Below are 72,089 nucleotides of genomic sequence, written 5' to 3'. Positions count from 1 at the left end.
CATGGTGTCAGGAGAGAGGACTCAGGTGAGGTGAGGAGACAGGACTCGGGAGTGAAGGGGAGGTCTGATGCTCCCGCTCTGTTGGGGAGCCCTTAAGTACCCAAACTGGAAACTAGAAGTGGGGGCCACATGACCACTTCCTTGTTGCCGTTCTCTGGGAAAAGCTTTGCTCTTCCTGTGTTGTTGTTTAACTCTTATTATGTTCTTTCTTCTCCGTTGAGCATAGCTGACCTCTGTCCCACCTCTTGGGGCTGTGTCACCAAGGCCCGCACTATTTTCACACATAGCCAGTTATGGGATAGATGAGCCAGATGGAGATCTCTGCTCTTTGGCATTGTCCACATTCACCAACACTTTCCCGGGACAGCCAGACAATTCCCCTCTCCAGGGAAAGGCCGAGGCTCCTGTCAGAGGAGAAGGACAACACAGGATGTAACCCACAGCGGGTCGACGTCAACACCCGAGATCTCCATCATTACTGTGGATGTCACTGTTCAAAGAGGCCCAGGCAAGTCGACTAGCAGCCAGGGCTGTTTCTTCTACCTGGGAGATGGATCCTGTCCTGAACACAGACACTGAGCTTGTTCAGGACGTATCCGATCACCCACATTCATGAAGCCTGCACTGTTCAGATCCATCTTCTTCTCACATGCCATACATTTGCTTGCCTAAGTAATATTTCTCCTGCGAGTTATGTTTGTAAGTCCAGTGTTAAAGACACGGGCGGCAAAGTGAGGTTTCAGAGACCCCTGAACCTCCACTGTTCCCAGAGGACTTTGTTGTCTGATTTCTGGTTGTACAGAGTTATCTCGGACCTCATAGACAGTGCCCTGTTCGGGGGTGGAGGTAATAGTGTTTAAGGCATTTGAATGAGGAATCATTCAAATAAAGTCCAACAGGCTCTTTGACCCTGGCCTTCTCAGCGATTTTCCTTTTTCCCATTCCCTGTGACACTACAAGGAGAAGGAGGAGGATGCGATACAGTCTGCCTTTGAACTTATATTCAGTCTAGAAAGCACTGCTTTTCTCTGTCTTTTCCTTGCAGGTGTGAAGCCCTGACTTCAAACACCACACACACATACTCCCTGGTTGCTTGTGCAGCATTTCCCCCTACATTTTCTTCCGGTGGTTTCCTAGCTGCAGGTCTTTGCACTTACATCTTTGAGTCAACACTTCTAACAGCTGAGGCGACAAGGTTTGACTTCCATTTCTTCTGCCTATGGAGGGTTCCATCATCGTCGATAAAAGATGGACGCCCACATTTTATATTACCTTAGTGCTTCGCCAGTCACCTTTCCCCACATTCATGCTTCCCTGGGCAACTTCTACTTTGTGATTTACTATTTCTATCAGGGAACTTTTGGCTTGCCTTTTGGACAAGGCTTCTACAATGTTGCTGATAAGAGGAGGAGGGACAGAAAGCAGTCACTGAGCTCTTCCACGGAGGTTTCTCTGTGTAAAGGTGGGAGAAATGCCATCTGTAGGGTTTCTGTGCTGTCAGGAGTGTCTGGAAAGCTGGTGGATCTCGTTGCTCTTTAGGAAGTATCCTGGAGGGGCGGGGGGCAGCCAATCACTGGAGCTCAGTGGGTAGAGGGGGAGTGTGGGGAGACACAAAGAGATTTGTTGGCCCAGAAATGAGGCTTGGAGAGGGCCATGCTGTGACACATGGAAGGAGAGGACTGGACCCATCCCGCCAGCACCAGGGACGCCGCGGTGGAGAGTCCAGTATCTTGTTGTACGGAGGGAGGAGGCAGCTATCTGAAGTCAAGGCAGCAACCTGGATGCATTCCTTCTGGGAAGAGGAAATCCAGCTGTGAGTGCGCCTGGACGAGGCAGGGCGGTGGCCCAGCTGCACGTGTGGAAGTCATTTCTTTGGCCTGGAGGGGCCTGAGCTTCCTCCAATCTGCCTTCTACACACCCAGCCCAGCTCTTTCTTTCTCATTTCCTATTGAAATTCCAAGGGGCCTGTCCTGGGAAAGCCTTGGTGAGTGTGGATAATGCCAAAGAGCAGAAATCTCCACCTGGCTCACCTATTCCATAAATGGCTATGTGTGAAAATAGTGCGGGCCTTGGTGACACAGCCCCAAGAGGTGGGACCGAGGTCAGCTATGCGCAACTGAGGAGAGAGAACATAGGAGACAGACAGAGAGACAGACAGACAGAGACAGAGAGAGAGAAAGGGAGAGAGAGAACAAACAGGAAGTGCAAAGGTTTTCCCAGAGAAATGGAAACAAACAGAAACAAATGGCAACAAGGAAGTGGTCATGTGGCCCCCACTTCCAGTCTCCAGTTTGGGTACTTAAGGGCTCCCCAACAGAGCGGGAGCATCAGATCTCCCCTTCACTCCTGAGTCCTGTCTCCTCACCTCACCTGAGTCCTCTCTCCTGACACCATGGGTTGTGGCTGTGGCTGCGGTGGCTGTGGCTGTGGTTGCGGTGGCTGTGGCTGCGGTGGCTGTGGCTGTGGTGGCTGCTGTGGCGGCTGCTGTGGCTGCTGCCGTGAATGCTGTGCCTGCTGCTCCCCCAGATACTGCTGCTGCCGCCGCTGCTGCTGCAACTCCTGTGGCTGTGGCTGTGGTGGCTGTGGCTGTGGCTGTGGCTCCTGTGGCTGTGGCTGCTGTGGCTGCGGCTGTGGGAAGTGCTGCTGTTGCCAGAAGAAGTGCTGCTGCCAACAGAAGTGTTGCTGCAAGAAGTGCTGCTGCTAGGTGCCAGTCCAGCCCCCGGCAGCATCCTCTGAGACGTTGCTGGCTGTGGGTGAGTCTCTACCCCTCTCCATGTCTGTGTCCGTGACCTAGCAGTGGCCCCCTGGGCGCTTAGGGCTGTGGGGTGATTTCACCCTCTTTGTAAGATCACAATGAATATTTTCAAAATGTTAATACTGCCACGAGCAAGACCTGTGAAACCCAGAGATGACTAAGCTGCTGGCAATAATCAGTATGTTTAGCGACTGGGAGATGGGGTCATAGTTGTGAACTCATATGTTCCAGAAATTCAATCCCATGACTTCTTCCATTTCTTTTCACTGGGCTGTATATTGTCTGCTATTCCTCCTATGTTTTCTATCTGTACTCCTTTAATACTGAAACTTAACTGAACAGAATACATCATATATTAATGGCCAAAGATCCCATGTGTATCTTTTAATTACCTTGTGATGACATAACCGTCTGTGTGCTGAAATTCATTGCAGTTCAATAAAGATACCCTTGTTGGGAAGAATTCACTGTACTGTCAGACTCATTTTTTTCAACGATCAACCTCATGCCAAGACATCTGACTCTGCAAAGAAACGCTATGCATGTCCCCTCGTTTACCCGAATACAATATCACTGTGACACTTTTGTTTGTTGGTTTTTGTGCCAGTCCTGGGGCTTGAACTCAGGTCTGGGCACTGTCCTCGAGTTGTTTTCACTCAAAGCTAGTGCTCAACCACTTACTTGAGCCACAGCTCTACTTCCAGCTTGTTTGGGTAGTTAATTGAAGAGAAGAATCTTATAGAACTTTTCTACTTGGGCTGGCTTCAAACCACCATCCAGAGATCTCAGCCTCCTGAGTAGCTAGGATTACAGGCCGGGAACACCAGCGCCTGGCTGTGACACACAGAAGTCAACAGAAATGTTCACTCCCCAAATGCCTAAAACTTACTTCCATACATCATCTAGGATAGGAACTCAGGAGCTTGTTTGGGTTGCTGCTCTTTCAGAAAAACAGGAAGTATTCTTACCCAAATTAGCGTAATCTCCTCCTTAAAAGGACTATGTTCAAACAAATTGATTTTTGCTTTTCAATTTTCCCTGTCTTTGTTTTTCTAATCCTACTTGGAAGTACTTAGGCCTTGGACACAGAATATATACTAGAGAGACAGATTCTTGAAAGGAACTGTCACCAGAGGAGCTAAGCAGGAACTTGGCTTCTTGATGTCTCCCTGCTGTGGTAGTCAAAACATATTGGGAGAAGTGCCAGCAAATTCACTGACCTCAGTTTAGGCTGATTCCTAAAACTCCAGGTCCTAGTCTCTTTGTTTTACTCTAGTATCAATCTTAGAGATGCTGATAATGGCTTCAGTTTATATTTTCCAGCGTCTAAGTGTACTCTCCATCTCTTCTCCATGGAGAAGGAGAAGCAAAACCGAAGTACAATATGGTACTATCATACTAATACACATTCTTATGCAAGAGGACGACAGTTTTAAGCCTGTGGATGTGCAACTGTGCATACCAGGAACCAGGGCATTGTGCTTTTCCCATTGTTGGAAAACAGATGTGACACACATTGACTATTGAGACAGAGTCTCACCAGGCTGGCCTTGGACTGAGCTCCTCTGATCTCTGCCTCCTAAGTAGCTAGAATTGCAGGCTTGATCCAGCCAGCATGTCTGACTCACCATGGAGTTTTAGAATACAGTAAAATAAAATTATGTCATTTGCAGGAAAATGAATGTAATAAGAGATGATACTAAACAAGCTAGATACAGGACAAATATCACAATTTTTCTCATCTTCAAAATGTAGATTTTGTTTTGTAAAGGACAGGAAAGTAAAAGGGGGTCTATTTTGAGAAGAGGAAGGGAATCAGTAGAGGAGAGAGAAGTGGAAGAAAGAGAAAGTAATGAAGGGGTGAATATCATCAAAATAAAATACATAAATGTATAAAAATGTCATTCTGAAGCACATTAAAAAAGGATAAAAATGACTAAGAACCATGCTCTTAATCGTGCAAGCAGAGCTGTGCCTCAAATGGCAGCAGATCAGCTTTGAGAGAAAAAGCTCAGAGATAATGCCCGGACTCTACCCAGACCCTAATTTCAAGCCCAAGTACCAACACACACACACACACTCACACACCAGAGAAAACTCAAGCAAATATTGAGACCAGATATTGTGCTGAAAACCCTGTTTAAATGTACCTGCCCTTGCCTTCCACAATAATCAGATAAAGTCGATTTTCTCTCATAACGTGAGTGTAGTGATCAGCAAAAGGACCTCAGGACAGCTTCTCTTGCTAGCCTGTCCACTGTATAAATAGATCAGGAATTATATGGGAACAAACGATGTAGTGAAAACAATCATTCAAGGAGATAACATTTTGGGGATTTGCAGACTTGAGAAACATCTCGTGACTAGGTGATTAGAGTCAACAGGTAACATGTGGCCCCACAGTCTACCTGAGCAGTGCCCACCAGTGTATGATCTCCCTTCCCCTACATAAACCAGTCCTACCTAAATAAGCGCTTCAGGAAGATGGCTCTTGAGGACAAGAATCCCTCCCAAACGGTAGGCTAGCTTGTCATGATAAAGCTCTATACCACTACCATGTCTCTTAACCAACTGGACTGACTGGCTTCTGGTATACAGAAACTACCTCCTCCCTGAAGACTTCAGCAACTACTTGAGAAGGTTTAGAAAATAGGAAGAATTAATCATACTGGTCTGTGGCATATGCTCTATTTTTAGAAATTTGGCCATTTGCCATTAGGAAGGAGAACTTGTAAATAGATCAGGAAAGTGTCATGAGCAAGGGAGTCACACAATCTTATCATGGTGTCAGAATTTGTTGAATAATAATAAATTCATGAGTTCTGCAAATTCTTTTGGCTTTAGTGGCCAGGTACTATTGACTCCACTTGATATTCATGGTGCTGGCAATCACAGGCTCTCTTACAATCTTAATTACTACCATGAAGTCTCAGCTTGCATTTACACTTCACACAATTGTGTGTGTGTATGTGTGTGTGTGTTAGAGAATGGCTAAGGGTTAAAGTGGTTGTAGGGCTCAAAGGGGACCATGGAAGGCAAAAGTATTTCTCTATTATAAAACTACAGGTGGTTAGACATTAACCTAAGCAACCCAGCCACTAAGCTATTCAGTAGCCAGGCAGTCAAAGCACTCATCCATTTCAGGGCACCTGGCTTCTTCCAGGCTCAGAGTCCAGATGAAGAAAGACAAGAAATGAATGGTGACTGGAGCCTGGTACCAGTTCACATCTGTAATCCTAACTTCTCTGAAGGCTAATGTCTGAGGATTGTGGTTTCAAAACCAGCCCAGAGAAGAAAAATCCTGTGACAGTCTTATCTCCAATTAACCACCAGAAAATCAGAAGTGGCACTGTGGTTCAAAGTGGTGGAGTGCTAGCCTTGAGTGAAAAAGCTCAGGGACAGCGCCCGAGCCCTGAGTTCAAGCCCCACAACCATCACCACCAACACCAACAAAAAAGAAATGAATGGCAATTGGAATGGACCTCAGCAAGCAGGAGGATCATGCTGAACTGAAGCCAAGGGACGGAATCTGCAGTTCACTGGCCAAGCATCTGGTGATGAATGCAATAGCTGGTCCTACTCACTCAGAGCCAGTCCCTGGACAATGCGTGAGCTTCGTCTCATCCCTGTTCACAAGAACTGAATGTTTTTGAGGGCAAGAATCCTGCACTTTGGGTCTTAACTTGCCAGCTCTTTTCAAAGCAGACAGCAAAATGAACCCCATAGGTGCTCATGTCACCAAGAATCCACTGAAAGACTCCACTTACAAGGCCAGCAAAGATGGGTATTGAACAATTCCTGATAAAAGGCCAGGAGTGAAACTGAGGAGCTGTCATTAAGCACCTAGTTTAGTCGTGAACTTCTCCTTCCACTTGAAGAAGGCATTTTGCAAAGAAAAGTTACAAACTAGCAAGCTACACACCAAATTGCACCTGTACCTTCCAGAAATAGTTTGGATTAAACTTGAAAAAAACATTATCCAGACAATGAAGAAAGTCTCACAAGACATCCATTGAAGCCTATTTGTTATTTAAACAATAAAAGTGGTTTCCAAAGGGAAAGAAAGGCCAAGTGACTGTGGAGATCAGGTGAATGGAAATTCAAAGAACATTATCCTGAAAGTAGACATCCCTTTTAAAATGTCACACCAGTGCTCTAGAAAAAGATGCTAAGGTGACCTCCCAATTCAACTAAGAGTTATGGGTGTTATTGAATTTCTATTATTTGTTGCCCCTAATCTGGAAAGCATAATCTCTACAAACAAGAGTTACAAACAACAATAGGAACCAACAGACAAGAAATCAGCCCCACTAGTTGGGCAATAGAAAGAAAACGTTTGCAATGAGGTATGTAAAGCAATAAATCAGTGCAGATGCTTTCTATCGCTTGCCAGCTAACTGTTTCAACAGGTTTTCAATAAGCTTGAAACTTAGCCTCCAGCGAGTCTGGCCTGCCTGCTTCTTCCCATGAGCCCAGCTTGCACCCGCAGACAGTGGCTGTGCGTTGCCCAGGCTGGAGTCGCTGCATAGGAACACTAACCCCAAGAGACAGCTCCTTTATTCTGTTCAACCACCAGCCTCTTGATCCTGGGATTACAAAGTTTTCCAGCAGGACCAAAGCAAGAACAAAGAGATTCACCTGTTACCTGGCACCTTGGGTCTTCAAAATGGCTTTTGTCTATTTTTCAAGGAAGGTGTTAATGGGCTTTTTTTTTTTTGTCTTTGAGTTATTCGGAGACAGAACAGAATAAAGACTTAGAAACTAAGAGCCACGAAAGGGAACATAAAACAGGTATCTGAGCAATACTGCGGACCCAGCAGGCAGAACCAAAATCTTCATCAAACACCTCTCCATGAGAGCCAGGGGAGATGGAGATGAATGTATTTACCCAGAAATAACTAGTTTGTAACGTGTTCATAAGCCTGTGGGAATACTGTGTGGGAGACTTTAATTACTACTGTCAGCTCTGAGAAGTCTCCTGAACTTGAGGTCACAGAAGAGGCTGAGTGATGTAAGGTGGATGGATAGGCTGGGTGCGAGGGACAAGTGAGAGAAGTAATAGATATTAGATGACACACATAGGCCACTGAGGAAAAGCATGAAGCATTCAAGACAAATGACCCATTTCGGTATTTGTCTCATCTTAACCCAGGGATTGGCTGGTGCCTAGGAACCAGCATCACCTAGGGTCAGGGGAGGATACGATCTACTTTTTTCTGTGACACTGTACAGCAAATGCTGCAGGTCCAGTTCTCCCATGGGTCCCTTCTAGCTCTTAAACCTGAACTGAGTTCAGTGATCATAAAGAATGGATGGTCCAAGCAGTTATTTTTACTTGGTTTAGATTATTAAAGAGTTCATTTGCAATAACTTGATACACACAACTCATTTGTAGAATGATTTCAGAAAACGCTTTCTTTCATGATGAAAAGTCAAGCAGATAATGGGAGAATTGCAAATTTTTAATCAATATAAACATGTAGGCCCAAATCTTACCCCCACAAATGTAGTCCAAACCTGGAAGCAATTTAGACTGCTCCAGGAAAACTTCAAAACTCGTGTTCATAATAAAACTTCAGAACCCATGTTAATAATTAGGAATAGTTACATAATTAATACTTGGGCAATAATAGTTAACATTTAAGGATGGAGTGTATATATTCAATTTAATTCTCAGACTTAAGTTGAAGATCCATACCATTGTTAGGTTTTTAAAAAGAGATAGCCGAGTAAGAACAGCACCACGTGCGTGGTATTCAGGTAAGAAGTTTATTCAGTAGAACTGCTGGGACCAGGCCAGGTTGGCCCTCCATGCGGCTGGGAAAGGCCTGGGAAAGAGAGAGCTGAGAAAGAGAAGAGAGCTAGAAAAGAGAGGAAAGAGCTAGAAAAGAACAGAGAGAGCTAGAAAAGAGCAGAGAGAGCATCTGGGCCTGGGCTAGGCCTTATCTAGGGTATGGGCAGAGAAAGGTGTGGCCACATCAAATTCAGATGTGACCTCAGCGGATGCAGATGTGACCTCTTCCAGGTGTGCCAGTTGCCTAGGTAACGCAGGTATTGGGTGGAGACTTTGCTGCGAGGAGGGTGGAGTCTGCTAGCCATCCAGGAGTGGACCTTACAACCATGATGTACATTTTACAAATACAAAGAGAAATAAAGCCAGCACTGATGGCTCATGCCTGTAATCCTAGATACTTAGGAGGCTGAGAGCTGAGGATCACAGTGCTAAGCCAGCATGGCAGGAAAATTCAAGAGCCTCTTATCTACAATTAAACACCAGCGAAACAGAAATGCTGCTGTGGCTCAAAGTGGTAGAGCACTAGCCATGAGTGAAAAGGCTCAGGGATAGTGACCAGGCTCTGAGTTAAAGACCCACAACAGACAAAAAAGAAGAAGGAAGGAAGGAAGGAAGAAAGAAAGAAAGAAAGAAAGAAAGAAAGAGAGAGAGAGAGAAAGAGAGAAAGAAAGAAAAGAAAGAAAAAGAAAGAAAGAAAGAAAGAAAGGAGAGAGAGAAAGAAAGAAGGAAACGAGAGAGAGAAAAGAGAGAGAGAGAGAGAAAGGGAGGGAGGAGGGGAGGGAAATAAAATAAGCTGTCAAAGGTGTGTGTCTTCTCCAGGCCCGGAGCTGGCATTGGAGTCCAGGCTTGAGAGATTCTACAGCTCTTGGTTGCTCCCCTCAGTTACCAGCAGAGCTGTGTGAACTGTGCGTCCTAAGTAAGCCAGGCAAACAATGGGGTAGAGATGACAAAATGCCACCGTCTGCCTTAGCAGTAACTACATTGTCTTCTTAGGAAATATGTGAAAGACAACTCCTTAGTGGCAGATTATGATTACTTTAAAAGTAGTCGTGATGAAACAGAGACTAAAAAGTTGTTTCCCAACGGGGCAGGATGGTTTTCTTACCTAGTCCTGCTTTTCCTACCCCACTGTCATTGGTATCTTGTCTTCCACCTCCTGCTCATACCTGAAAAGGAACAAAGTAGTTGGACTGGCAACATAGTTCAAGTGTCGCAAGGGCAAGGCTCTGAGTTCAAATCCCAGTACCGTCCAAAGAAAAGGATCAAGTATTTGATTCCTCACATTATGAAACAAAATCATTCCATTTGTTCATTTGACTCATGTTTTCATGATGTCCATCTGAAAGCCTAGGATGACGGTCACCAAAGCACTGGAAGGTAACCAGCTTTGGCTGGGTTAATGACCATATGACTGGGATCCCAGAATCATATTGGGTCAGCTGTGAAAGCAATTCCAGGAAGGGAAGCCGAAGAGCAGCTTGAAGGGAGGATAGTGCATATCCACTGGTCAAGGAATCACAGGGACCTGATTCTATCACCCCCAGACAAGGACTCTACGGAATTGTATGTAGAGTTTCTGCACAGAGCTCACTCATTTGCTTACTGAGATTTGCCCATGATAATAATAACAGTAATAAGTGCTTACCACTTGCTAGGCACAGATTTTGTGTCTAGGATTCAGATAAAGTCCTTACAATCCAAATGGAAATTGCACAAAGATTTTATCTATATATTATTTCTGCATTTTAAAAATTGAATTACTATTCACATCATCATAAAAATTTTACTTAGAACTCATTCCCATTGATTTTAATGCCTTTTAACGAAAAAGGAAATGTTCATGCTGCATGAGTTACATGTCAATTTTTAAAATATATTCACTATGTACTTCCAGAATAACTCTGTAGCCATCAAAAGTCACCTCCTTTTCCTCGCTTGAGCTAGGACCTGGCAACCATTGAATTCACCCATGTCTGTTATTTCCCTCCGCGGAGCACTGTGAGTATAATCATAGGGGGTCTACCTGTTGTGGCTTCTCTCACTTAGCAGAATGTTTACAAAGCGCATCCACACTGCAGCACAATTGAACGCTTCATTCCTTTTATGGCTGAATGATGTTCTGTTGTATGAACAGACTCTTTTACCCATCGATCAACTAACAGATACTCTACTCGTTTTGAGTATTTAGTTTTTTGAATAATACTTCTGTGAACATTTGTGCACAAGTGTTTTTGGTGTAGATGTGTTTTTACTTCTCTTCAATATATATGTCAGTAGGATGCTGGCTCATACTGCAAGTATATTTGTATATTTAATTTGGGGGAGATGGAACTGGGATTTGAACTCAGGCCCTCCAAATTGCTAAGGCAGGTTCTCTACCACTTGAGCCATACAACAAGTCTATTGTGGCTTTAGTTTTCAAAGAAAGTCTTTGGGGGGGGGCGGAGGGGAAACAGGAGTAGGGCTGTATTAGATTTGGACCAAAATCTGCCTCCCTTTACTTCCTGTATACCTGGGATTACAGGTGTGCACCCCATGCCTGACCCTCAGTGAGTACCTTTTGTTTTTTATTCTTTCCTTATTCATTTTTCATTCCGTGGCAATGATGCTCTTACCAATATCCTCAACTAGATCTTTGATGGCACACATCTGGAAGTATTCCACTAGATGAATGAACATTCTTCTATGCTTAAGCTGTGTGTATCATACAAGAAACACACATACGTGCACGCGCACGCACACACACACACACACACATTATGGACTATAAAAGTGCTATAGTCTATGAAATTTAAAAAAAAATCTCAGCTGCTTAGAAATCTACCCATATAATTCTTCCACTTAATTTAATACTCTCTGTGTTCCTAACACAATTCCACTTTAAGATTGCTTGTGATATTAAGATGAGAATATAAACTTATTAGTTCTGGCTGGTATAACAGAGCATCACAGGCTGTGAGGCTTAGAAACAACTTATTTTTCAGAGTTCTGGAAGCTGCAAGTCTGAAATCGGTACAAGCATGGTCCAGTTTTGGTTAGGATCTGCCACGGTGCAGACAGGCAAGGTTTTATTGCATTTTCACATGATAGAAAGAGGGCGACAGAGCCCTCTGAGTTCCTCTTAAGGGCACCCCTTCTCGTGACCCTCAAAACACTGATAATCCTTGGGCTGGGAAGGTGGCTCAGTGGTAGAGCGCTTGCCTTGCAAAGCCTGAGGCCCTGGGTTCGATTCCTCAGCACCACATAAGCAAAAAGAAAAAAGCCGGAAGTGGTGCTGTGGCTCAAGTGGTAGAGCGCTAGCCTTGAGCTGAAGAGCTGAGGGACAGTGCTCAGGCCCAGAGTTCAGGCCCCACAACCGGACCAAAAAAAAAAAACACTGATAATCCTGAAGATGAGGGTTTCAACATATGGTTGTGGCAAGAAGGGCTCATTCACTCCAATACAGACTCGTTCTGTGTTCCCTTGCCTTTCTCCTCACCAGCTTTGAAGACTGGCATTACCACTATGTCCAAGTTCTCTTTAGATTCACAGAGAAAACAGAAGCCATGATTCAGGAACTCTCACCGTTTAATTCCTCCCTTCTCCTTTTTTTTGGTCTTTCCATAGACCATTTTATCCTAACTATTAAAACAGATAGGTTCCATTCTTAGACTTCTCTTTTATGCTAATTACACCAGCTCTACTTTTGAAGCTTCGTGTGGTATACTTGTCTACACTTCTGTCCTTAGGGGTTCATCTGCTTCTCAGTTCTGTCTCTACCCACAGCTGAGCTTCTGCCTTCATGGAGGTAAGGATTTGTTCATTATTTGATTCCATGAATCTGTTCAATATCCACTTGTAATTTTAGTTTACTATTTGCAGCATGATGAAATTCACTATACCTTCCATCTTTGAAAGGGTTATTTCTCTTGAATTATATTCATGAGTTTCATAACTCTCTGTCACCCCTCAGAAGATATTGCGGGAATCTTTTTTTTTTTGGTTACTTATTAAATATTCATTTGGGGGGGGGGATATGTTTCTATAGTGGTACAGTGGTTTGAACTCAGGGTCTTACAGTTGCTAAGCAAGTGCTCTACCACTTTGCACCATGACCCAACCCTGTCAGCTTTTATTTTTCAGATAGGGTAGGGGTTTGAATTTTATTTTATTTGTTTTTGCCCATGGCCAGCCTTTTACGGCAATCCTCCTACGGCTGGAATAACAGATGTGACACCACACTCAGTTTGTTCTTTTGAGACAGGAGCTCACAGGCTCTTTGCTTAGAATGGCCTTGAACTAGGATTTCACAATGGGTCTCTTAAATAGTTAGGATAAGGGACAACATCCTGGACTAAATGTTAAGGTTTTTGTCATTTGTTTTCAAGACTCCATCTGGATCTACTTACTTTATATACCTATGTACTTTATATATCTTTTCCCTTGAGAACTAAAAACATTCTATTATAGTCATGATTTCTGTATTCATTCATTCCTAAAAATCCAAGTTTTCATTTGATACTAAAAAAATTTTTTGGGGGGGTCCGGTTGTGGGGCCTGAACTCTGGGCCTGGGTGCTGTCCCTCAGCTCTTCAGCTCAAGGCTAGCACTCTACCACTTGAGCCACAGCGCCACTTCTGGCTTTTTTCTTTTTGCTTATGTGGTGCTGAGAAATCGAACCCAGGGCCTCATGCATGCAAGGCAAGCGCTCTACCACTGAGCCACCTTCCCAGCTCCAGATACTAACATTTTTTAAAAAGTATTTTTAGTTGAGTTTGGAGACCAACAGATTGGTTTTGTTTATCTGAGTATCTTTTATTTCTGCTTATATTCCTGAATAATACTTTATATACAAAATGGTATGATTCACTGGACAGCATTTAAAAGATCTTGCTTTATTCTCTGGGCTCCATTGTTTCTGATGACAAGTCTGTATATTCTTGAATTATATATAATTGTCTCTTGCTGCTTTAAACCTTTTTCCCCCCTTTTCATTAACCTTAGTCTTCAGTGCTTTGACTATGAGGATTGGTTTTTTGTTTTTGTTTTTTTTTTTTAAAGATTTTGGATTTCAAGACAGTCTTAAGTTCAAGAACTTTGTTAAGAACAAATCAATGCACAAAGATTTCCCAATACAGATTTTGATTTTCCACAAACCTCCTGCAGGTCTACTATCAGCATCCTTCACAGAACTTCCACGGACACATTATTAGTACCCAAATTCTGTAGTTTACATTAGTTTCACCATCAGCCCTGTGCAGTTTTGACAAATGTGTAATGACACGTGTCCACGATCAGCATCCTGGCCTCAACATCCCGTGTTCCTTCTCTTTATCCCCACCTTCTAACTGCAAGCATTCACTTAGATTTACCACCTTTCTGGCTTTGCCTATTTATCGTTCTTGGGATTCCCCAGGATTCTGACCCTCCATATCTGTGACTTCTAGTGAACTCCTCCTAGCCGTTATTTCTTAGCACACTATTTTTTTCTGCTCTATTTTTCCCTTCTCACTAGAACTCATTATTCATCAATTAGACCTTTTGGTATTGCCTTATGGGTCAAACTGTTTTAAAATCTTTTCCTTATCTATGGACACTTTCTATTAGGGTATCTTCAAGGCCACAGATTTTGTCATTTCAAGCCTATTCATCGAGTAAGTTTTTTAATTTCAAAAATTTGATTTCTCAGCTCAGTCATTTCTTTTTACACCTGGTAGCTTTTTCTCTGATAAGGTCTCTATTTATGATGCTTCTTATTTGCCTTTATAGGATGAAGCAAGTGTTTTAACTGCTTTAAAATAAAATCCTCATCAACTGGCCTGCATTTCATTCCTTTTTAAGGTATGAATTGAATTCTCCTACTTCTTTGTGTCTGTCATGGATTGGCAAACCATGATTTGTTGATCAAAACCACTAGATGGCCTATTGAAATATATTCATTAGAATACAGACATTTTATTTGCATATTATATATGATACATTTATGCCAGGGTCAAACATGTAGCACAGTCTCTGTAAACTGCAATAACTAAAACATTGGCTATCTGGTCATTTAAAATGAGCTGAACGTTGGGGGATATGCAGCTTTTATACAATTAAATTTCTGTATTAGACCCTGTTATATTATTTTCCTATGAAATTTTTTTGTCTCATGAAGCAGTTAACTCTACTGAACTCACACTCTTAAGTTTGACTACTCCTGCGACCCAGCAGAAATCCATCTAGTTCTTTCAGCCTAACCTGCTATGCTTAGAGTCTACTTGCGTAAATAAAAATCCATCTATCAGATAAATAAGAAGAGTTCAACTAAGCTGTATAAAAACAGGGTTTTGTTTGGATATATTTGTCCCACAGGAAGTTAACTGGGCCCTATGCTTTAGCAATAAGCTATAAAATCAATGCCCTCTTCTTATTCCCATCTTCATACTGTGAAACCCTTTTTTCCAGTTTCTTTATGCCTGCCCTGATTGGTCTCCTGTGCCTTTCAATCAGTGCTTTCAGTGTTCTTCCAAATGCATAGTTATGGTCAGAAGAAACGGCTCCTGCAGTACTGGGAGCTGGAAGATCTCCCACACACTTAATTACTCCCTACATCACTAAACATGTCAACTCAAATGCATTTCTCTAGTGAGATCTGTCACCGGAGTCTGTCACTGCCTGCTGGTTACATCAACACATGGCTGTCAGGAACATGTCTAGCACGGCTCACATCTCCCCAATTGCATCTCTCCATCAGCACCTGATTAACTCTGATCCACCCAAATGTCAGAGCCTGAAGTCTGAAAATCATGAGTGCTCTTTTTTTTCCTTGTTTCCTCCCCACTGCATGAGGCTGGCTCCGTTTGCCATCGGTCCACATGAACTATCAGAAAACCTCCTCCCTCTCCTGGCTCTGCCTTCTTCATTCTCAGTCAACAGCTGGAGGCCACTGCAAGAGTATGTTGTCTGATTATATTCAATGCCTTAAAAACCCTCCGATGTTGAATCATTCATTTTCCACAATGCCCCCCAAACAAGGCAGAACCTCTAAAATGGCAGAGACCCTGCATTACCCGGCTTCTATCTGTTTAGCCTGGTTTCTCATCATCTCACCCCCAGTCTCCATTTTCCTCACAGTCTGAAATACATCTAAAAGCCTCAGGTTTCTACAAGCCCTAGATTTTGGTGCCAGGTGACTTCAGTTCCTGCATTTCTTCTGACTCTGATCTAGGTAATTCTTCAAGTCTCGGCTGGATATTTCTTTTTATAGAAAACTGTTCTTCAGTGCTCTAGTTTAGCATGTCTGTGTAACTACAGTACCAGAATGTCTATCATACCTTTTATCTCATTGAGTGCTCGTATCTCCATTTCTGACTACATTATGACTTGTACCACAACATTTCTGTTAAATCTCAGTTCCTAACTTGGGTCTGGTCTCACAGAACATACTTGATATTTGTGATGAAGACAACACTTTCAAAAGGTATGAAGTAATAACTTTGTAAAGAATTGTTCATTTCCTATTAGTTGATCCCAAAAGCCATGTGTTCATCCAAGCAAAAGTTATAGAACAAGTAGTGAGCAGAGTAATCTTGAGGAGCTGCCACCAAAGAGACCACATTTACTGAATTAGGCCAAAAGTATGCATAAAGTATATTACAAATACAGTTTACATTTGCTATTTCATATTGACGCATATGTAATATAAATGACAAATGCATAAATATTGCATATAATAAATGTAACGTAAATAAAATACATTACTACATTGCGGTCTATGTTAGAAATACAGTCGAAAAGCTGGGAACAGCCAGAGGTACTTGTAACCACTGCTATTGAGGAGGCCAATGTGGGAGGATGATTAAAGCCCAAGAACTTGAGAACAGCAATAAGGCCTACATTAACAAAGTTGGCAGCAATAAAACTGTATTTCTTTCAATAAAGAAGAGCCAAGTGAAATTGTCCATCAAATGATCAAACTTTCCCAGTGAATTGCTATTTTAATCCTTGAAATTTTCTCACCTCATTATATTCCTCCACATTAGCAAATTGCTTCTCCAGGACCCAGGGGCTGTTAAAAAACAACACAAGCTTTGTAGGATATATACTGACACTTATGGCTTTTTTTCTAAAAAAAAAAAAAAAAAAATGGCTTCTTTCATGAACAATTCTCTTATGTAAAGCAATAAATCTATGAAAAGACTGCTTTAAAATTTCACAGGTAAATAACTTAGGAGAGAAGAAAATCAACTTTGTGTACTATTATTTTATTTTTTGTCGGTCGTGGGGCCTGAACTCGGCCTGGGCGCTGTCCCGCAGCTCTTCAGCTCAAGGCTAGCACTCTACCACTTGAGCCACAGCACCACTTCTGAATTTTGTCTGCTTATGTGGTACTGAGGAATCGAACCCAGAGCCTCATGCATGTGAGGCAAGCGCTCTACCACTGAGCCACCTTCCCAGCCCCAGTGTACTATTATTTTAGTGTTACCATAGGGACCCCCTTCTCAGCCAGTTCCCAGAAACTGGGTCACACCACACTGCAAAAGAGCCTCCACTTCCCTGCTTATTAGAGTTAACTGCTCAAAATGAAGATCTGCACTAAGAAGGTCTTCAGAGGTTCTCAGGTGCTGCTGTCACCTGTAAAGCTCCCTTCCTCCTCCTCTGTGACTCAGAGTGAAACCTGTGCTCTTCCACCTTCTCTCACACATCCGGAGGAAAACTACATTTACACACAACCTTGTAGTACAGCATTGTCTTAATTCTTTTGCTACTTTTAAAATTTATAACATAAGGCAGCCAAATGGAGAGAGGAAAGGTGGGGGAATGAAGCCAAGACATTCAATGTACAGCTGTGAAAAAAGGAACTAGGTAAACTGAGGGAATTGGGGCGTGATGGAGAATAATCAAAGGTGGTGACTCAAATAAGACTCCTTTGCAGGATTTGTCCTCAGCCATTTAGGCTGAAGATCCCCCAACCATACTTTTTTTTTTTTTTGTCATGGGGCTTGGGCACTGTCCCTCAGCTCTTCAGCTCTACCACTTTTGAGCCACAGCACCACTTCTGGTTTTCTAGTGGTTTATTGGAGAGAAGAGGCTCAGACTTTCCTGCCTGGGCTGGCTTTGAACCACAATCCTCAGATCTCAGCCTTCTGAGTAGGTAGGATTACAGGCGTGAGCCATAGGTGCCCGGCTTCCCCCAACCATGCTTTGAGTTCCAAATGATTGTGATCACCAGTGCCTTGAGGAATATAAATGTTGTCCAATCCCATATTGCTTTGTACTACCATGTTAATGTTATTGGCTCTTGTGCTCATTTCCATGTTAATGTTATTGGCTCTTGTACTCATTTCCATGTTAATGTTATTGGCTCTTGTGCTCATTTCCATGTTAATGTTATTGGCTCTTGTGCTCATTTCCATGTTAATGTTATTGGCTCTTGTGCTCATTTCCATGTTAAGCCAGTGACCTGAAAGGGAATATTCAAGTGCTCCTGTAGGGCATGCATTCTCTCTCTTTCTATGTCCTGAGGAAAATGACTCTCAAAATAGCAGCTCACCCATCACTATCATACTCCCAACATACAGATTTTACAGTAGGACTCTTCCTACATCTTCCTTCTCCTGCTCATTCCTCTCTCCCAGTCTTAAATTGTATTACTTTTCTAAGTCAGCATGAGAGCAAATTGAGAAGCATTCTATTCCTTCAGAGCACCAGTTCTCTGTCCTTCAGTTTGTACTTATTATTCATTATACTTCCTCTAGGATACAGGTTCCTTAAAGGCACTTCCGGTGATGGAGATGGAGCTGAGGACCTGCTTCCGAGACAGACAGCGTGTTCCAAGCTAAATTCTGCCCCCCACTTCACTTGAGCCAGGACATCTCCATTGCTAAGTCTGTTGTCGACAGGCCAGGCTGGCCCCAAACTAGCTGTATAGCCCATGTAATGGAATTGCAAGAAAAGCACCACCTGTCCAGCTCTTCAAAATTTGTATGAACTTTGAAAAGCCACTGCAGCCAAATGCTGGTGGCTTAGGCCTGTAAGTCTAGCTACTCAGGAGGCTGAAATCTTGCCAACTCAGGCAAGAAAGTCCATGAGACTCTTATCACCAGCCAACTACCAAAAAGCCAGAAGTGGGGGTGTGGTTCAAGTGGTAAGTACTAGCCTAGAGTAAAAATAAATAAATAAATAAAAATTAAGAGATAGTGCCCCTGTACTGGCACAATATAAAAATAAGTCACTGTACAAGTGACTAGAATAAGACACTGGTAATAGAAAAAAAAAAACCAGCAAAAATACTCAAGGACATCAAGTTCCATGTAAGACATTAACTCCCACATCCAGACACATCATAGTGAACAGTCAAATATCTATTTTTGTGGGAGGCATACAGGGTAGTTGGGTGAAGAGGTGAACTCTGTAAGCCTGAATAAGCTATTCAACTAATCTGATTAAGTTGTCCTCTAACAAAAAGATAACAGCAGCACCCAGATTTATTCTTTTAAATGTGGCACAGGGTCATGCTTCATACTGGCTAGCCCTGGAACTGACTTTCCTTAACCTGGCATCTGAATAGGTGTGTGCCACTATGCCTGGCTATATAAGGACTTTTAATTTTAAATGCCCTCATTACAGATGATGTGTACAGATCACACATATTCAAGTAATAGCCAAAACAATGATATCAGCCATAGAAAAGTCTTAATTTGTGTCTTAATAATCACAAAACAATGTGACAAAGTGAATTAATTTAAGTGATTCAACTAATTTGCCAAGTAGCTTTGCCAGGCATGAGGTGCACGTCTGGGACCCCAGCTATTTGGAGGCCATGGCTAGGAGGTTAATGGTGGTGTCTTGCTCCTGCCCCCCACCCCGCAAATGTGATTGTACCTAAAATATAAAGCAGAAAAAAAACAAAACAAACCCCACAAACAAAAACAAGGCAAGTGGCATGTATCAAGTGGTAGAATGCCTAATTTACAAGCACTAGGACATAAGTTCAAAGCCCAGTACTATCAATCAATCAATCACTAGCTTCTCAAAGTACTTCATAAAGAAAATGCAGCTAGAAAAACAGGGACACCAGAAATCAGAGAGACACAGGTATTAATTCACACCTCCATCCCCAAACTAGCATTCATTACAAAGGAATTTCCTCTTGACAACTGAGTAGAAAATGTGGCCCACACGCCTTCTTCCTATGTGTAAAAAAGCAATGCCTTTTAGTAATTTACTTGGAGGATAAAGTCAATCCTCATAGCCAAGAGTGTGACTTATCAAATTTACTCCAAGATGATTCCAAGTGAAAGGTTGTAAGAGTGATATACTGGATTAATGAAAAAAAATGACAAATGACCATCGGCACAACATATTAAAAAAAATTGGGGTTGATGTTCACTAGATGTAGAGTACCCACTCAACTGCAGTTCTAAGAAATGGCCCAAATCATGGATACAAAAGTAGGTAAATTTGCCAATGATTACAACTTGAGAATAATCACCATATGGAAAAAAGGTGGATCTGTATTCAATAAAAGAAATTCATGGTTCTCAAAGGTTACAAAATATTGATATAATCCCACTCTGTAAATCCACAAAATCCAGAAGCATTTACACTGCACAAGGCCATGAAGTTTTTTAAAACTGTATTTCCCTGTTGTTCACAATGAACATTTCTACAATAAAAATATATATTTTATTTGGAAGAAAACTGCAGAGGCAAAATCTTTTATGGGCAAGATGCCCATCTGGTAAGGAAAAATGAAGCTGGGTCACTTGGGAGTAGGAACCCTGATTTCCACTGTTTGTGAAACATTTCCTTATCATTTCTTAAAATTCAAACCTTAGTTCTTAAAATTGCTGGAAGTAGGAATATAATACATGTGAGTGGATGAGTTTTACTTACGTCAGGTATTAAATAGTTGTCATGTTTTGCCCAACTGAACACCTTATAAGGTCTTCTTTTTGACAAACGCTGCCTTAAAGCTTCCAGTGTTCATTCGTATGAAGGTATTCAGCAAAATTGGGTAACACCTTAGCTCAAACTCCATGAAGTTGACATTTTGCTATTTTTGATCTAAAACCCATCAGTTTTAGTTTTGCTCCACATTGTGAAATGTTTAATTCCAATTTCCAAAGCCAATTACTCTCTAAACATATACTCCAATGGGCTAGTGAGAATCTTTACATTTGAAAGAGAACTCATTTTGAAATGAGAGAACTGGAAAAATGTAAATTCCCAAATGCCTGTTACTGGCAGAACTTGGCAGAATACTGGCTTAATACTCTTCCAAGCCATCAAGACTTCAGTAAAAGTCATTTTTAGCATATCAAAAAAAAAAGATTTGACTCTTCTCTCACTAGACAGATTACTTCCTCCTTCTTGCTCCTCATTTTTAAAGAGTAGATTAGGTAGGAACAAAAACATTCCTTTTTGTCTGGTACCAAGGCTTGATTTCAGGTCCTTTGCAAGTACTCATGGCTGAGCTGTGCTTCCAGTTCAACGTTTTGCTGGTTAATTGGAGATGGACTCTTGAAGACTTCTGCAGTGCCAGCCACCACCACCCAGCCTGCTCATTCATTTCAAGGAAATTAAAATTTTCCGGGTTCTGGTTAATAAAGGCAACTGAAACAAAAACGTACAGAATACTGAAGATCATAATGCTGGTTACCAGGGGGGAAATCAAGGGTTTAATAAGGCTGAGGCAATTCATTTTCTAGCTTTCAAGTTTCTGTATGTAATTTAGAGTGAAATATGGGCTGATTTGGACCCATCTACAGCAACATATGTTTGCAGTTGGACATTTAGTTTTACTTTGCATGAAATTTGATGCCCTGATCTGCATGGGTATTTTTTAAAGTTTATTTTCTTATTTTACCACTTTTGTATCCTAATCTCTCCTGCAGTGGCTTTTCAAACCATCAAGAAAAGTGGTCATTCTTTAGCCCAAGCAAGAAACATGCCCTGTTACATCTTGCGACTTAAACTGTCAACAAAGCAGTAGTAGCTGTGCAGCTAATGGAATAAAAGGTTGTCATGAAAATAGTACATGGGCTGCTTTATAGAAAAACATACTATGAGAAACAGATATTCCAGATGCCATGTCATATGACATTTTAAAAAGCCATCCCAAGCAAAATCAGAAAATTTTTTTTTTTTGGAGGGTGAGGTCCGGTCATGGGGCCTGAACTCTGGGCCTGGACACTGTCCCTCAGCTCTTCAGCTCAAGGATAGCGCTCTACCACTTGAGCCACAGTGCCACTTCTGGCTTTTTTTCTTTTTGCTTATGTGGTGCTGAGGAATCGAACCCAGGGCCTCATGCATGCAAGGCAAGCGCTCTACCACTGAGCCACCTTCCCAGCCCAATCTTTTATTTAAAAAAAAAAAATCATTCAACAATGGTTCACAACTGCAAGAACTTAACCAGATTTATCTACCTACCAGATTTAAGGTATTTTTAAATGACTATTAAAATCAGTCTATAAGTTTTCATCCACTATCTAAAACTAACTCCTGAAGTAAGGCTAGTTTTCAAAAATCTTAACCTATGAACATTTTCCAAACATCCCGTTGACAGAAGGGGCTTCTTATGTTTTGAACCTTGCATGAAGAACCTTCACTCCCTACTTGTAGCCTAAAGTGCAAGTCCCTTTCATGAGCTGTTAGGACTAGGATTCTTCATGAAAACAAGCTTTGAAGGAATTGAGTCCTGTAATTTACTATCAATAAATACATATTAAGAAATGTTTGAACACTAATCTGAAAAACCAGAACTTTCAGTTGTTTGGCAAATCTAAAGCAAAAGAAGCCAAGTCTAAAAAGATTAACTTTGAAAGTCATGTTTAAATGCATACACATGTGGTTGTATAACAGACTTTGCCATCATTTTTATGTTCTCTTCTTTAAAAATAAATGAATTATCGATAAGGCACGATACCAACAAATTGTAGAAGTTACTCCAAGTTATAGGTAAGAGTGATGGAAAGAATTGGTGCAAAAGACATGTGAATTTGCACAATCTGTCAATGAACTGACAGAATAAATTCACAGTTCAACTTAAAAGCCAGGATTTTTTTTTAAGTTACAGTATCCTAATTTGAAATTCTGTACCTTATTTTGAAAAAGCTTCTTCAACGGGAGCACAAGACCCTACTTAAAACAGATGGTTACCTTCAACTTATCTATTTTCTTCAGTTTCTTGTTAGACAAAAATCAAGAGCAGTCTCTATGTCCACATAGTTTGATCATAAATATTTTTTTAGGGAAATGAAGCCATTAATGGAATACTGAAGTCATTAAAACAACGAGCTAGAACTGACTGTGGTTATAATAAGGAAAGACAATCAGTTTAAAAGAACCAAGTTACAAACTTGCAATTAAATTAAGCAGGACAGTGGTAGGAGCAACTAGAGAGATACACATACACGGTAACCCTTTAACGATGACACCAGAGCACAAGCATACTCCTCTGGACTAGAAAAATCAAGCACAGAGGCAGCCACATACGATCATGTGTGTATATATGATGATTGATATATGTATATCAAATATATGTATAGAAGTATACTTTATACTGTGTGTACTAATTTCTAAAATCATAAGCATAGATTCCTTTGAACATGTACAAAACTTTAAATCTTTAAAACACTTGATTGAACCACCACAGCATGTAGGAAACACTATGCATGAGTGGTTTATATCAAAGACCTTGGAGTCAGAATAAGAAGGCTCCTGGGCATGTCTCCTTTCTCTGCCCCTCCATTCAAGAATGAAGGAAAATACTGAGAATTATTTATTTCATCCATTATCTTTTTGCTTTTCACAAGTCATGAATCTTAACATTTTATTTTCATTAAACCTCACAGTCTTGTGTGCCAGACAAGCACATAGACCAAGACTCCATTTAAATGTACACTGAATTCTAATTATTGGTATAAACATAAGAGAATGTATAGAAATTATTAAGTATACTTTCTTAACAAAAGTCTTTATTGGTAAAGGTCATAAAAAATTGAATTTTTATCTCCAACTGACTCCAAAATCAAAAGATGCCATAGCAAAAACCACTTTCTACCTTTACTATCTTTTCAGGAACTGCTGAGTCCAAAGTCTTGGGAGCATCTCAATGTTTGAGGCTAAGGGAAATGAAAACATATACTGATCCAACTAAACAGCAAACAGTATTAAGAGCATAAGCCATGAAAACACAATCTTTTCACTAGTGAAATTTAGGAATTTAAAATACCAAATCCACAGCACTCGGTTCTTTCCAGATTAAAGACCTCAGTGCCTTGTATACTTCCAGAAATGAACTAGTAGCCAGTATTTGCTGAATAAGCTAGTAATAATACAAAGCAAAAAGCTATTTAAATAACAGCTATAGTCAAAAAGAAACAAATGGATTTACTGCGAGCACTGTGGGCTGTGGATCACGTTCTGTGCTGTGCTGAGGCAGACACGGAGGCGTGACCACGGCTCTGTTCTCTTTCACTCTACATTTCATGACATCAGACTGTAGATCCAATCAGCCACAGTGCGAGTAGTCACATCGCATGTATCAGAAAGCACCAGAAATCAGGCTTTCTTCAAGGAACGGACTGGGAAAAATTTACCAGTCAACATTGGATTAGTGTTCATTTGCTCAAATACCACCACAAAGATTCTTAACTAATGACCAGTGTCTAATAACTGAGCAAAGATTAACTAATGCAGATGAGTTCAATGTAACAGTATAATCAACTTGTAAAAGTTATAAAACTTGTCAAGGGCATCACATCTCAATGAAGGTGAAATATGTCACCTAAGAGAAGCCACTGATCCTTCAGATGGCTTCATTTTCAATCATGCTTCACTGCTTACCCTGACATTTAAACAAAACTCCAGAGAATACAGCCTATGCTGATTTCATTATGAAAGAAAACCATAACTAAAAATGGAATAATTTAAATATTTTAAATATACAGGACACCAAGCAATTTGCTTTTTCCTTTTTTTGTTGGCTGTGGGGCTTGAACTCAGGGTCTAGGCACTGTCCCTGGGCTTTTGTGTTCAAGGCTTTGAGCCACAGCTCCACTTTTGGTTTTTGGGTGGTTAATTGGAGGTAAGTATCCTGGAATTTCCTGTCCAGGCTGGTTTTGAACCACAAAGATCCTCAGCTCTCTCAGCTCTGAGTGGCTAGGATTACAGGCAGGAGCCACCAGTGCCAGGCCTTTTTATTTATTTATTTTTTTTGGGGGGGAGGTCTTAGGACTTGAACTCAGCCTGGGCTCTGTCTCTAAACTTCTTTGCTCAAGGTTAGCACAATACCACTTGAGCCACACTGCCACTTCCAGCTTCTACTAAGTAGTTTACTAGAGGATAAAGAGTCTAGTCAGACTTTGAACAGTGGTCCTCAGATCTCAACCTCCTGAGTAGCTAGGATGACAGGCATGAGCCATTGACGCCCAGCTTCAAGCATTTTCTTTACATAGCACTTTTAATCCAACAGTACGTTGAGGTACTTTTTACTACTTCCTTAACTTCTATACACTTTGTAGAACTTCTTTAAAGACTGTATGAAACAATAAGGAGCCTAGTATATCACACCCATGTACCTCTACTATTATTATTCTGAAATATTAATGTAAAGAAGGCTGAGAATCTGAGTTTCTCCAAGCAAACAAAAAACTTAGAGATTAGGAAGTAGTAATGTTTACACACAGGTAATTACTATTCCTGAAACATGCACATTTAAAAGACAGTTTTCTCCAGTATGGTCTGAGGACTTCTGAAGAGCTTAAGGTTAAGGTCAAAAGTATTTTCACAGTAATTCTAAGATGTCACATGCCCTTTTCACACTCAATTTCACAGAGCAACATTTGGTTTTCCAGTGCTTTCATGCTGTGTAACATGGAAAGAATGCAGCATATGAAAATCTCTATGAAGTCAGATATTTAAAAAAAGAGGTATAAATTATAAACAATGATCCTGTAGTCCTGTAGTATTCCTTAGTTTTCATGGTTTTTTTTTTTTATTTTGGGGGAGGTACTCAAGTTTGAACTCAGGGACTCATATTTGCTGGTCTCATATTTGCTGTTGAGCCATGAAAAATATTTCTCATTAAAATGTTTCTATGTTAATAAGTAATGGATAATGGTCACATATAAATGAATAAACATACTTCAAAAATATGTCAGTATTGGCCTTTAATGCAATAAATTCCAAAAAGATACAAGTTTCATTAAAAATAAAAGTAAAAACGCTTTTTGGGGATCTTCAGTAGTTTTCAAGAGCTATTGTTCTAAGACCAGAACGTTTGAGAGCGATGGTGCGGTGATACACAATCAGCCAGTGTACCCTTCCTGGCCAACTTTGAGGCACTATACCAAACAGGGTATGTTTTGGCGCAGGGTCCTCCCAAGTAAAGACTAAAAATGCCTTTCCAAATTGATGTAAGTTTTTTTAAAAAATGAAATTGGTAACTTCTATTTTTACAAAAAATGGAGCTACTCTATGTTAGCAAACAAGAATGGATTATGCCTTTAAAATCAAACAAGTATTCCCCACACTAAAAGATAAATTTCTTTCCTGAACAAATACGGAACAGGAAGGATGATTCAACCAGTATGCCAGGAAATCTGAAGGTCCTCAGACTTGTCACTTTCAAGAATTTTCTTTTCAGTACTTAACACAATGATGGTTTATATAAAACTAGAAGCCATTGTGATTATAAAAAGTCTATGACAAGCTCATTAAAAAATAACAATAAACAGCACAGATCCTGAGAAAACCTATTTTAAAGGTGATCTCTTCTGAATCTAAACATCTTGACTCACAAGCACTCAGAGTCAATAAAAGTTTCCCATTTAAATACAAATTGTAAAATTTACCAGAAAAAAATAGTCTTTAAAATTATTTGAATAACAACTGTTTAATTCACTCATTATATGGAAAAACCTGGTAGGGTATTTGGGTAATGACCTTCAATTATAGCATATAACTTTGTACATATAAATGAATTTGGACCCAATACAATTTAAAACAGAAATTAAAAAACAATTCTTAAGTCCACCCCCCCCCACACACACCCTGCACCCCCGGTGAAAAAAACGGGCTTCAGAGCCTCCCCAAAATATAGAAGCATTTCAAGACTATATCAATACACATCTAGACCTGTGCAGCAATTATTTAATTCTAAGATGCATACTGTTCAGAACAGGAATGGAGAACATCAAAGCATCTTTTCTTTACTACAACAGTTCAGATAAATTGTACTTTCAACTGGATGTGCAGTGGAGAGCAAGGCTTTAACAAGTCCCAAACTATACAGATTGTAAAAAACTACAGCTCATGTAGTCATTATTAAAGGTGTCAACATGAATAACATGAGCAAACTGATAATCACCTGTTTTAGTGCTAAAGCTTTTAAAAACTTTTAATCACCTTAAGAGAAAACTTTTCATACATGTATTACATATTTGTGTATGAAATTTCACCTTTCCTGGATGACACAGAGTCATCAAAATAGACAATTACCAGAAGATGACACACTATAGTACAGTATGGTAGGTTGGGCTGTGTCCTTATTCTACATGGTCTTGGATAGTGTTTGTCTTCATAGTCTTTCAGTCTCCTTCTTTAAATTAAGCTATCACTTCTCAACCACTAGCAGGCTACAGAACAAGAAATCAAACCGTCAAAATTTAAAACTTCACATAAAAACAATGCATAAGCTCTAACATATACTTTACGAGTTATATGTGCTGCTCAGAGGCATTAAAAAAATATTCCAAGTTTCTTAGTTGTGTCCCATTTTAATGAGACCGCCAGATTATCTCTAGATGAACGAGGCATTATGATATATAAATATTTAAACAATTCACTAGAATATTAACAAAAAATAACTAAACTTAGTATCACTGCCTTTTTAAACAAAGTATTTCATAACTTTAAGGTAACATTGAGTTCCAGTTTCTTTCCCCCAAACAACAAACATAAACAATATCCTACAGATAATATCAGTTTGTTCAGGAAAAGGTGAGGGGGGGAAGGAGAAAACAACTCAGGTGCAATCATGTCACAGTTAATGCATGTCTGCTTCCAATACATTCAAAGACAATTAAAATTTAAAAATCAATAGTTAAAATAGGCCTTTTGCAGTCTGAGAATTCAAGATATTAAAAAAATTCGTAAATACATACATGCAAATTCTTCATATATACAAATTTCACAAAATTAAGGATTGCAAAGAAATTAGAAGTATTAATGGTGAATCTGACAAGCTACATTTAAATGCTTTACCACGGACACAATCCTGAACAGAGCAGTCCTCGTAGTTTCAGTATTTTTTCTACATGGCCTTTTTTATAAAAAGTTAGTCACTAGAAGTCTTTAAGAATTCAGGATGTTCTCAATTCACTACTCAGACTTAAGGCCACTTTGGTAAAGGCATTGCAGCAAGAACACAGAAACAATAGCATATTTTCTAATATTTATTTTTTTCACCTGCAAACTGTAGCAAAACATGATCAGTTTTATTATGCAGACAGGTATCCCTCTACATTTTTAAAGAATTTAGGCATGTATAAATAGAAGAGCTCTTTAGAAAGGAAAAATTCAAGATGAATAAAACCTTCCAATATTGACTTTTAACTTTCCAGTAGCAATGGTTAAAATGATTTTAGGTCACTCATTCCAAGATATATGACAGCACCTTAAAAGTGGCTGATCTATTTCCCCAGTAACATTTCTCACATAACGATGTGTTAAAGTTACAAATACTGATATGCACAAATAGCTAATTTCTAAGAAAAATATGTACAGTACTGCAGCATAATGAACGTGGTATCTGCAATAACTTAGTATTAGCCAATTTTGAATATACATGATACCGCTACCTCTTCTGCCAATTCACAGGTTAAAAGTTGTTACCGGAGCCCTCTGTTTTGCACATATTACCTGGTGTTTAATACATAATGCAGGTTTTCAAAAGACTTCTCTTGTATTTAAAGCTAAGATCAGTGAAACAAGACAACAGTGCAAGAGGCGGAGAGATGTAATGTGACCACATAAAAGTTCGTTCCAGTAAAGTGTCTAATAAGGCTATAAGAAAGGATTGGTTGATGAGCTTCCTGTTGGAAATTGTCCTGTTGGTGCACCAGTCTAAAGAAAACATAAGACAAAATAAACGTAAGAGTGGTGTATGCAAAGAATGAAAAGATTGAACTATATTTCTTATTTAATTAAATTTGAGTTATGAAGTATTTTATTCATTGTTATTGTCAATAACCCATGAGACCAGTATCAGGTGTCAAGGAGTATACTATGTCTTTCTAATGCATTCCTTCATATATGTTCTTGTAAGAGATCCCAAGAAGAAACTTGGCATGTGAAAAGAAAGACTTGTGTGTGATTCAAACAAAATTTCTGCTCTAAGAGTCCCTTATAATCTTGGGTCTATCTTATGGCCTCGCTTAAAGTGTTATTTTGAACAAAATAACACTCTATGAAATAGTTTATTTACTGTGGGTAAGTGCTCGGCTATGCAACTAATTGTTTAACAGTCTGATAAGAAGCATGCATAACTAGCTGTCTCAATTTACATCATCTTACAAGGCCAATTCCAGGACACCACACCTGGTAAAGACAAACCAACTTATCAAGTCCATAATACTCAATATCTTACCATAAAAGGATTACTAGATACTCCAGCAGCTGCAACTTGACCAAAAGAAGTTACCACTGGCTTTGTTTGTCCAAATGCTGCAAAACCTGCACCTTACGAAAAGAGAACCACCAATTATAACTCATGCCATTTTTAAGAGGCCATGTCACTGATGTTTATAAAGTCTGAAAATAAGTTTCAGAAAAATTCTTACCAGAGTGGTAAAAATGTCAAGGTCATGCTTCCAGGTTTCATCTTTCCAATATGAGAGATGAACCTCAGAAAAACTTCTTATGGTATGTTTTTAAAGAGCTCTTGGAGATCTTAATAAATGGTTAACTCGAACTTGTCTCCGTGCAAACCATGACATCAAAGGATTTAGTTAACTGATGAGCTTGTGACTATTTGGGCAGGTATACGTGGACAAGGTGATGTTTCTGTGACAAGCACAGTATTTCTAGGAAATATTTGATTATTTATGGCTCTTCCATGCATCACAGCTCCAAGTTTTTTTTAAATTTAATTTAATTTTATTTGTGAACATACTGTACAGAGGGGTTACAATTACATGGGCAGGATAATGCGTACATCACAGCTCCAAGTTTTATCTAACCACTGATTTCAAAAATAATAACATGTGCCGGGTACCAGTGGCTCAAGCTTGAAATCCTAGCTACTTGGGAGGTTTCCAGTCCAGGCAGGAAAGTCCCTGAGACTCTTATCTCCAATAACTACTCAGAAAAAGCTGGAAGTAGTGCTGTGGCTCAAGCGGTACAGCAGTAGCCTTTGGCACAGACATCCCAGGTCCTGAGTTCAAGCCCCAGGACCAGCAAAAAAGGAAAGGAAGGAAGGAAAGAAGCAGGGGAAGGGAGGAAGGGAAGGAGGGAGCAGGCAAGAAAGCAAGCCCACAATTCAAATCTTGAAATCTAAGATTTTTCAAACTTCAGCAAGTGAGAGAAATGGCTCAAAAGAAATGGTTGCATCAGCCGGATGCCAGTGGCTCATGAATGTAATCCTAGCTACTCAGGAGGTTGAGATCTGAGGATCACGGTTCAAAGCCAGCCCAGGCAGGAATATCCGTCAGACTCTTGTCTCCAATTAACCTTCAATTAATTGCCAAGTGGTACTGTGACTCAAGTGGTGAGAGTGCTAGTCGTGGGCTGAAGAGCTATGCCCAAGCCCAGAGTTCAAGCCCCATGACCAACAAAAAGAAAGAAATGGTTGCATCTGTCTTCTTGGTTCTTCTGAAAACAAACTTAACTTCTATACAGCTAGCTATTAAGAAAAGTAACCTCAATTCACGCACATATATACACCCTCTTTCTCTCTCTCATACAAGAAAAAAGTATACTGACAATCATTTTTGACTTAGAGAAAAAAAAACCAAAAACAGTATTCTCCACCTTATAAAGTTGCCTTTCTAAATCAAGGAGCCTTATGACACATGTAAGAACTTATAAGAACTTATAAAACCACAATTTTTTTCCTTTTATGGCCAGAGATGTCGAGTATTTCTTCATGTATCTACTAGCCATTCTTATTTCCGCTTCAGAAAAGTCTTTAAGACTTTAGCCCACTTGTTAATCAGATGGTTGTTTCTTAAGAGGATTTGTTTTTTGGGGATTTAATGTTTTGAGTTCTAAGTATATTTTAGATATGGGGCCCTTGTCTGTTGTACGGCTAATGAAAATCTCTCCATCTGTGGGCTTTCTATTTATCTTGCTAGCTATATCCTTTGACATGCAGAAGCTCTGCCATTTAATGTAATCCCATTCATCCAATCTTTCTTTGATTTGTTGTGTTTCTGGGTCTTAATTCAGAAAGTTTCAAACTGTGTGAAAGAGCCCTAGTGTTTCTCCTATTACTTCCCATAATATTTTCAGGGTATCTCCTTTAAATTAAAACAACATTGACATTCTACCTTACCCCAGTTAGAATGGCCATTATCAAGAAATCTAATAACAACAAATGCTGGAGGGGATGTAGCCAAAAGGAAATGCTACTACACTGTTGGTGTGAGTGTAAAATTGTTCAAACAATACAGAGGTTCCTCAAAAGACTAAACATAGAGCTACCCTATGATCCAGCAATCTCACTCCTGAGAATTTACCCAAATGACCAAAAACAAAGCCGCACTAAAGATATCAGTACAACCATGTTCACTGCAGCATTATTCTCCATAGCTAAGATATGTTCACTGCAGCATTATTCTCCATAGCTAAGATATGCCCCTCAATAGATGAATCGATCAAGAAGATGTGGTATATGTACACAATGGAGTTTTGGGTCTTCGTCAGAGAGAATGACATTACCCCATTCATAAGGAAATGGAAAGATCTGAAAAAATCATACTAAATGAAGCAAGCCAGGCCTAAAGAAATAGAGTTTGCATGGTTTTCCTCATTTATAATAATTAGAATATGTCTATAATATTCTTAGTAGGAGATCACAATGGCCCAATTGTTAAGTGCATACGACCATATATAATGAAGTGTATCAAAATGAACTCCAAGAATTGGAAACAAAAGGTCCTTTATGCAGTTATTTCTATTTTCTTCTGTACCCTTTGTCATGTATGTAAGCTTAATCTATAAAGGGAAAAGGAATCACAGAAACAGCAGGACAAAGGAAGAACTAAGGTAACAATGATACTAGACACTATGTTGGAAATTAACTTTACAACTTGGGGGAGGGGTGTGGGGAATGGAAAGCAGGAGAAAATGAAGAAGGGGATAACAGTGTTTAAAAAGAAATATATTCATTACCTTACTTATGTAACTGTAAACCTCCTCCCTCCCCCCACCCAGTTCATCACCTTTATAGTAATACAAAAAAAAAAACCCACAATTTTCTGAGACCTGAATCACTGTACTTTTGTGCAGGAAACACTCTTTACATTAACACTATAGCATTCCTTAGACGTTTTTGTCCCAGGTAACATATTTATATGTAAAGAGTATCATAGGATTTATAGCTCACCAAGCATAATATCTTACCATTGGGCTGTTGAGAAAAAGCTGTCTGCTGAGTGAAAGCTGCTTGAGCTGGGAAGGCAGGCTGCTGGAAACTGCCACTGAAGCTGGTGGGAAGACTATAGGGAGCAGGAGTACCAAACCCTGCAGGCATGCTCATAGATGCAGTGCCAAAGGTTGCCGCTGATAGAAAAGAAGGGTGGATGAGATACATACAAAAAGGTATAGTTTGTTGCTTATACCCAACACTGTGGAATAGACATAACTTACTTTGAAACATATGTACATTAAAGGTATCTGAAATTTCAAAATCCCACCAATGTTCCTAGTGATAAACTTTAGCAGTAATTTAACATAATCTAGGATATTCTGGTTCTCCTAAAATGCAACGACCAGAATAAATGTGTCATCTGAAATCATAAGAAATTTCTCAACAGTAATTAGTAGTAGTCAGCTTTTAAACGTGCATCACAGTAAAAATATGAAAACAGTGCAATTCATATGTACATTAGTATACATCTATGTGTTTTAAGTTTGTTTCAATATATATAATAGCTAAAATTTTCAGGAAATTTTTCTCGCTAGAGTTGTCTACTATAACATTATTTCTTGAAAAATATTAAAACTTCTGAAAAATATTCACCCAGAATCATGAGATTCACAGGACAAACAGGTTAAAGGCAGATTACTCAAATCTTTTTATAATTAGAGCCAAATAAACACTAATACAACTGAAAAGATATATTAAGTTCCTATTAAATCAATCTCCAAAGAAGTATATGGACTCCTACTCTTTGCTGAAAGATAAACAGTAACAGCAACAACATCAAAATAGACAGCTTGGAAGACTAGGGCCTCAAAGATTACTACAAAGATTGAAAAAGAAGCATGATACACATTTGTAAAAGAAAAAAATGGAGTGGAGAGTAAATAGATGTTGTATTCAATATTACAATACTCCCTTCTGGCTTGCCCTATCTAGCACTAGCACTAACATGTTGAGGGAGAGCCATCAATGTCTATGTGGTATTGATACATAGTACTGTTTTCCCTACTTCTCTGTAATCATTTATGATTATGCATTACAGAAACACATGTAGTAGCAGAAGAGTGGTAAATATTCCTTTCAGCTATCTGCTCTACTTGGGTACTTAGTGAAATAAGAGAAAAAACTGTTGTTTTACCTAGACTGCTAGTAATTATTAGTGAAACATTGTGAACATGATTGTATAAAAAAGTATAAAAATGTGCTCAATTTCCTGATCTTAAAATCTACTAACTTCATTCTGAATTAAAGGCACAAGAACTAAAACTAAGCACTGAAAAATCTTTCAAAATACCATGTTTCTTTAAGAAACTAAACACAAATTATATGTTATCCAAAGTAATCCTTACAGTGCTAATGTTCACAAAAAATACAATTTTGCTCTATGAATCTAATAGACTATTAAACTTAAAAAGTAACTTTTTTTTTACTAATGAGTGGGGAAAAAAAGGAATAACAGGCCACTGGAAAGCAAGTGAACTAAAGAATAATAAGCACATGGCAAAGGCACAGGAAGATTTCATAACAGACATAATGCACTGACATAACTTTGACATATCACTGATCAAGAAAGCACTAAAAGAGCAAATCTTGAATACAGTTAAGCGAAACCAAACTCCATGGTATAATATGACAAAATGGTTTGTAGCTCAAAAGGATATCAGAGTACTATGAATTCAAACTTAAGAATTAAAACAGCTATCATTAACATTCTATTGTGACCATGGAGGTAAGCATTAAAACATTGCTATAAAAGATTTTTGGGTAACGTCAAGTACAACATAATCTTGATGCTACACATCCATGCCCACTCCATTTTAAAATATGGAAACAACTTAATTCCACATGCAAGAATCCAGAACACTAGCAGAAGCTTCCACAAGCGGGTAGACAAATTGCCACACAAATCTAGGTATTAGTTGTGGCCACCTACCAAAATGAGCGTGAGGAAACACTTGAGAATGCATTGCTCCAGAAAGGCCTTATGGAAAGGCATAAAAAGACCAATGTCAATTAAGTTACAAATAACTATCATTAAAATCCAAGAAAATAATGTTTAGAGTTAAAAATTAAAATGCACTATAGCCAACTGGCTGGCATAATACATAATAAAACATTCACAAAGTGAGTCTTTTATTGCAACTATATTCATAACATTTTTATACCACATGAAATAGAAGTATTTAGAATTACAAATTCCAAATAAACACTAGTATAATCTATTTTTTAAAAATAAGCACTAGTATTTTTTTTCATGCAAAGACACAATTATCCATAAAAACAAGGCTTTGAAAGCATCACTAGATGCATCTAAAAATGCTGCTTAGTATCTACAACTCCAGGTTTTGGGCAGAGCAACTGAACAGTGTCAGATTGTTTTATTTAAAATTCAACACAGCTAGAAATACATAAAGATAACCCGAATGAACTTCAAGTATCCCCAGGGAGAATTATAAATACAGTTCATTCAAAAAGTGGGTGGGGACACTTTCAGCTTAAAATACAAAAGGCTAAAAGAAGATAGCGTATATTCTGTGCAGATCTTATATGGCATGATTGAGGACAGAGATGCTATATATTAAGTTTGTGTAACTGATAGCTAATTTCTAAAGTCCCTCTCAATTTTGTTAAATGGCAAAATGTATTAGCTTTCAGGCAGCATTTGTTTAAATTTGACTCATTCTCATAAAACCCCTCATATCACACAATCTTCCTGCCTCTGCGTACTGGGATGACAGGAGTATGTCATGAGGCCTGGGGAGCATCTGATTTTACAGATAAACTCTGTAAACTTCCCATTGACTTTAGTAAAGGGTCCCCTTTCCTAGGGTTCTTTAAGGTGTGTCTCACCCCAAATTCCTTCCCCAATGCTCACTATTCCATAATCCATCTTTTTTCCTTACCTGTTGCTCCTCTGGCATTGGTCTGAAATGGATTTGTAGAAGATGCCACAGAAGGACCAGCAGCAGCAACAAATGGGTTTGTGGAAGGCGTAGCTTTAAAAAATTATAAAATATACTATAAAATCCTAACATATTTTACATTCAAGACAAAATTTATCTATGTGTATGAAGATAGAAAATGAGAGCCTTTCAATAAACCACTGCTTTGACTGCCTTCCAGTTCTATCTATCTATCTATCTATCTATCTATCTATCTATCTATCTATCTATCTATCTATCCACACACACACAGGTTCTGTATACAATGCAGTGGATATACCAGAAGCACATACCCCCCAAATGGAGCAGGCACACTTGAAGAAGCAGGTTGTGTCTGTGCTTTGATTGCCTTCTAGTACTAACACACACACACACACACAGGTTCTCTATACAAGGCAGTGGATATACCAGAAGCACATACCCCCAAATGGAGCAGGCACACTTGAAGAAGCAGGTTGTGTCTGTGCTTTGATTGCCTTCTAGTACACACACACACACACACACACACACACACACACACACACACACACACACACACACACACACACACACACACACAGGTTCTCTATACAAGGCAGTGGATATACCAGAAGCACATACCCCCAAATGGAGCAGGCACACTTGAAGAAGCAGGCTGTGTCTGTGCAGAAGCACCCACTGGCACTGTTCCAAAAACACTGCTGCAAACAAAGAATGAAAGAGTCCTGTACCGCTTCAGTTTCACAGTAAATCTCAACATATGTTTACATCTTGAAAACTTCCTGAGACTCCAGTAAGAGGTAAACTGTTTACAGGTACTATATTTTTCAATTTGTACCAAACAGAACATTCAAGTTGAAACTTTTCAAAAACATATTCTTCAGATTGGGTTTGATCCTGTCACCACAAAAATTTATTTCCTCAGATTTAAATAATAAAGGCATATTTTCTTCAAAACAAAAGGAATTTAAAGAGTAACACTTTTATGTTTTCATAAATCCATTAGTGGATTACTTATAGAAGATCAGTATGTTACAATGTTTTGAAGTATATGAAGACCATGCAATTTTGCATAGATATATATAACTGAACAAACAAAAGCAGTATTTTAGTAGTCTTCAGATAATTGAGACTATTTTCTTTGGTATCATATCAAAAGCAACAGTGACAGATTCCTAAAGGTTAAGTGAACTTTTAAAGCACTCTCCAAGAACGTTTAGTGCTCTGTTACAGTAGACTGCTCAAAGCCAGGTGCTAGTGGCTCATATTTGTAGTCCTCAGGAAGCTGAGATCTGAGGACTGTGGTTCAAAACCAGTCTGGGCAGGAAAGTCTACTAGATTCTTATCTCCAATTAACCACCAAACAAGCCAAAAGTGGAGCTGAACCTTAAGTGGTAGAGCTCTAGCCTTAAGCAAAAAAGCTCAGGGACTGTGTCCAGCTTGTGAGTACAAGCGCAAGGATCAGCACCAAAAAACCTTCACAACAACCGTATACTTCAAACAAATCTTTAACTGACCTTAAAACTTGTATAGGTCATACAGAAAATATTTTTCACTAAGCTATGACAATATTCCAAATGCTGACTGCATTTCTCATGCAAAATTTAAAATCAGAGTCATTAATAGCAGCAACCATCCATCAATGAAAAACTAGTGGGAAGCTGTCAAACTCAGTGGACTCTATAAATTTTCCAAAGTCCAAATATTTGCTTGATAGTATGAATTTTATCAAGTGTATGCTTTAAAGTGACTGGCCTAGTTTCTATTTTATAAATAACAAATTCTCAAATCTGAATGAATAGCCAGTTAATCTACCAATCAAGAAATAGTGTCCATAAAGTAAGTCGCTAGTTCATCTTACAACTCAAACAAATAGATGGGTAGTTTCTTTTAAGACAATCACATGTGAAATTATTAGAAAAATTTGCCATACATCTTATTTCAGCACATAAAATTAAGAAGACATATTTAAGGTAAAGATTTCAAAAAGTTAAAAAAAAGACTGTTTCAAGAATATCCCTAAGAAAAATTGATCAAGAATATTCATAAGATGGGTGTAGGTAGCTCACATCTGTCATACTAGGCTGAGATTTGGAAAATTGAGGCTTGAAGCCAGCCTGGGCAGAAATGTCTGAGATTCAAACTCCAATTAACCAGCATAATGTCAGACTGGAAGTGAGGCTTATGTGGTAGAATGCCAGTCATAAGCAAGTAAGCTAAGAGGCAGTACAAGGTTCTGAGTTCAAGCCCCAACTGGCAAAAAACAAAAACAGCATAATTTGTAAGGAAAAGCCACATGGGGTGGTGCATACCTGTGTTACTAGTTAGCTACTTGGAAGGCTGAGGCAAAGATATTGAGTTCAAGAGTAACCCAGGTAACATAGGTAGACTCTACTTTAAAAAGTCATACAAAAAGAACTTCTGATATGATCTGGTGACACCCTTTCCTAATTTATGTTGAGCTGACAACAAGGAATATATGGCACTGTCTGGCACTGTCAATACACATGTCAACTAGTGAAAAGGCAAACAACAGCCCAGTTTTAACCTCACTGATCCCATAAAATAGACTTATGTACCTCAAACACTGCATGGGTTACACTGTGTGAACCACCACCGTATTATAACTTGGTAGCATTAAATTGTTTACTATGCATAAGTCTGTGTTTCTCGACTTTAGGGCCACCTTGTTATAGCTCATTATTAATGTCTAATGTAGACAAATATTAATGAAACAAAAAATAACCTTAAGTTTTATTCTTTGGATGCCATTTTTCCCATCTCGAGTATCAAAAGATTATTATCAAAGAACATAAGTAGCTCCTGCTATAATCTTGCCCTTTCGTCTCTAAAAGATACTTCAAACAATACAAGAAAAAAGTAGATACAATCCAGGAATCAAAAGCAAAAACTAGAAACACACACATACACACACACAAATAAATAAATAAAACATTGTATAGGTAAATGTGTTTTTGACTTGGTCTCCTTAATTCCCAAAATGAAGCGTCTTTAAGTCTACGATCTTACTGAACATGGAAGTCCACTCCTGAAACTGCAAGCAGAGACAGGGCATGAGGTTCTAGGCTGGGATACACAACAAGACTCAAAAACGAGTATGCATTCAAACTGTGCTAGAACTCTTGCTGTCAAGAATTCTTTTAAAACAGATCTATATGAATACAGCAGTAGATGTACCCATTTTAAACACTAATAGGACACAAGATGTACCCATTTTAAACACTAACATGACACAAGGAGTAAGAACAGATACTAGATTTTAGTGCAAACAATTGTAAAATCTAACACTACAGGGGCTGGGAAGGTGGCTCAGTGGTAGAGTGCTTGCCTTGCATGCATGAGGCCCTGGGTTCAATTCCTCAGCACCACATAAGCAGAAAAAGCCAGAAGTGGTACTATGGCTCAAGTAGTAGAGTGCTAGCCTAGAGCTGAAGAGCTGAGGGACAGCACCCAGGCCCAGGTTCAGGCCCATGACGGACGGACACACACACACACACACACACACACACACACACACAAATCTAACACTACATCAAGGTACTTTTACAGTCTGGACTTTGTAAGTGAAAACTACCTTAAAAGCATATAACTTGCCTGCTAAGTTGGTACAATTTGCATGTAACTGTTCATTTCAAGATGTGTACATACTATTGAATTACATTTTAGGAGCCAATGATGAAAAGCAACAAAACTAACTTCAAAAAAAGGATAAAATCATGGCAATCACTTGAGGATTATATTTGACTTAACAAATTAAACTCAAGTTCAAACCTCAAATTTAAAAAATACTCAATTATTTTTAAATTATACTCCCAAATAGTCATTTTAACTATATTAGAGCTGGAAAAAAATTAAAAGGTACAACATACAGCAGGAATGTTAAGAAAACGTAAAGCAGGAATGCCAAGACAAGGTACCTGCTAGCATTACTTGAAGAAGTGTACGCATGACTGGAGGTGGCTGCAGAACTGAAAACGCTGTCCAGTTCCGCCAGGGCTGCATACTTGTCTGAGGCTGTACTTGGCTGACCAGGAACGGAAACCACAGACCCAACAGGAGCTTTTCCTGTGGCTCCAAAGCCACTTCCTTGATCACCACCTGGGAACAAATACACATGTGAAACAAACCTAGTAATAGTATCAAAAAACTTGCTGTGTGCTCCATGATTACCTAAATGCCTCACATGGAATAAGGTGAATCCCTGAGTTCAGTTGCCATCATCATTCTCACTTTAGAAATTAAAAAAACAAGAAACCCACAAATGCAGAGAGAGGAGTACCTGATCCTTGCAGGTTACTACTGTATGAGGCACTTTTAGAACCAAATAAAAACAATGCTTGCTTGGCTTTAAGACCAAAACTGGAATAAAAGAAATTTAAATGATTAATTTTTAAGTGCCAAATGTAACAGAAAATGCATTAAAATTAAGATACCATCTAGTTATCTTTGTTAATAGAGATTTTTGGTCCTGCATGAACAGAATAATAAAGTATGCTTTCTAGGACAAAATGAAAATTTTCTCATTTATTTTTCTTCTGAAAGAAGTTGTTTATAAATTAATTTCTATGCCTTCAACTATACAACTGATTAGTTTCAGGTCAAAAAGTGCCAAGTGAAACATTTTATATAACCAAGAAAAGCCTAACATTCTCAGATTTTTAAGAGCACTGCTTAATACATAAATTTTGTTCTTTTTCGCCTTTGATACCTTGTCCAGCACTGAAGATATTGTCTAAATTAGCAAGTGCCGCATATTTGTCTGCTGTCTGTAAGCCAGCTTTGTTTGTTGAAACTTTACTAACAGCTGATGCTGTCTGATGACTCTGGGAAGTACTGAAGGTTCCAAAATCAGCACTGGAGGATTTGGGGAAGTTATCAAAATGAGCAAAATTAGCATTTACTGATCCAGCATTTCCACCTGTAACAAAATAAACAGAACACTTGAAAATTCTAGACTCCTTGCAATATCCTTTGGTATACAATTTGATCATTTCTACCTAAATTAAGTATCCTGTAAGCATTATAGGACATTCTTTGAATTGCATTTGTGTCTTATAGTCGTCATATGTAGTCTTACAATTTAATGCGTGGTAAATGGCACTCTAATTGGCTATATGTGAAACTAGATTTTTTAAAGCATTGCCAACATTTAACATCTATCTACCTGAAGTGAAAAAATCTAGCTCTTAGGGAAAGTAACCTCCACTCTATCTGGTTGAAATTCAGTTACTTCCAGTTATGTACTAAGATTCTACCAAGTTCTTCAACAGACTCTATGAACAACATGCAGCATGTATTCCTTAGATGATTCAAGCATTTGAAGCTTCATAGAGATATGATTTCTTTTTAATCTGAGGGGTAAGGATGAACAATGTTGAGGAGGTATTACTTTGATCAAGAATTTACTTAAAAGATGGTCCTTGACTTTTAGATACTACTTCACTTAAAGAGCCATTACTGAATTATTGTGTAGTAATTCATGTGCATTCAATATCATGGTCACAATAAAATAAAGTATGATTCACACAATGGTCACTATGGTACATATCCTACTAAATTTTTAAACTATGTCCTAAAGAAAGACTAAAGTTGTATATTTCATCCTATGTTTTAGATCCTATCCTTTTTATATTAGATTTCTATTCCTAAATTGTCCTTTAACTATAATATAAAGGTGATATCAATTTTTGAAACATAATGGATTTTTATGCCAAATTAAAAAAAAAAACACCCCTCAGGCTAGGAAGGTGCCTTGCATGCCTGAGGCCCTGGGTTCGATTCCTCAGCACCACATAAACAAAAAGAAAAAAAAAGTCGGAAATGGCGCTGTGGCTCAAGTGGTAGAGCGCTAGCCTTGAGCTGAAGAGCTGAGGGACAGCGCCCAGGCCCAGAGTTCAGGCCCCACGACCGGATCTAAAAAAAAACAAAAAAAAAACCCAAAGCAAAACAACAACAAAAACACTTTTCATCAATCAGTCTTATAGTCTTAGACATTCTAAAACAAATATGTATTATAAATCTTTTGTCAATAACTACTTCTGGTTGTTTCAAATAAAACTAAGCATGGTGTACATACTTATAATCCTAAAGATTTAAGAAACTAAAATGTGAAGATTCTCAGCTCAAGGTCAATCTGAGCAATATAAGACTCCCATCTCAAAAATAAAATTTAAAACATCTATTAAAACTAAGAAATATGCTTGTATTTAAAAGACAGTGGTCTATTATAAACTAATTGGCAAACAAAGCAAGCAGCAAAACATACATACTAAGCTTCCAAAATTTGTGTGAAAAATTTTATTCACATTAGTCAACCAATTAGCTTTTATTAAATACTGTTTGTGTTAACTCTGGGTTTGATAATAGAGAAAGGAGATGAAGATTTATGAAAGATTTATATGGAATTTATGAAAGATTATCATCAAAATTACTAACAATAATTGAAAAACTCATTTAGTATACATAAAATATACAAATTAATTAGATGCCTTCTTAACAACAGAACTTACTGTGGGTAGCCTGAAGAGGAAAAGCTGAAGTAAATTCACCAAAACTGCAGCTAGATGAAAGTATTCTAAATGCTGGACAGCCAGAAATTATGTAAATGATGAAAAATTTTAAAAAGAAAGAAAATTGAAAGAAAAGGCTTTAAGACAATACACACAGAGTTAAAAGTTGAAAGAAAAGCAATCAGCCAACAATCTAAATAAGGGCTTAGTGAGTTTCTGGAAACAGTACAATTTATGAAAAAGCATTCAATGTTTAAAGACCAATTCCTGCACAGAAAACTATTTTCATATTTGATTAACATTAATAATCTAGTGTTAACTAACATTTGGAATTCTTCTCAAGTGTATTGCTCTTTAAGTCATTTCTATTTTTAGTTCTATGAAAGCAGTCAATTGGCTTCTCTTATTCAGGCATAATGCCTGTCAAGTTCAATATGCTCTACAAATCTAAAAAAAGTTTTAGTACATTAATACCTCAGTGCATGGGAGATTTTAAAATGATTCTTGTGCAGGAAAAGAGAACAGACATTGCAAAATAGATAATATACCAAAGAGTTTAGAAAGACAAATGGACACAGGAAAAAAAAGATTTTAGGTTTCCCCAGAGCTTTGTATAATGCAAGTATTTCAAAGTCAGGTCATTATAGAATTTAATTTTTCAAGACTACAACTAGAGAGTTTTCTTGTTTTAAGTAACCATTTAAGTACAATGCTGGAGAAGAGCTCTACCTGTAGTTTGGGGTTGAAAAGAAGAGTGACTTGCTGTGGGGAAACCTCCATAGTTACTCGAACCACTAGACTGTCCAAATGCATCAAAGTTTGCAAAATCTGCATTTGCAGAATTCTGAGCTGTAAATGGTAAGGAACAACATATGTTAATGAATATGAAAACTACAAATAAAAATACATGACAAATGAAGAATCACGAAATCTTAAAATCTTATGAAAAGTGTTAAAAATCACTTTAAAGAGAATTCATTTAAAAAGTTAAGACTATTAATGCTACCAGCACTTAACTCCACTACTAATGTTTACTAAAGGATATTTAGAAATTTCCAAAAATACTTCTGTGGAATACATTTATTCACAATATCCTTTGAGTGGTTGCAGGTTTATCACCATAAAAGTGACTCTATTGGCAAAAGAAGAACAAATTTAGGAACACATGAGCTACAGTCAAGCAGACAAACATGTGAGACATAGTGTACAAAATTCAATGACTGAAAACCATGGTCTGCTACATGAGTCTAAAGAGTGCTCTAAATACCTAAAGTAATTATATAAAAATTGCTTGATCCCATGAATCAAATTTTCCTTTGAACTTCTTTAAAGTTTACAAATATGTCAAATGTAGGCATACAAAAATGAAGAAAATGAATGTAAAGGACACGATAGCCAAACAAACCAAAGGTTTACATTCTATTAGAAGCTTGCCATTTTGAATCCATATTAAAATTTTAAGAAACAACAAACAGTGGTATAAATTATATTCAGTTAAAGAGACCAAGATGTAGCCAGGCGCAGGTGGCTCACGCCTGTAATCCTAACAACTCAGGAGGCTGAGATCTGAGGATCACGGTTCAAAGCCAGCCCGGGCAGGAAAGTCCATGAAACTCTTATCTCCAACAAACCACCAGAAAGCCAGAAGTGGCGCTGTAGCTCAAGTGGTAGAGCGCTCGCCTTGAGCTGAAGAGCTGAGGGACAGTGTTCACACCCAGAGTTCAAGCCCCACAACTGACAAAAACAAAAAACAAAAGAGACCACAATGTGTTTTCTCAACTTCAGTCTAAAGAAAAAACAAAATGCCAGCCTTAATCTAAATTTCAAATATGTCAACAAATAAAATGATTCACAAGGCTTTTGCAAAGGCCAAAATAGATGCTGGGTGAGAATTTTGTAAGAGGACATGATATGAATTGGAAATGGCTGGTGTATAGGAAAAAAAATGCTTAGTGGCAAAAACAAAAAATGTGAAAAACACGGAGAGAGGCTAAATGTTACAAACAGTAAAAGACTGTCATTTTAAATCCACAGGAAGTATATAAAGGAATAACTTTGCAAATAAGTAAGGCTACATCTAAAAATCAAGACAGCGGATTTCTTAAAATAGCAAAAAATTTAGTAACTCAAATGATCACCAATAGAGATTGCTTAAATATATTACAGAATCATTTATATCATGCTGGAGAATAATGCAGCCATTAAAAACCACGTACAAAAATATTTATGTCAAGGAAACTAAGTTGCTAAATTTCACCTGCCAATTTTGTTCAATTAAACATATTACATGCAAAAGCAAATTTGCATTTTAGTTAACTCTAAGTAGTAGGATTTCAGATCTGTCATCATCATCTTCTATTTGCCTAAATTCACACAGCTTTTGCAATTAGTATGTGCTTTAGCTGCAAACAAAAAAAGTTTCTAAAAAATTCTCCCACCATTAAGCAACATATTAGACACTATTTTATGAAGAAATTAAAGAAAATACAAAGCATTTTATGTAGCTGCTATTGTAAATAAGAAAATGTCTCTAACTAAAGCACAAAAGTGACTCCATTAGCAAAGGAGAGCAATTCAGGGACTAACACATGAGTGTTTAGGATTGTCATTTCCTGTCTTGTTCTGTGACATATTGGCTGCTGAGTATGCATTACTGCTTATGAACATCACTAAAAAGTTTTCTAATTGGCCAACGCTGTGAATTCGAACAATAACAAATGCTGGCAGGTATGTGGGGAAAAAGGAATCCTATTGCACTGCTGGTGGAAATATAAACTAGTATAACCACTCTGGACAGCAGTCTGGTGGTTCTCCAAAAAACTAAACCTCAATCTTCACTAGAAAAATATTATGTCATTTGCAGGGAAATGGATGGGCCTAGAACATACCATGTGAAGTGCCCTAAGTCAAGCTCAGAGAGACAAAGGGCACATTTCTCTCATATGTGGAAGCTAGATCTAAAATATACTATGACACGATAAATTACGTAGGACTCTAGGCATTCACACACAGTGAGACTAAAAGATATTCCCAGGAGAGGAACACTATGTACCTGTGAATATTTAAAATAGTATTTATTAAAATGAATTCCAGAAAACAAGTTTTTCTTTTTTCCTACTGTTAGTGGTAGAGATGAATTGTTTTTTGCCTTTAGGTTTTGTTATTGTTTCTTTTTTTGTTTAATCTGTCTTTGGAGGGGGGAGAGAGGGGCACAGAAATTAAGGGACAAGGGTGAACCAATGTAGCACTTGACAGTTTGTTGAAAATGAACTATACAACTTGTGGGTGGAGGACAAGAGAGGGGAAACCGGGAAAACTAAGAGTGACATTACCCAAAAAGAAATGTACTCATTACTTGACTTATGAAACAACAATTCCTCTCTACATCACTTTAATAATAAGAATAAAAAAAATTAAGTAGTTTTCCTCTCTCAACTACATAGAAGTAATTAGAAGTTTTTTATTGCTGAGAAAAATTTTTTAACTTCAGCTAGGTCTAGTGGCTCATGTCTATAGTAACAGACATTGGAAAGGTAGAGGTCAGAAAGATCATGATTTTAGCCTACTCTGGACAAAAAGTTAGTGAGACACCCCACCATCTCAATAAATAAACATGTCACCCCAAATATGTGGGAGGCATAAGCAGTAAGATTATGGTCTACGCCTGCATGGACCAAAAAAAAAAAAATCAACAACCAACCAACCATGAGATCCTACCTGAAAACTATTTGAGCAAAAAGACGGGGACAGGGAGGGCCATGGCTCAAATAGTCACCTGCTGAGCAAGTGACTTCAACACCAGTATTAAAACGACAAAGACTTCTTTCTACATTAAAATAATATTGAAAAGAAAAGATCTGTATACTTTACAATCTTTTGTGATGACAAAAACTATAAGCTGAAATTTTACTTTTTATAAAATAATAAATATTAAAAGTGATTAATTAAAACTTAGTTTTTTGAAAAATAACTTGGGGGGTGTGCCAGTGGATCATATCTGTAATATAATACTAATACTAAGGAGACTGAGATCTGAGGATCACAGTACAGAGCCAGCCCTGGGACAAGAAAAGCCCAGGAGACTCTTATCTCCAATTAGTCACCGAAAAGTGGAGAGTGGAGTTGTAGTCAAGTGATAGAGCACTAGTCTTGGGCAAAAAGGCTCAGATAGCACCTAGACCTTGAGTTCAAGCCCTGGGATTGATATATACACACATTTAAAAAAATTACTTGGGAGAAATCATCTATATAAGATCAAGCAATAATAAATATAATACAAAAGAGTTCTATTTAGTACTGAGAACAAAAGTAAACAAGTGTAGTTTACTGAAAAGAGAATCTAGGTTAAGAATTTGAAAATCTCATTTTAATGTCATTTACTATAACCTTTCTATTGCTATGGCCCTTCCAGTTTGCTCAATACCAAAATAGGAGGATCTGGAGCCCTCTATTTGCAAATTTATCACTATAATTCTGTAACATCTTCGAGAAAAGAAATAAATTCCTTAAAGGCTTTGACTGAAAAGGCTAGGCTGAAAACAAAAGAAGTTCTACTACAATAAGTCCTAAGGGAAAACATGTAGCATGTAGATTATATAACCACAAAGGAATATGAAGAATGGAATAAGAAGTTCTCAAATTTAGTGTGTTATAATCCAAGTGGTAAATTGCTGTTCTCAAGCAACTTATTTGTATGTTTAAGAACAAATCATGCTGGGTGCCAGTGGCTCATGCCTATAATCCTAGCTACTAAGGAGGCTGAGATCTAAGGATTGCAGTTCAAAGCCAGCCTGGGCAGGAAGGACCATGAGACTCTTATCTCCAATAAACCACTCAAAAAATCGGAAGTGGTACTGTGGCTCAACTGGTAGAGTTCTAGCCTTGAGTTGAGGGACAGCGCCCAGGCCCAGAGTTCAAGCCCCACAACCGACAAAAGAAAAAAAAAAATCATGTCGAGGAAAATCTTTTTTTAGTCAAGTTCATTTTTATTTATATTTTCCCATTATTTTTCAACCAGAGTTCCAAACACTTTAGTCAAATGCCAATCTTTCCCAGTTCGTGCAGAGCTTGATAATATTTGTATCAGATTTTACTTTTGAATACTAAGTATTTGCTGTCTTCAATAACTGGTTTCATGTACTGAGAAATGTAACTGAAAAACAAAGCTTTGGAAATTAAACACTAAAAAAACTCAATTAATATAAAAATACTGCCTGGAGTGTCAAAGCAACCTGCCCCAAGAAACTACAGAGAATATGACAAAATAGAAGAGACATTTCTTAAATAATATTTTTTAAATATAAAAGAATCAACTGAGTTTTGAATTTAAGTTAGTGAGCTGATAGCTAGAATTCCTCTTCAATTACAAAAGATGCTCATGAGAGAACATTATTGAGATACAGATTAGAATCCCACAGCAAAATCATCTGACATGCACATTTTGTTTCATCTGAGTATTAAACATTTTTTCATGAATTGCAAATATTTAATGACAGTATTTCACATTAAGCAAAACAAAAAAAGATTTATTTTCATAAAGAAAAATCAACACAGCTAGTAATCCTAAAACCCTATTTTTATGTGGCAACAGGAGTTTAGAATATTCCCTTTAGAAAGGGCACCAGAGTTCCACAATGGCTATATTACTCATTGTATTACCTGGGGTATAAGGTAATTGAGTTTGTGATCTCTAATGTAAGGAGTGACCAAAAAAATCAATTATAATTTATAGTTCACTGGCTTTGTGATACAATAAGTGTAACATGTCTAGTAAATTCCTCAAGTGAATGTTATTTCTAACTTAATATATAATTCTGTAGATGACCTTTCCTGAACCTAATAATGGTTCTACCCACCAACACATAGGATAGATTTTAAGCCACTAACTTAGTTACAAAGGATAAGTTTTCTTACAAAACAATGCTAAACACATTGGTCTATTTTTATAAAGATCAAGAAGGAAGGAAATAGTTTCTTCCTATAAAAAGCGTATGTATTTTTTATTCTTCTAAGATCAAACTAAAAATCAAATAAAGCAAAACAATGGAAAAATATTTGCATAGTTATATCCATAAGAATTAGGCCAAAAAGACTGTTCAACTACTTAAAGATAATGAAAAATAAATAAATTATAAAAGAGAAGGGAAGGACTACTCTTAAGACAACCTAATCGAATCTCCATGGTTATTAAACTATTGCCATATACTTACCTACTTTAAAATCTACCTAAAAATCTACCCATCTGGTAAAAATAGGTTTCTTTCTCTTTGTAAATATTTTTCCTATTCTCTAACTACTGGCAATTTTTAAAAGCATAATATTAGTAAGTTATTCAAATATAAACACAATTGTGGTACAATTTACTCAATGAAGCTATAGTGATGTACGCAGTCACTGTCTGGCTAAAAGGATACAAGAAAAGATGCAACATAAACCGATGATCTGAAAATATTCACAAACTGCATATAAAGACAGAAACTTAAGAGACGTACAAGAGTTTAATAGTCATTTATCAATAATTTCAAGCTGTTTGAAAATAGAAAAATCAGCATATATTCATAAATTATGGAAGTTTTTCTCTCTCTCTCTCTCTCACCCCTCCCCCTTTTTGGTCCTTCAGAAGGCTTGAATTCAGGGCCTGGGTATTATCCTTGAGCTTTTTCTGCTCAAGGCTAATAATGCTCTACCACAATGAGCTACACCCTCACTACCCATTTTCTGTAGTTAACTGCAGGTTAGAGTCTCACAGACTTTCCCGATACTGGGCTGGGATGGAATCGCAATCTTCAGATCTCAGCTTCCTTAGGAGCTAGGATTACAGGTGTTGAGACCCTGCTCCAAGCTCTGTGATCTCTACACCCATTCAAATGCATGAAAAGAAAGCAGAGAGCTGAAACCATTGTCTGGCCAGGGCAAACTATTGGTCTAAAAATGAAGAAAAAATATACTAACAACTAAAGTTTCCTGATTACTTACCCATCTCGTATCATCTCACCTAGGATATCCACCATCCTAGGATCCTTTTTATAAGTAAATGCACACATCAAGCATCCAAAAAGTACAGTATATAATTTCTATCTGAAGCATTATCTTAGAAAAATGTCCTTATTGATTTTTAAAATAAAAGGCTCCTTTTATTCTACAAGAAAGCAATGTGGCAAAGAGCAGCAATTTCAAACTACCAATAACTCTCTGTGGGGCAAGTACATATATATGAGACATGGTTTATATTATTATTCAACAAAATAAGTCATCAAATTAAAAGAAAAGAAAGGCAATACTATAACAATCTCATAGGCAAGCTAAAAATAACGTAAGTTCTAAAGCACAAATAATCGATTCTATCAGCAGGCCCCTAAAATACACCTTTTAGAAAGATATGGTCTTGCTTATAGTAAAATTTTGGAAATCAGGTTTAATAAAACCATACATACACATGTGACAATAATACAAAGAAAAATGTGAAATTACTAAACAAATCTAAAAAAATGATTATGTCAATTTTTAAGTTAGTGTTCTACATTTTGATGCTTCTTCATTCACAATTGAGATGGGGATACTTTCTCTGATGTACACATCAAGACTTCACATTAATTTTCAATGTATTCTGTTTCTAGTATGTTTCCAGTATAAATAAAAAACAATAAACTCAGAATCAACATCACTTTTCATAATGGACACCCAAGTATTGACCATGATGATCAGTTAACAGTATTAAAAAAAAAAAGAGAACTCAAAATTATACCCCTAGGCAATAAGACCCCTGAACACCTTTCCCCCCAAGATAAAGAGCTTGCAACTCCCTTAGCACCCCGGCCTCCGGCTTCCTCACCATATACGTGGATCTGTAACTAGTCAAGTCTCTAGATCCAACTATAATTATAATTGCACAGTGATACAATCCACCAAATTCAGATTACTGCAAAATCTAAATAACCTACTTTCTTTAACAAATCAGAGAGAGAAAAAATGGAGACTCACAGAAAACTAAACTGTACCTCTCAACTGCAAAGTCTGCATCTTATCTGAAATTTAATCCCAGCAAACTATACTGGTGTTGATATATGTGTGTACCTGTATGTATGTGTAGATACATACACTTCGCTCATGTTCATACACATAAATTTCGATTGGCAGAAATTTGAATAATGGAAGATGAATCATTGCTATTTAGAGCATGGAAATACTACTGTAAAATTTAACAGAGAAAAGTCCCCTTATACAAATATATCTCAAAAATTACTTCAAAATAATGAATGGAATGATAAATGAAAGAAACAAGGTTAACTTATCCATTTCGTTTTGAGTATATGTGTGGAATAATTTACATAATAAAGGAATAATGTTACATACACACACGTGTGCATTTTAATATCTTCATTTTTCCATAGAAAAGATCATAATTGCTATTACACATAATCTCTTAAGTAAAAAGTACCAATTACATGCTTAGCTTCACCATTTAACAGTGACCAAACACCCTGAATAAAACAGGTGCACAGAGACTTAAATTTAATAAAGAATGGATGTTTCTTGAAGCTTTACATACATCCTGGGCAAAGCAACTAGGAAAAGACACATACCTGCATGGCTGTTGAAATGTGCAAAATTAGCAAAATTGGCTGTAGCTGTTGATTGAGGAGCTGGAGCAGCAAAGATATCTGAGCCAAGATCACTCAAAAGGTCAAACTGCTTCCTTTCCTGCTGCTGCCCTTGAGAACAACCTACAACTGGGGACTATAAACCACATTATTAACCATAAAGACACTTCTGCTGAGTGTTTCTGTAAATCCATTTTCAATTCATAAAGCTTAATATGAATTTATACATAGGAAGAATTAAGTATTTTGACTTATGCCTTCCTTCATTTCCCCCCACGTAGTCCTTTTGGGAAAACAGTATTTATCCAAAAGCTTTATAATGTATTATAAAAGGGGAAGAATTTAATCCACATGAGTATGTTTCAGAGTTCTTGTGTAGGACAGAGGTGGCATCACCACATAGTTAACAGATCTGTCAGTCTTATCAACTACAATATAGAACTGTGTACTTTAGGTATCAACTTAATCAGGTTTCTTCTGTTCAGACTTCTTAGACCCAGATATAGTGCAAAGACAAATGCATTTTAATGATAAGCATGCTCCTTAATCACACATGTGGGAAAATCCTTTTTTTTTATTTTAATTTTTATTTTATGTGAACATACTATACAGAGGGGTTACAATTACATGGGCAAGATAATAAATCCTACTACTTCTACAGAATGAGAACATCCATCACAGAGGCTCACTACAGATCCATCTTTTCCTAAGTAGATAATATATGATGAAGAGCTTTAGCAACATTTCTTGTACATCTTTTCAAATTGCAGAGAAGGCAAAATGATCTTACATACACAAATAGAAATATGCATACCCATTCCTACTATTTTCCCAACAATCATTGAATTTTTTTTAAAGAAAACTATTAGGATACAATGCTACTGATATTCAAGGCTATGTTGCTGTGAACCTTCAAATTCTTGATATTCAATCTTACGTAGAAGTCCCTACAAAGATTTAAAGACTGCTCTCACCTGACTAGGCGTGCCCTTATTCAAGTGCAGTGCTGGTGCAGAATCTCCTAAAAGAGATTTGAGTGGTTTGACCTCAGGTGTGCTGCTTGTGCTACTGGCAGAGGACCCTGAAATAGATGCATGAACTGATGCCACCACTTTGGCTTGCTCTGGTGGAACATACCTAAAACATGCAAAAATGAGAACAGGCCATTAATTTAAAGAAAAATCAAGGAATTTTATACAAAAACCATTAAGTGAAATTCTAATTGTATAAAACTGCAGCACATTGATCTTACTCTTGCTTTTTTCCAATAAAATAACTGCTTTGCTGACAAGATCTACAGCTAATCATCTTGATGAATACTTAATACTATATTCTTACTTTCAGAAATGAAAATACCTTCAAGATTAGAAATATGTGGAGACAGTGAAAAAGATAACACAATATAGTTAACAGCCTAAAATGTAAAGACTTATTCTAAATCACTAAAAATATCAGTAATTTCATTTTAAAATGGACAAAGAAATTTATAAGACATAGATATTAAAACTTATAGCCAAATAAAATGCAAATTAAGGGATTACACATTTTTAAATTAGTGAGTTTTACCAAGTTTCAGTTTCTATGTACTGAATGATATAAATAGAAATGAAACATCTATCAAGAGGAAAATATGCAATGGGACTATGTTAAAAGCTGCATAATACTACATAGCCAACATCCTTCTCTGACATGTAAAGATGCTCATAAGATGTCACGGGTCTTTCAGGTTTGACAGTCACACAAACACACGATCATGGGAAGAGGGGAGGCAAAGGAAGAGCAAGCAGTAAGAATTCAATAATGCCAACATGTCAACAAAGTGAATTTGCAGGAGTGGGATTATTTGATAGCTTTTGTCCTTTGTAATGCTGGTTGTATTTCTACCCTTCTCTCCTTTGTATCAAACTGTAGGGGAACAGGCAAATAATGTGGTTAAGAGCAACTATTTCCAATTACAGAGCTCAAATCCAAGCTCCACTGCTCAATGCAGTGAAACTTTATGCAAATCACTGTACTCTGCTTCCATCTTTTCATCTGTAAAACAGACAGCTGCTGTGGAGTTTAATTAATTTAACATTTGTAGAGCACTTAGGATAGTTCCCAGTACATTAACTATGTGGACTGTTGGCTACTATCAAACCATACATGAAAAACAAGCAATATACCTGGCTCCTCACCACCAGTAAATGCAAGTGATAACAAATGGTGTAAGAGTAAAACAAAAAGTGATGCTTGCTTCCCTTAGTATGGCATTACAGTGATGACACAAAGTCAAAGTAGAGTCAAGTATGGTAACAGTTTGTAACTCAATAATAGATTGCAGTTTCAAAATACTTTCCCACTTAATGTGAAGAAGCTAATCTTGTATAAGAACTGATTATGAGAAGCGGTCAAAAGAACAATTCAAATATCTCTGGATAACACTGGGTATTGTGTGTTTTCTCAAGTTCTTAAAAACTATTTCATTTTCTCCAACTGCGTGTTACAGGTGTGCAGGAACAGGGGTCAAATAGATTCTGACCCTAAGGAATTGTAGTTACCTCTCTTCCCTGACTACTTATGTTTCTAATTGTACTACTCATGTTATTACCACCTGCTTCTTAGTAGAAAACAATTAACACAAATTCTCATTATTGGAGCTTTTCACTTATTTGCATTGTAGTTTGAGTAATTTATCATTACTGTGGTTTTAATTCTAACATAATTCACATTTTCCTTACTTTTTTTATTCATTTCTCATAGCTAGAGCCAATCTACCTAAAATTTCAGTAAGTTGTACCAAACTGACTTTCTAAGTTGGTACAAGTAACACTAAGAAACCCAAACATTTTCTTAGGGCTATTAAAAAAAAAATTATCTACAGTTTGGAAGGTACAGTAAATTAACACCTAAGATGATAAAGAATGAATAACTTTCATCTTTAAAGAATCATCCATGCCACTCTAATTTTACTATTATCCTACCATCTAATAGTTTTTCCTTGAACTAAAATTATACTGTTATATTTATGTACCTATATATAATATACAAACTATATTCATGCCCAATATATCTACGGCCAGTAGATATAGTTAATTAACTGAGTCTTGAAAAAAGCAGATTATTTTAAACAATAAGAATATAAACTCAGCTAACACTAACCATTTAGTATTTAGAAGCTGATTTAAAAAAAAAAAAGAATACAAACTCCTTCAGAACATACAAGTCGGAGATAAATGAAAGTAAAGATTTCTCGCCAAGTGCTCTCTCAAGACCAAACTAGCTGTGAATATAACATCCCTTGGGTTAAAAGACCGACCATTCTTCACAGAAAACACGAAGTCCCCATCATCTATCCCCTTATCCTTGACTCTTCCTATTTTCTTAACCTCCTGAAAGGAAATGCACTGTTCAAATCAGTTAAAGAAATAACCAAGAGGTCTTAGTTAATAAATCTTAGTTTTGTCCTTAAGAGTTTTATCATAAAGCTAAAAATGAGGAGTCCTGAGTAGCTCAACACTAGTTCTAGGGATATAATCCTAGATTATCTCTATTTTTTAAGTTTAATTTTTGGGGGGACAGTAATGTATTGAGAGCTCTCACGCCCAGTCCTCGTAGTCTCTAGGTCACCTTTACTGCGTGCTAATCTTGTTGGCTGGCTGCAAGACGCCGGGCAGCAGGAGTGGGCATACTGTTGGATGATGCTCAGAGCAGCTGTAACTGTCTTCCTTATCAAAGAACACAGCTAGCAGCACAGCTTCTCCTAAAGTGCCTTCACTTGGGAACCTTCTTGGCATCCTTCTGCCCACAATTTTCCTGCAAAGCCTGATGGTATTCTAGAGGGGCCTTGCAGATACTGCAGCACCAGCCAGAGGCACCTGCTGTCTTGCATGTCAGTGTCAACCTTTCCAGTCACAGTGGGGTTCTCATAAACGTCAAGGTAACCATCCTGCACCTGAAAGAACGCTCTCAGCTCCAGCAGGATCTTCTTGGCATTAGTGTGCTCCTTCTCTGTGTCAATGCCTGCCATGTACATGGCAAATGCAAAGACAGTTAAAAGCAGAAAGTTTTCTTGTACTTGATAATAGATTTATACCATTTTCCAGTGCATCTGTCAAGATCCACATGGATCTGGGGAGCTATGATGAGGTCCAGAATCTGCCAATCTCGGTAGGAACTCTGAAGGAAGAGCTAGATCAGGTTCAGGTAGTAGGGCCGCTCCCAGCAGTAGAACTTGAGCGGGTAGTAGACACATGCTTCAAGAAGCATCCAAATTATGCATGGCTTCTTATACCTGCAGATCTGCTCCTGGCAGGTAAGGAAGAGTCTATGATGTGATGTGACACCAGGAAGAAAACTTGCAGCAGTTCCACACACCAGCCCACAGTCAGGGCCTGCTGGAGCTGTCAGCATCCTAATTTCTTGCAACCACCAACTCCCGGCACTGACAAACCTCAGGTGAACTTGCCTCCAATGGCACTGTACTCTAGGACTTCCTTAAGCTGGACAATGGTATCTCCTGAGTCTGAGTGCCTTATCTCACCCTCAAGTCAGCTCCTTGAAATCTGGGAGAAGGGTTGGATGAAATCCTGCTTTTTCTCGGCATAAACATTCAGTTTCTGGTCTCCATTCATTCTGAGAGAGAAGCAAAATGCTGTTTTGCAATGCAGGCTCTTACTGGTCTAATCCTTGTTCTGATTTAAAGGATATACCACCTTAGTGTACAATCTATTAGATTTTCTTTGGGAGACTAAGGAATAACTAGAAATGGAATACAGGGCTTTGTGCATGCTAAGCAAGTATTCTATCACATAGCTTCATCGCCAGGGATGATGATAATGATTATTTTTTTATTATGAGACAGGGTTTGACTAAACCGAAGCTGGCTTCAAACTTTCAAGCCTCCTGAGCAGCTGGGATTACAGGCATGTACCACTTGAAGAATTTAGTTAGGCAAATATAAATTCTCCCTTCTCAGCCAGGTTGTTAACTGATTTCTTGGGTGGGAAGTCAGGGATATTTTGACAAAGAACTTACTAAAAGCTGCAATCCAGTGGATGTATCATATCCTGCTGCCCAGAACACAGAAGATATTATTCAATAAATGAGTTGCTAAAGGAATAAAGGTTTTGAGAAAGGAGGCTTTATAGGGCTAACAATGTTTATAGAAACTAACAGGAAGGCTTAGAGAAAGGATCTTGTTTAAAGAGAAAACAAAACAAAATAAAACGTAAAAGTCCTGGTATAATGAAAGGCTACTAGTAGGTATAAATAAGATAAAATGCAAGTAAGGTTTTTAGAAACCCAATCTAATAAAAGGACAACCTATTTACTTTTTTTTTTTCCTTTCTGCCTGTCTCCTTTCCTTCATCATGTCAGATTATTTTACCCACAGTTACTGTAATTTGGGGAGAGTCAACTCTTCTACACACAAACTATTCACTCACCATCTTTTCTTTTCATATTTTTCTTGTAGAAACTCTTTCACTTTTTGTGGATCCCTGAAGTCTGGAATTGCTGAAGATCTATCATCAAATAATCCTAGCCAAATCTGTTTACAGACCTTGGAAAGAATTTTAAAAGAACAAGTGTTAAGTTCAGCATTTTGATGAAATTTAAGGAAATTTTTATTCTTTCAGAAAGCTAACCTACCTACTAATTTTAATAATGCTGCTTTCAATGAGGAATTATCAGATATTCAGGAACTAAATTTATTATATTGAAGTATGGAGTATAGTTTACACAATAGAATCAGAAAGAGCACTTCTTAGGGAAATGAACAGTGAACCAAAGTTTGAAAGGATCGTAAGTCTTTTTGGTCCTCCCCCAATTATGAACTATAAAATATTAGCATAGTTATATAACCTATATAACTTCAGCTCCCTTATCCCTAAACCACAACCTTAATCAACTGCAATTTTAAGGGTCCTTAAACTAAACATCAACCAAAACAAATATTAGAATCAGAAATAATTTGCTATTAAAACACTAGTAACTTAATGCAGAACAACCCTACTCTATAATTTTCAGCATATGCTTTTTTGTACAATGGCTACAAAGAACTGAAGATATTTAATTCCTGAAGAATCAAATAGAAAAATAAAATGATAAAGAAGTCTCATTAAAAACAAACAGGTATCAACTAATAAAACTATGGGCAAAATGTGTAAGAACTTGAAAAAATACATGAATCTAAAACATGAGAATTCCTACAACTCAACTGCTGAAGTCAGACAATTCAATAAAGAGGAGGAAAAGAGATATGAGTAGTAAGTAAATACTTACCCAGGTAATCTATATAGAGTTCAATTTCATAAATAATGTAGGAAATATGAACTGAGGTGAGATTGAGACCCCATGACATAGATAACTCCAGGTGTATGTACCCCTTAGAACATACCTGTACAAAAGCTCAAAAAGCAACTACACCATTTTCCAGAATAAGAGGAAAATGGTCCAACTCAGGAAATGAGTTTGGCAGTTTAAGATAAACATTTAGCACATGACCCAATGTTTATATCTAGATATTTAAGAAAAAAATTGAAAGCACATGACCACACTCAGACATGTACATAAATACTCACATATTTACTGATAACATCCCAAACTGAAATAACCCAAGCCGAAGTATATAAGTAAGTAAATAAACAAATTGTAGAACAACCAAAGAAGGGCACTATTCAGCAATTAAAAAGAATATAATATTGATATGAGAAACATGAATAAGCTTCAGGATAATTATACTGAGAGAAATCAGAAACCCTCTCCTTCTATCACCCGTGGGCAGCTGGGATTACAGGTATGCACCACCTAATGAATTTAGTTAGGTGAGTATAGATTCTCCCTTCTGAGCCAGATTGTTAACTGATTTCTTGGGTGGAAAGTAAGGGATATTTTGAGGAAAAATTTACAACAAGATGAAATTAAGTGGATGGATTACTACACCAGAGCAATATCCTGATGTCTAGCATACAGAAGATATTATTCAATAAACAGCTGCTAAAGGAATAAAGGTTTTGAGAAACTAGGCTTTATAGGACTAACAATCTATCACTTAAAATTTTAGAAAATATTAATTTACTTTGAAGCAAGAATATCAGATCAGTGAATTCATTACACAGAAACACAAGAACTTCTTGGAGATAATGAAAATGTAAATTATCACATTTAATGCAATGGTGGTTTTAAAGTATACATCTGTCAAAATCATATCAAATCATATGCTTTAAATATGAGCAAGTTCCTGTGAGTTTGGGGCATAGTGAGTGACACTAATAATCCCTCCTCTGCTGGGAGGCAGGCACTGCGGTTTGAGACTATGCCCAGCAAAAAGTTAGACCTTACCTCAGCTAACAAAGCTGAGAGTGGAGGTATATTATTTTAACTATTCAAAATTTCAATCCTGGCGCACCCTAGCAAAACCCAACACTCTACTTTGTGTCTTAAATGATAATAGTGCCTGCCTAGCAAGCATAAAACCTTGCATTCAAACTCGTGTTAGCACCCCTAAAAAAAGTCACAAGTGGCTAGGAATGTGGCATAGTGGTAGAGTGCTTGCCTAGAATGCATGAAGCCCTGGACTTGATTCCTCAGTACCACATACACAGAAAAAGCTGAAAATGGGCTATGGCTCAAGTGGTAGAGCACTAGCCTTGAGCAAAAGAAGCTCAGGGACAGTGCCCAGGCCCTGCATTCAAGCCACAGGACTGGTAAAAACAAAACAAAAAAAAAGTTACTATAATTACTTCTCAATAAAGCTCTAAAAGTCTACAAGGTTTCACAATTTACTTTTTTTAAAAGTACGTAGACCATGGGCTGGGAAGGTGGCTCAGTGGTAGAGTGCTTGCCTTGCATGCATGAGGTCTTGGGTTCGATTCCTCAGTACCACCTAAACAGAAAAAGCTGGAAGTGGTGCTGTGGCTGAAGTGGTAGAGCACTCGCCTTGAGTTGAAGAGCTGAGAGACAGTGCCCAGGCCCAGAGTTCAATATCCACGACCAACAAAAAAATAAAAAATAAAATATGTAAACCAGATGCTGGTAGCTTTTACCTGTCATCTTAGCTACTCAGAAGGCTGAGATCTGAAGATCGTATTTCAAAGCTAGCTGGCAGGAAAGTCCATGAAACTCTTATTTTCAATTAACCACCAAAATTTCTGTAAGTGGAGCTTTGGCTCAAAGGCAGAATGCTAACCCTGAGCAAAAAAGTTCAGGGACAGCACTCAAGCCCTGAATTCAAGCCCAAGGACAGGCATAAATAAATAAATAAATAACCAATATGACAGCATGAAAAGCATGTAGTATCTGGTTTCAAAATGCTGATTAAAAAAAAAACTGTGAAACTAGAGAAACAAAAGTATCCTTTCTCAATGTCTCTATTCACTTAACTGTAAGGAAGAAAGAAAGATGGGGAAAAAAGAATTCCACCCTCTTCCCACCACATCCTCAAGTATGTTTCAGAATGCTTTCTTTGACTCCTCTTACTTTGCTCAGAATAGATAATAAGAAGTTGCTTAATACGTGTTAACTCATATTGACACATGTTAAGTCTGGGCTAAGGTATAACACCACCATACAAAAACATTTCAGCAGTAAAGCCTGAAAGTGACAGGATAATATAACTTACTGGGGAAATACTACAAATTTGTAGTGTTAACTTTGCAGTATTAATTTGTAGCATTAATTTAAAGAGGTCCATCCTGCCCAACGATTTTTTGGCCATTTAAAAAGTATCAACAAGCTGGGCACCGGTGGCTCCCACCTGTAATACTAGCTACTCAGAAGGCTAACATTTGAGGATCACGGTTCAAAGCCAGCCCAGGCAGGAAAGTCTGTGAGTCTCTCCAATAAACCACTAGAAAACCAGAAGTGGTGCTGTGGCTCAAGTGGTAGACTGCTCACTTTGAGCTTAAGAGCTCAGGGGCAATGCCCCAAGCCCAGAGTTCAAGCCCTATGACTGACCCCCCAAAAAAGAATGAGATAGGGTTTGGAGGCCTGGCTGGAGGGGAGAGGGTGAAACTAAGCAGAGTCTGGCTGAGGGAAGCACAAGGTCCTGGGTTCAATCCCCAGTACAATTCCAGCACTTAGGCTGAGACAGGAAAAGGGTTCCAAGTTTGAAATTAGGACATGAGAGGGGCTGGGACAGTGGCTCAGTGATAGAGTGTCTGCCTTACATGCATGAGGCCCTGGGTTTGATTCCTCAGGACCACATAAACAGAAAAAGCTGGAAGTGGCACTGTGGCTCATGAGACTGGCTTTTATATGTAGCAAGTGTGTCTGTGGGAGGTGGGGGAGGGGGAGAGGGGAAGACAAAAAGTCGTCTCTCCTTCTGTAGATACTGAATTAATGATTCTTCCAAAATCTCCCCAAACGAAAATAACAGAGTTGTCCTCATTTGCTCCATGAGAAATACTCTGTAATTAATCAGATCAGATCAGGACCCTAAGCTTTTAATTCTTCTTTCTTAAAATTTCCTGAAACAAGAGACACTAACAGCCATCTTCCTATTCTACCAAACTATCAAGCAGTAATAATCTACTTCAGAACACTTTTTAATATCATTTTTGTATCCCCAAATTCCTAGTTTCATAAATATTTAAGCTAAAAATAATGATGAGCAATAACAAGCATACAAATAAATAAAATGAAAGATGGCGCTTGAAGGCAGATCATAAAGTTGCCACCATATTGATAGGCTGATAATGGCTCCTGATGGCATGTTTTACAGATATTTGAGATTAGCCATCTGTAGGATTCATTTTAAATTCTACACCTAATCACTTTTTTTGTTGTTGTTGGTCATGGGGCTTGAACTCTGGGCTTGGGCGCTGTCCCTCAGCTCTTCAGCTCAAGGCAAGCACTCTACCACTTGAGCCTCAGCACCACTTCTGGTTTTCTAGTGGTTTATTGGAGATAAGAGTCTCATGGATATTTCTGCCTGGGCTGGCTCAGATTTCAGCCTCCTGAGTAGCTAGGATTATAGACATGAGCCACTGGCGCCTGGCGTACACCTAATCACTTCTTTTTCTTGGTCAGTATCAGGGTTTGAACTTGAGGACCTCATGCTCCTTTGTTGGGCTTGCTTACTCATGGCTGGTGCTCTGCAGACACATTGCTACCTCCAGCCCAGGCAGTTAATAGAAAAAGAGTCTCTTTCAGACATTTTTACCCAGGCTGGATTCAAACGTCTATCCCCCAGGTCCCAGCCTCCTGAGTAGTTAGGATTAGAAGCATGAACTGCTGGTGCCAGTATCTACTCTTACTCTTAACAGAAAAAGTCACTAACTACTTGAGTCAACTGCAAACTCAGGTGACCTGATATTAAACTTCCCCAGTGTTACTAGTCAGCTTTTATTCCTTACTATGTTATCCCACAAAAGCTATTTTTATACCTACATCACTTAAATCCTTACCATTCTGATATTCTTGGTAGTTCAACAGTAACTCAGGTGAAGTGGTTGCCAAAATGTGATGCTACAATTCCCTGGAGACAGAAGCATCAATCACCTAAACCCTTATTCAAACTATGACTTTAAGGAACCACCTATTATTAGTCCCTTTAGATGATTCTGAAGCAGAACAAATTTTGAAAAACAATGTAGCTAGTATCTAGTAATATCTAGGCCAGCCAGCTAATGGAAACTTCCTTTTGGCCTATAGTTTTCTTCATCTCTCCTATTCTCTGAGCAGGTGGGTGGTTGGATAGATCGATATATGGGTATGCTCATACATGCATGTATTCATAGATTTAAGTATTTATCAAATTTAGTCAGTAACCTATTGTCACATTTTGGTCCTTACCAAGTTGATTCTGTTCTCTGTACTAAAATTCTCTTTTAGCCTTGCAGATTTTCTGTAAGAGGTTAAGTTGCTTTTCTCTCTGCTTTATTTTAGTAAAATAAACATCATCAACTGAAAAAGACTGTCATTTAAAGGTGGAAAGGGGAAATGAAGAGACTAAGAATGAAGTAGCACTGAGAACTTGTGACCATAAAACACTGAAGATGAGGATAATTAAAAGAATGTGTTTTCTCCAGCCACCTCTGGCAGCTTAGCTATAAAGGAGATGTAATTTCTGGCCTTAACAAGGAAGTGGGTATAATACTAGACTATCAAGTCAAAGGTAGACTGATAAAAACAAAGAGGTTTGGCCTTAAAGTGTATATAATATCCCAAAAGTATTGTAATTTGGATCAAATGAGCTGGGAAGTAAAGTTCAGCGGGGGGATACTGAACACTTGAAACTGAAATCTAAGAGGCAAGATGCTTATTTATTACAAATAAAAAATCTAAACTGGGATGAAGGATCGTTGGAGATCAGGCTTGGGAAACTATGTGGATGATTCGTGTGGATTCTGGAAATATCAAAAAATGATTAGCACCAGTCAGAAAAATATATTATGTAAGGAATTAAAATTAAAATCTAACTGAATGAGAGGAACTGACTGGAATAACTCCAAGAAGAAGACACAGGCCGATACTGAGGAACAAGGGAGAGGAAGGTAGAAAAAGGTACTGAAGAACAACAAATCCTGAAAGTCACCACTCCCAAAGGCTAACACATAATAGGATTAGTTTTGATCATCTATTTAGAGAGGGGGAAGGGATAACTGCTCTAATTATGGCATAATGTAGTTGTGGTGTTTGAGAGCCTAGGGTAGGGAATCAGACTGCCTGACATGTTTTGGTATATTTTTAAATGTGGATAATGAGAGATGCTGGATGACATGTTTTGGTATATTTTTAAATGTGGATAATGAGAGATGCTGGATGGGCTAAATGAATGAACATGCTTAAGAACAAGCCTATACAGTGAATAAACAATTAACAAGCAGATATAGTGAAATTTAAACACGTATATTTGTTTGGGGCCTGATTTTCCATGGACGGTTTACTGTGATAAGATTAGTAAACACTGGGAAGAGGAGGTCTCACCAAAAACCCAGAAAAGAGTGGGTCTCCCTTCAGTCCTACTGCAAACAGAATCAAAGTAGTGTGGATGGAATAATCTCCCAGCTCTGAAATTACATAGCACTTCTTACCCCTCACAGGAAACTCATTACAAACTATATTTGAATCACTGTGTGCTTCATTCACTACTTCTAAATTCTCTTCAATGTGTGAAACAGTAAATTGAGCCATTCTAATTATTCGGTAAACAGAATAATACTCAAAGCTAGATCTTATGGAGGAATTAAAAATAAAATCACAATATCCTACAGAATAAATTTATGAAATTGTCAGAGTCCTAGTGTTGATCCATTTTAGAATTAGAATCATGGTAGTTACTAACAGGATTTAAACTTTTTAATGCATGCTTTATAACTCAAAGGTGAGCTTTGATGAATAGATTATATACTCAATTGGTAATTTGAGAAGTTTAATCATGCGATGGTCACCAGTAACTGGTAACAGTGTAGTGCCCCAGGGTTAATAACAGGCAAGTCAAGAAAGTAAATATCCTTTCTTTTATCTGCTAACAATCAATCCCATCAGTAGGCCCCAGTTCCATTTGTATGTTCAGACAGGTCAACTGCTGGTAAAGAGTGAGGTAAAGGCTAGAGCTGGAAGAGTGGGTGAAAACTATCCCCAGCACACCCGAATCACAATAGAGAGCAAGCAATTTCATAAATTCAGCTATGAACACCAAAAAACAGTTAACAGTCATACTCATTCTGAATTATGTGCTTAAAAAGGAAAGAAAGGTAACAGTGTTACATTAAGCTTGAGAAAAAGAACAGGTTAAGGGTAGAAAGCACTTATTATTACCACTGCTCTATAACCCTCTCAGGGACAGCAAAACAGCAGAATTGTGCTGAAACACCCTTTACCTTTATTCAAACAAGCCTTATTGTCATAAAAAAGGCAAAAAAAGAAATAACATGCCATCACTCAGGTTACAACTTCTAGGTAGAAAAGAATAAGGAAAATACAGGAAATCGCTCAGGAATTAGAGAATCTATTTTTGATTAAGGCAATCTACATCTAGCTAACTAGATTTCAGACTATAGTTTTTTTTTTTGTACTTTTTCTCCACAGCAGAGATGGAGAGTAGTCTCCTTATATATGTAAGATATAAACACATGTAAATAACATTGTTCATAAAAGAGGAAAAAATTGGAGAGTTAAAGAACATTTCATGAATAATTTCTACTTTCTGGCAGCAGAAAAAAACAAAGAACTATATTAAATAGAAAATGCTATTAAGAGCTCTTTAGATAGATACACTAAGAGAAACCAGGGAGAGTACACAATCAGAAAAATACTTCAAAAATATTGAATGACTCAAGCTAATACTAGGAAAATAAGTACATTAGTAACATTTCCTATATCCAACCCAGCTTACATTAGCATGACAATACTAATATTTTTAGATCACCAACTGATAGGTATTTCTGTGACAGAAGATTTAAATAATGCTTACTAAACAAAAACAAGACAAAATTCACATGTGTATTGCAAGAGAAATTGACAGTCCTGCTTTTACATACATTTTTAAAGACACTATGTTATCCTCAATCTTAACATTTGGTTATATAAACTGTTCCAGAAAGATCAAACATATGCAACTGAAACTGGGTACACACCAGCTTTGTGTTTGTTTTCTGCAAATCAGTGAAACACAACAGTCTTTGTGCTTTCAGAGGTATGAGGGGAGCAGCCTGAGAGACCGGGCATGGCCACAAAGCCCAGGATGGCCTCAAATTTAGGATCACCCAGCCTCATCCTCAAGAGTAGAGCATTTGGGGTTGGGATTTTAATTTAAATTTAACTAACTACTTTATAATGGCTTAACATAACCATCAAATTCTTCCTCCCAGCCAACAGATTCCAACAGGATCTGAGTCCTGATAATTCTCCAAAGCCACCTACCTAGTATCATCATTCCTCCAAATCACGACACCCTCAGGAAATCTTCCCTGACCATCCAATCCAAAGGCTTCAATCCAGATACACACTATACAACACATTATCTATATCCGTGCCCTTTACCTCACAATTTTAAACTGCAAACTTCATGAGGCAGGAATGTCTTCTCTAATTTCTTGCTTCATACATACCTTCTCAGTACTTGAAACATACTTAATAATCTGCTACATGAGTGAATGCAACTTTAAGAAATGTATATACAATAAAAATTACTTTCCTTCACCTTAAAACATAGAAGGTGACCTAAAACATTTGTTTCCCAACTTATTTAAGGCAGAAATAATATGCTGACACAAATTCTCATACCATATATAGTCAGAGGTCAAAAAGTCACACCCTGAAAGCTAAATCTAGCCTAAGACCTGTATTTGTAAATGGGGATCTTACTACGCCACACCCACTATGTACCTCTTGTCAGACTACATTCAGTTACACAATCAGTCCTGAGCCACAGCAACAAAGACTTTATGGACAGCACAGCCTAAAACTATCTGAGGTCACAGAGAAAAAGCCTGCTGATTCATGACCACCAACAAGCTTCCAGGGTACCTTCCCAGCACCCAAGAATAAGAGTAATTTAGACAGAATAAATAAAATCCTATGCAGTGGCAGCTTTATAACATGCTCAGGATGGCCATAAATGAAGGCAATCTTTCCTGGAGGAAACACATGTTTTGCTCCTGTTTTATATGCTCATCATTGGAAAGCAGCCCCTCTCACCTCATCCCTGCAACACCATGCAGGTCTGCTAAAATTCTTGAAGAAATGCAGAAAGGAGATTACTTTCAGGCTTTGGGAACGAAGATTTAAGATAGGACCTAGAGAACATTAACCATAAAGGAAAAATAGAAATTGTATCTCATTAAAATCATGAACTGCTTGCTGATAGACAGCAGTAAGAAAATAAAAAGGTATATGCTGAGGACATATCTGACAAAGAAGAATGGACATAGAATATAGGAATAAAAGGAAAGCCATAAACATTCGTATTTAATATTTTCAGAAGTGTCCCACAAAAAAGCACACTTTATCATTTTATTTTTATGACTATAAATAAAAAACAAATCTGGATTGGTGAGATAATAAATAGGAATGTATATGTAGAACTTTCTGGAATAATACCTGTGTGCTATATCCTAATAGAGGCTTTGGGTTGCCAAACTGGGACAATTATCAGAACGTAGATGCTACACCGTGATAAAAGTGCTTGCTTGGCTGGGCACTGGTGGCTCACGCCTTTAATGCTAGCTAATCTGGAGGCTTAGATCTAATGATTGGGGTTCAAAGCCAGCCCCGGCAGAAAAAGGCCATGAGACTTTTTCTCTCCACATCAATCACCCACCTACAAACTGGAAGTGGAGCTGTGGCTCAAAGTGATAGAGCGCTAGCCATGAGCAAAGGAGTTCAGGGAGCCAGTGCTCAGACCCTGAGTTCAAGCTCCCATGACGGACCAAAAAGAAAAAATGTGTTGCCACTAAAAACAAACCAAGCAAGTAGCTTATACCCGGAATCTTGCAATTCCAGACACTGAGGAGATCTGAAGTACAAGGCCACCCTAAGCAAAACAGTTACAATCCCCTACACGTCAACAGAGAGAAAGCTAGACATGTCAGTACATACCTGTCTTCCACTGCCTGGAGCCAGCCAGAACCAACGCAAAACCCATCTCAAAATGAACAAAGCAAAAGCGCTTAGAGAGGTATCTCAAGGGCAAGAGAACCGCCTACAAGCATGACACCCGAGTTCAAACTTCAGTTCTGAGAAAATACAACCAACCAAAACACTCGCGCAAAAGCTCACTTAAAAGATCCTGGCATTTCACTATACGCAAAATACATTTCAAAACAACTAAACAAATATGGATTCTAAGGACATACTTGAGTATTTCAGAGGCAATGTGAACTTGCTTGAAACTTAATTTGAATGATACTGATTAGTAACCAGATAACATATATATCTGCTATGGCAAATTTAGCGTAACATTTATTATACTTCTAACTTTTAAATCTTGTTTTTTAAACTTTTCATTAAAAAACAAGTTTGGGAAGTGGCACTGTGGCTCAAGTGGTAGAGCGCTACCCTTGAACTGAAGAGCTGAAAGACAATGCCCAGGCCCAGAGTTCAAGCCCTACAACCAAAAAAGGAAGCACTTTTGGGACAAGGAGAAGCAAAGCAGATCTGTCCAGATCTGTCCATTGTGCCACAGGACCTGCTATCCAGCCAGGCTCCCCTATAGGCAAAGCAGCTGGTGCACACGGAATGTGTGTGTAGAACTTGCTGGAATAATACCTGTGTGCTATATCCTAATAGAGGCTTTGGGTTGCCAAACTGGGACAATTATCAGAACTGATCCAGGAGTAGAAGATGCTACACAGTGATAAAAGTGCTTGCTTGGCTGGGCACTGGTGGCTCACGCCTTTAATGCTAGCTAATCTGGAGACTGAGATCTAATGATTGGGGTTCAAAGCCTGCTCAGGAGGCTGAGATCTGAGGATCGAAGTTCAAAATCAAGTTCAAAATCATCTCCAATTAACTGCCAGAAAACCAGAAGTGGCACTGTTGCTCAAAAGCTCAGGGACAGCGCCCAGGCCCTAAGTTCAAGCCCCATGATCACTACCACCACCAACAAAAATGGTCCCTTCTAAAATCCTGCCATGTTGTAAGTTCTTAAGAATATTATGTTAAGTGTCTTCAAGAACATTTTGTGAAGTGAAGCAAGCAAGACAAAAACAAACACTATTTCACTAAAAGTTTAAATTGTAGAAACAGAGTGGAATAGTAGATGTCAGGGCCTAAGAAGAAGTAAGGAATGCTTTTCAAAAAGTTGGAGATTAAAACACATGAGTTAATTTCTTGAGATCTGCTATACAACATCAGGCTTGCCTATAGTTAACAATGGGTTGCAAACTTAAAATTTTATCAGGATTGATCTCATGTGAACTGTTCTTACTACAACTAAAAATATCTTTCATCATAGTGTTTTGAGATAAGTCTCCTCTTACCCATATTTACTGATCTGTCAGCATATTTTTACATAATTTTCTATAGACAGGTTTGTAACTATAGCTTCATCTTCTGTCATGGTATTTTAAATCTAAGAATGGAATTTTTTTAATTATATATATATATATATATATATATATTTTTTTATATATATATACATATATCTATTGTTTAACCACAGGGCCTCAGGCATGCAAGACAAGCGCTCTACCAGAGCCACCATCCCAGCCTTCCAATATCTTTTTTTTTTTTTTTTCCCCCAGTCCTGGGCTTTAACTCTGGGCCTGGGTGCTGTGTCTGGGCTCCTTTTGCTCAAGGATAGCGCTCTACTACTTGAGCCACAGCACTACTCTGGCTTCTTCTGTGATTAATTAGAGGTAAGAGTCTCACAGACTTTTCTAGCCAGGCTGGCTATGATCCTCACATCTAGGATTCCAGGTGTGAGCCACTGACTTCCAGACAAAGTAATATTTTTTAATTTCTGATTCCATTGGAATTTTCAGAACACTGAATATAAAGCCACTATTGTAAGAAAGTAAATTCCAAATCTGTGCTGCTAGCCTAAACCTAAGTTTCATACAAATAGTTTAAGCTGTATTTTAATCACTAAAGATATTAGTCTACATTTGCTATCTTTAAAAACCTTCAACCTTTTAATCTAGCCTTTTATTTTCCTATACTGTACCCACATGAGGTTGGAATCTAAGAACTTGAAATAATTTGTCACTAGCAAATCTGGAGACTTCAAAACGTGCTCTCTTCTCTAAAATATGTATTTAAAATATTTCATAAAGGTGAGCTTACATATCTTCACTATTTTAGAACTAAAATGTGGATCATGAATAAACAATTTCAAAATATTACCAGTAAAGTTTCGAGAAGAGGTATGACATGCCTGTATACATGTTCTAAGAAAGAGAAGCTAAATCTAGTAAAGTCTTGACATTTATAAGGAACATTAAAAATATGCAACCAGAATAATGCAACTGAAATACTATTTTTTAGAAAATGGCTTTGTGAAATACTTTTTCCTACCGGTCCTCTGGTTGACAGGTTCATCTTCATGAAGATTATAAAAAACATGTCCATGTTCTTCAAGCCATTCATTTTATTTACTTATTTTGGATTTGACCTCAATGCCTTGAACTTGCTAGGAATTCTACTCCTTGAGTTATGCCTCCAGCCTTTTTAAAACACTAGACCACTATTTTCAACCAGTAGTAAAACAAAACTAAAACTAAGTCAGCACACAAAAGGAACTTACTGGAAGCCTCCTAAAGGCAAATAGTTCCTTCTATTTCTAGGATACCTACAGGAATACTAATACCTCTTGATTAAGTACCATCTCAACATTAACTACCACAAACCACATCCCTAGTCAAAAAAGCAAAGGGAGGAACTTAAGTGAAACTGATCACACAATAATTTAACAGATTTAACATTGCATCAGTTAATTCTCTTCCTTTGGACTTTTAAAGTATTTAAGACACATAGTAATTTCAATAGATCCCATATTGCTTCAAGAGACAATAGATTTCAAGAGACTCAAATTGATGAATCTTAAGTGCGTAATATTTCACCCCAGGATTAAGACATCAGTTTGACTACATTAGAAAAGTGAGCTTATTCTAAAATATCTAAATATAGAATATAAAAATAACACACAGTGAATTCACCATTTAAACAACTTATAAAATCTTACTGAGATGACTACCAACAAAAAAGTTGAAACTTGTAAAAAAAAAAAAGACAAACTTACTTCATTTCCATGTTTTTGCAGGAATTCAATTTCCTGTTGTGTAAATGTTGTCATAGAGATAGATTTCACCCTGTGTGGTGGATTTAACCCTCTCCTACAAGATAAAATATTTTGCAAAATTTACTACTATACATTTTCAAAATCACAATGTAATTTACATTTTAAATTCACACTTATAATTCCTAAAGCAAAACTGTAAGTTTTGTTAGATTCATACTAATATAGTTAAAGATAAATTCAACTAATCACCTAGTAATCACATAGCATTTACAATATTCAATCTAGAAAACATAAATATTATTTGTGTAATTCTGATGGAGAGTAAAGACTAGATGAAGAGCACGATGGTAAACAATTTAAAAACAGTGCTACTGCTGGCTTTTTCTGCTTATGTGCTGCTGAGGAATCGAATCCAGCACCTTGTGCAAGGCAAGCACTCTACCACTGAACTACCTTCCCAGCCTCATAGAACATTTTTGATCACTTAACATACAGTAAATGTTGAAGAAGAAACCAGAACAAAGGAGGGGGTAACAATGCTCAATAGGAAATGTACCCATTACCTTACTCATGTAATTGTAACCCCTCTTACAGTATTTTTACAATAAAAAATATATATTAAAAAAAAGAAGAAATCAAAGAGACAAAAAGATTCAAGAAGTAGCTGGACACAAAATTCAGTGACATTTAAATGAACAATTAATTACAATTTATTTGTGATCACATATTAAAACTCTAAAGATTTCTTCTAAATTTCCAAACCTGGATCATTATTCATTTAAAGCCATTAACACTGTTTTCCAATGTACTATAAGAACAAGACTACAGGGGCTGGCAAGGTGGCTCAGTAGTAGAGTGCTTGCTTTGTATGCATGAGCCTGGGTTCGATTTCTCAGCACCACATAAGCAGAAAAAGCCGGAAGTGGCACTGTGGCTCAAGTGGTAGAGCACTAGCCTTGAGCTGAAGAGTTCAGGGACAGTGCCAAGGCCCAGAATTCAGGACCCACAACCAGGAAAAGCAAAAAAAAAAGAACAAGACTACATTCTTTGACTTTGGGGAAACTTTATTAATTATGTGTGTGTGTGTGTGTGTGTGTGTGTGTGTGTGTGTGTGTACACATATATAATATACCCTACCTTCTCTAAAACAAAGTAAAAGGGAATTCCCTTACTACTGTTCTCTCACACGCTGCTTCTTCTCTCAACTTTGTCTCTGACCCCCTAACATCTACTTCATGTTCCAAACAATCCTTTATCTTTTCATCCTCCTTGCAACAGCTTTGATTTTTTAATTATTATTATAAAGGTGATGTGTGTATCATGTCAGGTAATGAGTACATTTCTTTTTGGACAATATCACTCTTCCTTCCTTCTCTCCTATAGTCTTGCAACAGCTTCAAAAAAAGGCAAAGGAATAACTTTCTATGAGAAAGAAATTATAGTATTACAAAGATCTTTGTTTTAGAGAAAAATTTAAGACAAAAGCATTATACACATTGGAATGTGTTCAATGTTCAGTGTTCAATGTTCAGTGTTCAATGAGGCAGGCAAGCTAGTTTATACCTATAACCTAGCTACTAAGGAGGTTGAGATTAAGAGGATCTTAGTTTGAGGCCAATAAAGGTCACAGACTCCATCTCAACCAACACAATGCTGGGTACAGTTGCTCGTGCCTGTCATCTTATTTCTTTCTGTCTCCAAGATGTCTGTGAAGTTACACCAAAATGGTTCTAAGTGTGGATTTATTCCAATTCTGAAAGGCAGCTGTGGTCTTACTGCCTTTTGTTAGAACTAGAAAGTTTCAGCTATCATCTCTTCAAACTACATTTCTCAGGTTGACCTTGAATTTTTAATCCTCCTGCCTCAGCCTCTTAAATGCTGGTATTCAAACCCAGCTTGAGTAATTATTTTTAATTGCCTAATGTCTCCAAGTTTTCACAATGACTATATATTATTATATAATTAGAATAGCAACAAGAAAAGTCCAAACTGATTGGTGGTAGTGACAATCAAAAACTTTGCATTTTTAGTCCTGGCTTTATGGATATGAGTACCTGATGAAAGAGTGCAAGTTTTTCTAAGGCTTTCTTTCAACTTTCCTAAAACCTAAACATCCTTCCTCCTAGCCTTATAATTCCTACCCACCAATAACTGACACTTGGAATGTTACGGGGGGTGGGGGGAGGGCTGTTCTTGCATGGTGGGATGTGAAGCAGCAGACTCTGCCTCTATTCACTGTCAGGAGCACTTCCCTGCAAGAAGTGGCAATCAAACATCCAGATATCCAGACATTGCCCAATCTCCCAGGGAAGACAACCCTTCTAGTTGAGAGCCACTGTTCTTAATAGGACAAACATATTAATTACCTAGAACTGAGACTGAGTCCTCTGTTGATATGTAAATTCTACCAAGACATGATCTCCTCCAAAGTACTCTACTCTTTCATGCCACACAAAACCATTTTTTTTCTATAACTTTACACTCAGCATAACAGAGCACAACAGACAAAGCAAATGACAAAGCAAATACATAAATTTTAAATGTAGTAGTGCGTTTAAAATTTTAATTGCAAACAATGCTTGATAAGAAATGTACTCATTATCTTGCCCTTGTAATTGTAACCCCTCTGTACAGTATTTTCACAATAAAAAAAAAAGATCTTGAAAAAGCAAAAAAAAAATTCAAGGGCTGGGACCTAGCTCAAGTGTTAGAGCACCTGTCTAGCAAATATGAGGCCCTCAGTTCAAACCCCAGTACTGAAAAAAAGTCTCAGTCCTTATGGCCTTAGAGCGATATGTCATTTTGTTTTTCAACTATATTTACAACATAAACATTGTCAAACTAAAAACCTAAATGAGTCATTGACTTAGCTATTTTCAGAGAACAAAATTAAAGATGTAACCTGAGATTTAAAAAAAAGAAATGTATTCTTTACCTGACTTATGTAAACCCCCATGTATATCACTTTTATAATAACAATTGTAAATTTTAAATTCCATTTTCCTTCTTTAAAAAAAATTTTTAATTGCAAAATAGTAAAAGAGGCATTCACAACAAACAACTAAGGATGAACTATATGATATATAATAGCTAGTCACCAGATATAAGTTCACAAGGCAGAAGAAAATTATTAATTATATTCATGCTGGCAAGTCTACATATTTAATTTCCTTTTAGGTCAAAAATACTAAAAAAGGTTTTTGTTGAA

At 37.7% G+C, this 72,089-nt stretch overlaps 1 protein-coding gene across 3 annotated transcripts; it reads right to left on the bottom strand.

The window, feature by feature from the left end:
• Nucleotides 1-25,670: 25,670 nt before the first annotated feature.
• Nucleotides 25,671-68,969, bottom strand: Agfg1 (ArfGAP with FG repeats 1). Of its 3 annotated transcripts, none has more exons than XM_013009828.1 (13): nt 68,882-68,969; nt 55,641-55,756; nt 51,189-51,351; nt 50,197-50,350; nt 42,344-42,463; nt 39,814-40,023; nt 39,023-39,203; nt 35,706-35,785; nt 35,067-35,159; nt 34,097-34,144; nt 32,142-32,300; nt 29,167-29,252; nt 25,671-28,643 (listed from the first exon to the last, which is right to left on the bottom strand). In XM_013009828.1, exons 1-13 carry the CDS (start codon nt 68,933-68,935, stop codon nt 28,584-28,586), a joined length of 1,524 nt encoding a protein of 507 aa, XP_012865282.1. In that variant the 5' UTR covers nt 68,936-68,969; the 3' UTR covers nt 25,671-28,583. The 3 variants fall into 3 exon arrangements, 1 of the variants encoding a protein (XP_012865282.1); XR_001174773.1 differs by lacking the exon at nt 25,671-28,643 and adding an exon at nt 29,360-29,546 and having other exon boundaries at nt 29,169-29,252; XR_001174772.1 differs by lacking the exon at nt 25,671-28,643 and adding an exon at nt 29,360-29,546 and having other exon boundaries at nt 29,176-29,258.
• Nucleotides 68,970-72,089: the final 3,120 nt, after the last annotated feature.

This window comes from Dipodomys ordii, unplaced genomic scaffold, assembly GCF_000151885.1.
Source record: "Dipodomys ordii isolate 6190 unplaced genomic scaffold, Dord_2.0 Scaffold1, whole genome shotgun sequence".
NCBI lineage: Eukaryota > Metazoa > Chordata > Mammalia > Rodentia > Heteromyidae > Dipodomys > Dipodomys ordii.
This window is presented reverse-complemented; position numbering and strand designations above follow the sequence as displayed.

What these genes read in the sequence shown, in the direction of transcription:
- Agfg1 (XM_013009828.1), bottom strand. Translation starts at nt 68,935, where the DNA reads ATGACAACATTTACACAACAGGAAATTGAATTCCTGCAAAAACATGGA. An exon ending in TGCAAAAACATGGAAATGAA is followed by an intron (nt 55,757 to 68,881) that starts GTAAGTTTGTCT and finishes ATTCTTTCCAAG; the next exon opens with GTCTGTAAACAGATTTGGCT. An exon ending in GTTTCCTCACGCTCATTTTG is followed by an intron (nt 32,301 to 34,096) that starts GTAGGTGGCCAC and finishes CTTTTCTATCAG; the next exon opens with CGGCAACCTTTGGCACTGCA.